At 37.9% G+C, this 72,089-nt stretch overlaps 1 protein-coding gene across 1 annotated transcript; it reads right to left on the bottom strand.

Annotated features, from left to right (window-relative positions):
* Positions 1-55,623: 55,623 nt before the first annotated feature.
* Positions 55,624-57,816, bottom strand: MAGEB5 (MAGE family member B5). Its single transcript, XM_050775238.1, has 2 exons — positions 57,697-57,816; positions 55,624-56,811 (listed from the first exon to the last, which is right to left on the bottom strand). The coding sequence occupies exons 1-2, from the start codon at positions 57,783-57,785 to the stop codon at positions 55,875-55,877; spliced, it is 1,026 nt and encodes a 341-aa protein (XP_050631195.1). The 5' UTR covers positions 57,786-57,816; the 3' UTR covers positions 55,624-55,874.
* Positions 57,817-72,089: the final 14,273 nt, after the last annotated feature.

Below are 72,089 nucleotides of genomic sequence, written 5' to 3'. Positions count from 1 at the left end.
TGCAGTGGTGCAATCTCAGCTCACTGCAACCTCTGGCTCCTGAGTTGAAGCGATAGTCCTGCCTCAGCCTCCTGAGTAGCTTGGATTGCAGGTGTCCACCACCACCATGCCCGGCTCATTTTTGTATTTTTAGTAGAGACGGGATTTCACCATGTTGGCCAGGCTGGTTTTGAACTTCTGACCTCAGGTGATCCACGTGCGTTGGCCTCCCAAAGTGCTGGGACTACAGGCGTGAGCCACTGCGCCTGGCCAGTCAAATCTTTTAAAAAGAAAATTATCATATAATGTGGAAAGTAATTTTGGTTTTTGGAGCAGGTAGATATTCATAGTTTTGATAGCTCCTTAAATGAAATATGGTCATCGATAGATTGGAATTAGTGGTACATGATACGTTTCCTATGGTATCTCACCTTAACACTACTCTTTAGCTTTGGGCATTTTTCATATTATAAAGGAGATTTAAACAACCAAAATTGAAAATCTGTGTCTTTAAGAAAACTAGGCTTGAGGCCGGGCGCAGTGGCTCAAGCCTGTAATCCCAGCACTTTGGGAGGCCGAGGTGAGCGGATCACGAGGTCAGGAGATGGAGACCATCTGGCTAACACAGTGAAACCCCGTCTCTACTAAAAATACAAAAAATTAGCCAGGCGTGGTGGCGGGCTCCTGTAGTCCCATCTACTCAGGAGGCTGAGGCAGGAAAATGACGTGAACCCGGGAGGCGGAGCTTGCAGTGAGCTGAGATCCGGCCACTGCACTCCAGCCTGGGCGACAGAGCGAGACTCCGTCTCAAAAAAAAAAAAAAAAAAAAAAAGAAAACTAGGCTTGGGTTATAAAGCATGAGTCAGATTTTAGCTCAGCCTCTTAATATTCCCTCTGCTCTGTGTTATTAGAATCACATATGAGCCCCTATTTCTCATTTTACTATATTTAAATACTAAAAATTGAACCCCTAAATACCACTTTATTATTCTGAAAATGAATTTCAATTACATTCCATGTCTTTCAATCATCAAGGTAGGTTAGTTATGCCTAAGAGTTAAAAGGTACATGGGCCACTATTTTTAAAAATGCTTAATACCCACTACTGATTCTTTTGACTGATTTCAAACTCCTCTTCCCTCCTATAGGCCTAATTGGAAATTATATATATGCTTTGGAATTCCTGTAATGGCCTATTTCTTTTTTCTAAGACATATACCACCCTTTACATTATTAAGTCATGTTACAAATCATGTTTCTTGCTCTATGATTAAAAGTTATTTGAGAATAAGAATTCTATGTATCCCAATCACCAGTGAACTAAATCTATAATGTTAGATGAATGTTGATGTGAACTTAAACGTTCACTTTTCCTTCTCAAATTCATTCAAATACTTACGCATTTTTTGGGGTAGCTTAACCAATATATCAACTCAAAAAATGCTCCCCTTTAAAAAATATTATCTGTGATTACTATGATTCTTTGACTAAGCCAATACAAATTACAAACCAACATAAGAATTAGCTCATGTCACTGTATTATTTTTCATCTGCAAAAAATAGCATTTGAATCCGAATTCCTAATTAAAATTTTATAAACATGCGTAAGAATGTCAAGAAAAATGTGTTTGTTCATTTTATATAAAATTTCTTAGCTTATCTCTAAAATTAGAATATAAATTATTAACAATTTATCTAAGGAACATTACATTTCTATCTTTTTTATTTATTTAGTGTGTTGTTATAACATTTCATACTTTGATACATGAGCAGAAAGTAGCATAAGGTTCAAAGTAATGTAATGACAAATCTAGCGCAAGTCACTGTAAAACTGCCACTATTTCAAAACAAACTATTGTCATTTGAGTATTTTGTTAGCTATTCCCTAACCTATAATATAATTACATTTTTAGTATCATGATAAACCAAGCATCAACTCAAACAACAGATTCACTGACTATTCACAGCCTGAAATTGATATTTTATTTCTTCCCAAAATATAAGTACATAAAATACAGGTAGAAAAACTTCCTTAAATAGCGTTCATACGAAATACGAAATACGATTCAAGGTAATTCAAAATGTTAAATATAATATAGTATCAATATAGTTAAGCAAAGTTTACTTATTAAACCATTTATTTATTCAGTAAACACTTGTTTTGTAATTATTTGGGGCCATGAACTTATCAGACATAGCTCTTGCATTTGTGGAGACCATACCTTAGCAGAAAAAAAGGATATTGTACTAATAATAACAAATATGATAAACCTTAACAAAGGGGATTCCTGTTCATTAATTATACATATAAATGGGCATAGTTTACCTTTTCTATTACGTTAAACATATGTTGAAGGCATTTGTGTATTTCCACAGTACTTAGTTCAATATCTTGTGAATGATAGATGATACATATATATATAAAGTGAACAAGGGAATCAATATATAAGTCTAATATCCTGTTACAAGTCTAAAGGATGTGATGGTACATAAGAAATGCAATAAAAAAGGATTTTACCTAAGGATTAGAATGCATGTTCTCAAATTTATTAGAAATAGAATAAGAACAAAATCAGATCTCCAAAGTAAGAGTGCAAAATCAGATTTTCAAATAAAGAGTACAAGACTTAGAATGGAAGTCTTTCCAAAAAGTGACAGTAGTCAAATATAATTTATTTCCAAATGAAATTGTCAAATCCTTTTCACATATCTTTGAAAATAAGATAGGAGTTTCATCTGCTCAGGATGCTTTAATTGTCTCCACATTATGCGAAAACATCTGCTAGTTCCAGTCGATAGTAAAAATTCCATATTGTCAATTCAAAGAATAAAATCAGCTCAATCATTTTCTGGCATCATGTGGCTCAAACAAACCTGTTTGATTGACATCTGTACTTTTTTCTTTATTCTTTATTTTTCATTTAATGGAAATCCCAAAGTCTTGTAGTTCTATCTAAAGGGCCATGTTAATTAAGTAAACTTGCTAAATGCCTCTTCAGCTATATTTGGATAAAACTGTCTTATTCATGTTGTATACATATAAAATATATGAAACATCATATACTTTGAATGAAGCATATTTTAAGTACACTTGAAAATATTAAAAATAAGGAAAGGACAGTGTGCATACTTAAATTAAAATGCAATTTGCTAGAACTCAAGAAATTGTAGTAAATATTCAAAGGTGAGTATAGTTTTATATGCTTCATTTGTATGTTCATTATAAATAGTGATGTAGAAAAAAATCTTTGGAAAGAATAACAGTTACACTAGAAGTAAGAGTCATGAGAAGGAAATTACTTTTCAAAAATTTCTGGTGAAAATAACAGCTTGGTTGATGCTCAGTGAATAGCTGTTGGATAGATTAATTGGTTGGATGCTTTATATATTGAGACACGGAGCTGAAGTATGAATGGTAAGTAGTGATACAATTAATCTGTTAATTCAATGTGCTTAAAACAATACTTGATTAAGGGATTTTTCTAGTGAGAATAGTAAACTGAACAATAATGGTACATGAGGAAGGAAATTGTCACGTGTTGCATGCTCTACTTGAGTTTTTGTCTATTTTTCTTTATAAAGTGATGATTTCTAGTGAACCAAATAAATTGGCTCCTTTTCTGTGTACCTTTATATATGTATAAATAACCAATATTTATTTTTGCACAATATTCATAATTTTAATAATAATAGACACTAACGAAAAGTTTTCTTGTTTCTGTAACATTAGTCTAAGTGCTTTAAATTTCTTTCTTAGTAGTTACATCAATCACATGAGGCAGGTACCCATTTTACAGATGTGGTAGTTAATGTAAGAAACGGTCAGTGGTTCTAAAACTGTTTAAAAACAACTGATTATATGATCACTAATGGTACTTATTCTTATAAAATAATAGGGTACACAATTTTGATTATAACTGATCACTCAATGTTACTTCGTAAACATATAAATAAACATATCACTAGTAGCTGTAAAAAGTTAACTTCAAAACTTAACCTTATAAAAGATCATTTGTCATTCACATAAAGTAAAAAATGGGTGTTCCAAACTTGCAAGAGGTTCTGCTTTAAGTAATATTTAAGGATCCACACTTTTTCTAGTTTATAGCACTGCCATTTTCAAAAAAGTCCCCCAAGTCAGTGTTCCTTTGCCTTTAGTCAGAGGGGGAACATGGTGCATGAAGGCTGATGAGTGGAGTTTCTTACGGGCCAGAACTGGAAGTGGCACAGTTCACTTCCACTCATATTCCACTGTTAAGAACTCAGACACACCTGACTGCAATGGAATTTTTGAAATGTATTATTCTAGCTATGGGCTTGGAAAGAAAAACTGAGTTTCATGGGTGGCTATTCAGACTGTGACAGCTCATTCTTTTGGTCATCAAATATCTTATACAGAGAATACGCCCAGAAGTGAAAACCCAAAACCTCAACCAGCCATTGCATCTAAATCAAAATCAAGCATTTCCAGATGTGCAGTAATTCTTGTCCAGTCTACCTGTAGCTCCTCTTCATCTGGAGATATATGAACTAAGAAGACAAGTTGATTGCTGTAGAAGGCAGACTAATACCCTGCCCCCATCCCTCCTCCAGAGATATCCATGTCCTGAGCCCCAGAACCGGTGAGTATGTTAGGTCCCATGGCAAAAAGAATTAAGGTTTGAGATAGAACTAAGCTTTCTAATTAGCTGACTTTAAGGTCAGAAAATGATCGTGGATTGTCTGAGATCTGAGGGGCCCAATGTAATTATGAGAGCTCTTAAAAGTGGAAGAGAGAGCCAGAATAGTTGTCTGCATCAGAGAAGGAGCTGTAATGATGAAAGGAGGTCAGGGGATGTAATGTGAAGTTTCGACCAGCCATCAGGTGGCTTTGAAAATGGAGAAAGGGGCCATGAGTCAAGCATGTGGACAACCTCTAGAAGCTGGAAAAGGGCAAGAAAATAGATTCTCACCAGAATCTCCAGAAAGAAGTGCCACCCTGCTACAATTTGATTTGATTCGAGTGCTATCCATATTGAATTTCTGCCCTCCTAAATGGTTAGATAATATATTTATGTATTGCAATTTGTTACAGCAGCAATAGGAAATGAATACAATTCCTTCCCTCCCTAAATGTGCAGTATACAATGGTAGTGCTGGAACAGGAGAACTACAAAAACATCCCCATTTAGAAAAAGAAAAAATGAGAAAGAACCAGAAGTACTGGCGCACAGTAATGACATAAGCTCAAGAGGAAGGCATTGTGAGCTGTCCTCTCACCCCCTGGTAATTGGGAGAGTTCCTTGATTACAGCTGATTTTGTTTTGGGGGAGCAAATATCTTATTTTTTAGTAGATAAGGCTCCTAGCTCTGACTTCCGCAAAGTTCCTTCTCTTTCATTATTCTTTACCCAAAATGGACTTTGGGAATTATGCTTTCTTTAGGTACTACATAGTTGTTATAACCAGCCTCTTGCTCATACAAATCAAGAATCATGGTATTTTTGGTTAATTACCAGAAAAAGAGAATGCTAGCAGTTTTATTTTCTATTTGATTCCAGTTCTAGTGTTTTTAACCACATCAAAGTTGTTCTAATGTCTTTAACCATATAGAATTTTTTTTTTTTTTTGAGACAGAGCAAGGCTCTGTCGCCTAGGCCAGAGTGCAGTGGCACCATCTGCCTCAGCCTCTTGAGTAGCTGTGACTACAGGTGGGCGCCACCACACCCAGCTAATTGTTTTTGGGTTTTTAGTAGAGACAAGGTTTCGCCATGTTGGCCAGGGTGGTCTCCAACTCCTGGCCTCAAGCGATCTGCCCGCCTGTGCCTCCCAAAGTGTATGGATTGCAGGCATAAGCCACCACACCCGGCAGGAGTTGTTTTCAAGACAGCTAAAATATGATGTATTCTTTGGTTTCACACCTGTGGTGTGCCTTAATCAGCCAGCACTGGCTTTCAAGAACTGACTGTTAAATTTTTGGAATTTTGGGAGCCAGTTGACATCACATTGGTAGCTTGAAATTGGAAGAATATTCTCAAATATTATAAATAATTTATTATTTATGTACTTTTTGAGATCAAGCACAGCAGTGTCTATGTCTTTATGTCTCAACTTAATGTAGGCTAACTTGACTCCTTCTGAAAAAATAAGTGAGAATGCTGGATAACATATCTTGGTTGCCAAACTGAATTATGTTGCTCAATTGAGAAGTCTTATTGGGCTTTTCATTCAATGCCTTTTAAATTCATACCTCTTAGTCCTTGATGCTTAGAATAAGTTGGCTTTTCTAGCCCTTAAGGTCCTAAATGTCTGAACTTTCTCTACTTGCTAAACATTTCTGCTTGCATACCAACCAATTATTTCCTGATCTTATCTTCTAATAATATCTTATATAAAACAAAACATAAATGTCAACCCATCATTATCATTACCATTCAAGTTATTACAAGTGATATTTTCACCAAATGTTTTCTTACTTCACCAGATGGATCTCACTGCAATATTGATTTAACTGCCCAACCACTGTCCAATGACTAAGCCACTTCTTTTATTGCAACATTTTGTTAAAATAGCACCCTGCTTCAAATTATCAATTTCTGTATTAATTAGTTCAGGTGGCATTATCCACTATAATTGATGAATCCCAAAATCTTATTGTCTTAATATACTAGAGTTTTATCTCATACATATATCCAAAAGTAATGTCTGTGATTTGCTGGTGGCTCTTTTTCAAGTGTTGATTCAAGGATTCAGGCTCCTTCTCTCGTAAGGCTCCTCTATATTCAAAATATTGTTTCCTCAGTCACTGTACTCTTCTGCTCAGCTGGCTGAAAGCAAAAGAGCATGTAGAATTATGCATGGGGTGTTTCTAGGGGCCAATCCTAGAATTAGCATACTCAATTTCTGCTTACACATCTTTAGCTAGAAATCATTTACATGGACACACTTTACTGCAAAGGAGGCAGTACATGTAGTCTAGTTGTTGGTAGAAGAAGAAAATAATGAATTTGATAAAAAGCCAGCCAGTGTCTTGCATAAGTACTTTTGATTATTCCACTAAGTATTCTACATTAATGACTAATATGCCCCCATAATTTAATTATCTTATTTTACAGAACTTTACAATTTTGAATAAAACTACGACAACACCATCATGCACTGTCCACCCTGTCTAATGACATTTTCACTTCTGAAAATCACTATCTCCAAAGAAAGTCATAAAATAGAAAGAATATAAGGTGCAATACCCTGTAACAAGCTTACAAAATAGCTTCAGAGTAAGTTTTCCTTTCTTTGAAAACAATGTTCTATAGGCACATATTTGAATCAGAGATTGGTAAGTTGTAATCATTAGGCATGTAAGCCATAGGATCTAACTTCTTGTGTTTAATTACTGGTGCAATGTGAAACATTTTTCTAGTTACTATATCTGTTTGAGTCACAATGGGTTCATCTGGAAAATAGAGGTCAAAAGCATTAGTTATACAAAATTATTGTGTAGGATAAAGAAGAAAATATGTGTGGTAGTTTCCCCCTATCGTTGGGGGATATGTTCCAAGACCCTCAGCAGATGCTGAGCTCCGTATTGTACAGATACACACTGTACAGCGTGGACACACAAAATAAAGGTACGATACACACCCTGGGTGGAATGGAGTAGGACTGTGAGAGATTTCATCATGCTGCTCAGAGTGGTATGCAATTTAAAACTTATAAATTGTTTATTTCTAAAATTTTCCATTTAATATTTTCAGACCATGGCTGACCTCAGGTAACAGAAACTATGGAAAGCAAAATCATAAATAAGTGGGGACTGCTGTATAAATTACTTAGCTCAGAGCCTGATAAATAGTGAACACTGAAACATTTTAGCTATTAGTTACTGAGTGCTGTTTTCTTTTGAATTGCCAACATTGCAAATTGTCCTCACTGAGGATTCACTAAGCTTTATTATACTCTGGATATTGAGGCTGCTGTACCCACTTTGATCGCACTCACCCAGCACTTTTAACTCTGCAGATAAAATGAAGAACTTAATTCATGTTTTACTTCACTATCAAACACTGGTGTTTTATAGATTCATCTTTAGAACATTCATTATATTTTTATTTTCACAATTGAGGTAATTACTTTATATTTTCCAAATGTAGGGTTTTGTTGTGCAAACAAACATCCAAAAAACAACTTGAAACCTACCCAAAACAGAGAAAGTGGTCACAACTTGGAAGAAGAGAGAAAATAACATGTATACATCCATGAAGATTATTGAGCCACTGGGATTCACATGATAGAAACATGAAATTCTAGCAATGCCTGTTTGAAGACTATCAGGACAATAACATTTTCAGAGCACTTAATATATGCCAGGTATGTAGGTAAGGAGCATGTGAAATGTTGATATACTGTACATTAACTCACAAATATGCTGATAATTAGGTAGTGTTATTATCCTCATTTTACAAATGATCAAATTGTGGTATGATAAATACAGGCAGTAGTGCAAGACGTAAAAGGGCTAAAATAAATATGATAGAAGATCTTAGAGGATCTCCAGTTTTCCCCTTGCCTTCTACCTTTGTTACCTTTTCTTTCTTTTTCTACTATTTGTGAAATTTGACTGGCTGATAAACCACAAGACTTGCAAAAACTGTTCTTGAAAAATACTGTTTTTAATGGTTATTAGAACCTCAAAAGAAGGATGAAAATAGAAATGATCCTGAACCATGGAGTTCCCTTAAAGTATAAAACTGCTGCCTAAACCAAAACCTCCAGTATATGCACTCAATTTCCCCCTATTTTATAAAATCTTGACCTTGCTTCAATTGAGGAGTTACCTGGTCTGTAGACACTCCCTCATGTGCATCAGTTAAATAAACAGTCTTTCAACCTCTGTTTAAGTCACTTAAATCATTTTCTTTTGACAAAAATAGCAATGTGGGTAAGTAGTAGTGATACAGACAGGAGACAAGAAGACACTGGCTGGAAGAGGGTAGTTCCCCAGCAAAGGCCCCACCCTCAAGCCTGGAGACCAGGGTCCCTAAATGGGGACAGACATTTCTGTTTTCATGCCCAAAAAGTTGCCTTTTGGCCTGCCGCGCCCCCTATCCTGTACCCATATAAACCCCAAACTCCAGGCTCCAGAAGCAAACGAGCAGGCAAGGAGACAAGGAGACAAGGAGACAAGCAGACGGACAGTGGAACAATGCAGCAGAGAAAGAGAGAAGAGGAGAAACATCTGAATGCCAAGAGGAGTTCGGCTGGGGATGGTCAGAGAGGAGTTTGCTGCTGGACAGCCAGGTTCCAGAGGAAGATCATCTTCCAACTCCATCCACCCTTCTGGCTCCCATCCATCCCACTGAGAGCCACCTCCATCATTCAAAACTGCCGCATTCATTCTTCGAGCCCGTGTGTGACCCGATTCTTCCGGGACACTGGACAAAAGCTTGGGATACAGAAAGCTGTCACACTGCCCCTCTGTCCTTGCAGAAAGGCAGAGCATCCACTGAGCTGGTTAACACTCAAGCTGTCCAAAGACAGCAGGGCTAAAAGGGCACGCTGTAACACACACCCACTTGGGCTCCTCATCTGTCCATCTGCATGCTCTCCCTCCCCTCAGGTGTTGGAGCAGTGGGGGCTACTGAACAGGCAAGCCACAGCCCTGACAGCCCTGTGGCATGTCCTCTGAGGGGGATCAGGGAACTCTCCTGTTTCAATAGGGCCAGGATTTGTAAGAACCCAGTCAGCCTGGCTCAAGCATTGATATTCTCAGGCACTACTGCTTTTTTCTTTGTAAATATTTTTATGTAAATTATCATGCATACAAAAAAGTAGAAATAATCCTGTTATGGATGAAATTCCATAAATACCCATCACTCACTGTCTACACTTACCAAGCTGATCATTGTTTCATGTATTCTTCATCCCATACACATTTGTTTGTTTTGTTGAAGTATTTTAAAGAAAATCTCAGGCATATGTCATTTCAATGAATTAAAACTTCGTTATGCATTGATAAATAAGAGCCTTTTAACCCTACCAAAATGCTATTGGCACACTTACTAATATTAACAATAATTACTTAATATCATGTGCCATTTAATCCATATTGCACCAATGGACTCAAATTTCATCAAAGCTTTCAAAGTTGTCTTTTTTTTTTTTTTCAAATCAATATCCAAAATGTCCATATGTGGCATTTGGTGATTTTGTTTCTTAAGTCTAATTCACATGGTAAGTCTCCCCTCCTTTTTTAAGTTTTTTTTTTTTTTTTGATAGGAGGAAACATGATCACTTGTTTTGTGGCCTGTCCCACATTCTGGATTTGGCAGGTTGCTTTTTCAAGTTGTCCTTTACCTTATTTCTGAGACAGACCAGGGCCCCGTCTTAGGGGCCTGCTGGCCCCTATCTCTAAGCATGGAAACAAAGGAAAGTCTTGAGTTCCTTCAAAAGAAATTCCAGGCACCTAGCTACCTTGAGAAGTAAATGATCAACTTCATAAGCAAGAAGGTAACAGTAGCTTAAAACAATAGACAAAGAAGATAGAATCACAGGATGTTTGGTTTCCTACAGAAACTAAAGATAACAACATATGTACCTGAGTTGTTCCTCAGGAGTTCAGACATTCACCAAAGTGATCTTCCCACACAATAGACATCAGATAAGGAGGAACCGAGGACTGAATTCCGATCAGTGTTCTTTGTTCTGAAGTTCTTCCTTGAGGAACCCAGAGGAAGTCATACACATGAAACAGAGCTAACATTCTTTTCTGTGGCCTACAAATTTTTGATTAAAACTTATCTTCCTTAACCAATTGCAAATCAGAAAATCTTTGAATCTACCTATGAGTTGTAAGACCCTTCTTTGAGATATCCTTCCTCTTTAGGTCAAACCAATGAATAACCTCCATGTATTGATTTAGGACTTTGTGTGTAACCTCTTCCTCCCCACCTTAAAAAAGTCTTACCTTTAAGCCATCAGGGAGTTCAAGTCTTAATCACTAGCTGCCTGATTCTCCTTGCTTAGCACCCTGCAATAAATCCCTCACTTTCTCTCACTGCAATCCCTATGTCAGTGTTTGGCTTTGCTGCAACAAGTGGGTGGACCCAAGTTTGGTTTGGTAACATTTCTTTTACTGCTGTATTTTCAGTAAACTTGTAGTGAGATATAGAGGCATGATTTTATTCAGATTTCACTTTTAGGCAAAAGTAAATCATCATTCAAGTGCTATTTACTTCCTATTGCATCATATCATGAGACACATAATATCTCCTTGTAAAGTTTTAGTGTATCTATTGTTGACCAGTGAGTTCATGTGTATCAGTCTGACACCACCATTATAAATTTTCCCATCAAGCTTTTACCTAAACATCTTACCACCCATTGACCATAGTTATTTGGCTCTATTATCTCACTAAAGATTGCAAAATAGTGATATTCCAATCCCATATTCTCTTGTGCTTTCATTAGCTGGATTTAATTTTTTGTCACGAGAATGTATCCCACTAAGAATGTATGTCAAAATATTGTGTTTTTAAATCACTTAATTTCTTCCTTCTTGTGTCTATCCCACCAACCATATACAATTAGTACATCTGTTTCAGTTTGCTTTTATATTTTAGGATTCTTTTCTGTTCTGATTCAACATTTGTAACTAAGGAAAATATTTTTTGCATATGATTCCATAGTCAAAATCATAGTCAAGTTATTTTCACAGAAATTTCACTTTCATTTTTATCCTCTCTCCTTGTTGCAGAAAGAGGGGGAGAGAGAGAGAGAGAGAGAGAGATAAATAGATGGGGGGAGGAGAATTTTCCACACCCTCTATTTGTGTTGTTCTGCACCATTCTGAATCTTGCTTTCATCACTTAAATATATATTTTATTACCACTGTGTTTCAATGTAGAGAGATCATTCTTATTCCTTTACACAGCTGCATGGTACAATCAGAGAACCTTTTAATATGCTTGGAAACATTTTGCATTGGGGAGAATATATCTTTTTAGATATGTCCATATTTTTATTGAGCTGTTGGGCTTTTTTGTCACAATTTTTTAGTAGATCTTCATATAGGAGCAATATTGCACCTTACCTGTAAAAAATATAACCATTATTTCCCTAAGATTTTGGGTGTTTTTAAACTTTCCTTTTGGAAATATTTGGCCATTCAACAGAAAAGTAATCCCTTAATTCTTTGCAATCATATACTGGCCTTGAAATTTGCATAGCTGTATGAAATAAAGGGTGTTTAGGCATCAGTTAAAAAAAAAAAGGTAATCCCAATCTGCTGTAACCACTGGAAGTGGTATTCTTGGTATGAACTGATAAAAAGTATGTAACAACTTTATTGTACATATTTTACTATGTTATAAACTTCATTTATATTCATTATTTCTTTGTATAATTACAGATTCTTTGCTGTCATTATGGGTTTCTTTGAAAATAAATAAGTCCTCTTAGAATGGACTGTTCAACCTCTTTGCCCGTTTTTTCTGTAGAGTTGTTTCTCTTTTTCTTATTTACTTATAGGAATTTAAAAATAAATTGTGAATATAAATCCTTTGTCTGATATGTGTATTGCAAATATCTTCTGATTGGCCACTTTCCTGTTAATTTTCTCAGTGGTGATTTTTGTTTTGTTTATGAGCAGAAATTATTAATTTTAATGAAGTTCGATTTACAAAATATTTATTCTATGATTAGAGCTCTTCATGTTATGTTGGTAAAATACTTACATGATTTAAATACACAAAACATTTCTTCTACATTTTCTTCTAAAAGTTTATTTTTAAAATATTTTTGTTTGAAAAGTAAAATTCATCTGAAATCCATCTGGAATTGGCTTTTTTTGTTTATGGTGTGAAGTGAAAATCATTACTGTTTGTCCATATACTGCCTCAATTTATGGACAAGGTGAACATTTTCACAGCAATATCACCTTTGTCATAAATCATGTGGCTGTATATATTGCTCTTTTCCTAGATTTAATTCTGTCTAATAGACAACTTAATTTGTCTATTTGTCTGCTCTTACACTTTGCTTTGTCTTCTTAATGATTTCTGTAGGTATTCTTGGGCCTTTGAATTTCCTTCCAAATTTTAGAATCAACTCACCAATTCTAACAATATCTCCCTAGGATTTTGATTGAGACCGCATTGAATTTATAGATAAATTTGAAGAGAATTTACATTTTTACAATATTGGAAATAGCAATCTATGAATTTGATAGTCCTCCTTTCTTCACCATTTATTTGTTTTTTACATTTCTCTGTACATTTCATTAGATTAATTCCAAGATGTTTTATTTTTATGTTATTATTAATAGTATTTTAAACTGTATTGTTATGTTTGTAATTGATCTATAGTTACACAATTGTCTTTATGTATAATGGCTTGTTTCCAAAACAAGCTTTCAAAGTTTGGTAATTCCAGCTTTTGCCTTCTTCATCCCCAGCCTAAGTTGTTATTTCTTCATCATCTCAGTGTTCCTTTTTCTACCTATTGTCTCCTATTAAACTGATTATCTTTGTAAGATTATCTATATTAATAGAGACCAACATTGAAAACAACACTGGCTTAAGAATTAAGTAAGAAGGAAAGCAAATCCAGAGAACTAAATGTGATAAAATGCTTCAGTAAAATTTATTGCTCCTTGATAAAAATAGCTAAAGCAAACAAAAAAAGAGAGTATATTTATTATAAACCAGACATAAACTCAAGGCTATATCAATGTGAGAGACTAGGGATTAGACATATAGAGAGGCCAAATGCTAAATTATTTGCCTTTTTAGGGAGAAAATGATACCACTAAGTTTAAGAACTCAGTAGTGGTAAGCGTACATGATTATGCAGCTTAGGTTAAGAACAACCACCATAAGAATAAAAGCAGAATTAAACTTTGAAATCAGAAGAAAATTTAGTCTATTTAATGGAAAGCAAAAGAGGGGAAGAGAAAATAAATGTAAAACATCAATTGTAATGGCATAAATAGACTCCAAAACAACATGAATTAAAATTAATATAAACAACTTTAACTTCCCATTTTAAAAACTGAATATCTGTTATTGGAAAATTGAAATAATATATGTCTTATAAGATACACATGTGAGATAAAACAGACAGTATAGAATGGTTGGAAAAAATAATTTAAATGTATATGTTATGCTATCATGAATAAAAAGAAACTTTAATAGCAGCATATGGCAAAATAGTATTTATAAAGACACTTTTCTTCAGGAATAAGCAGAGTATATCATAAAAGGAACAATAAAACAATAGGATAAAACCATCATAAACAAATAAGTAACACACAGTATGGCCTCAGATATTATGTTAGCAACTTTTGATAAAAGTGCCTGGATAAAGAGGTCAATCAACAATTGCATTTTGATATTTAACATATCCATTTCAGAAACTGATAGACCCATGAAAAAGAAAAAGTTAGGGAAGACAAATAAAACTGAGAGCCAATGTTTTGAAATGCATGTTAAGGTAGCCCTCTAGGAAGACTGATAACACAAAAAAGAAACAAATAAACTATGGACAAAAAGAGGGAAAATAACTATGGAAATATGACATAACAATAAAAACTAAAAGATAACATTATCAACTATACACTTATGTATTTGTTAGGCTAGATTATTTCTAGAAAAAGTATATGGGATGCCAAAACTGTCATAATAAATAAACTAATACTAAATATGTTTAAACTTTTGTTTGAAATATATAGTACAAGATATAGAAGGATACAAACCTGAAGTGGACAACCCAGTGAATTTGCACAAAAAAACACCACCCAGATAAAAAAAAAGCAGAACATTACCAGCACCCTCGATGCCTTCACCATGCTTCTCCCAGTCAACACCACCCATCTTCAAATGTAACCTTAAATCACTGACAGTAATATAGATTACTGTATACTCACATGATTGGCTTTTCCCATTGAATATCATGTTTCTGACATTCATTCAAGTTAGAGCATTACTAATTAATTCATGTTCATTGCTGTAAAGTATCCCATTGTATAATTGTACAGAAATTTATCCATTCTATTCTTCATGGAAATTTGTTTTGTTTACAGTTTGGGGTTATAACAAATAGTGCTGCTTAAAACAATTTTATATCACTTCATGATTTTCTCCTTTTAAGACTTACTTTGTAATTCTAGAATTAATTATCTGTGATTGCGATGGATTGTTTGGATAGTAAGTTTAATTGGTATGCTTTCATTTACTATTTTAATATTCTTTTTTGTTAAAATTAAGAACCAATATTTGAATTACGTTAACTTCTTATAACATACTGGAAAACTTATGTTTATTTGTTGTATATCTCAGAACACTGAAATGAACCTTATCTTTAAAGGATCACGAACTCTGTAAAGCATATGTGCCTAATTTTTTTTTTTAAGTGACTAACACTGCCTTAATGATCCCCTCATCTTGATTTAGGCAGATTTCTTCCTGGCTATAGGCCCTTGATCAACCTGTTCTTAGAGCATTTACTTTAGGAAATTTGCAATTGTAAATTATTTCTCCCCCCACTTCAGATATGTATCCTCTTCCAACCTCTTGCCTGTTTTTCAAGCGAGTACTGTCTTTCTTAAGGACCCTGGAGTTATCCATTTGAAATGTACTAATCAAGAAAGAGAGCACCCTTACCTCTCAAACTCTGTGGGAGGGTAGGAGTTTAATTGGATGAGAGTCAATTAGCTAATACAAATGGACTAATCATAATGACCAAGCTCCCTCTAACTTCCTCTACTACTTTACCACAAGCTCACCCCAAAACTTAAAATTCTTCTGCTTTTTGTTTCAGGGGAGTTGAATTTAATTTCTCTTCCCTATTGTGATAGTCTTGACCCAATTTGAGTAATATTGAATAAAGTCACTTAAAGTCACTCTTACCTGCTTAACTTGTCAGTACAATTTTTCTTTGACAAGGGAGGTCATTATTTGGTTAATTTTTAATCTTTTGTGGTTTTTCATTGGCTCATTATTTCCTGTGCCTTTTGAATCAGTTTTGATCACTTTGCCAGAGCAAAAAGTTACATATTTCTCAAAAGGTCCCCAGTTCACCTGAGTAGTCTACTTCTCTTCTGTCATTTCCAAGGTTTGTTTCTTTACCTTCTAGTAGAGTTGGTTACTCCAACTCCTGACTTCATATACTAACTTTGATGTGTCCTATTGTCATAGCAAACCATGTGTCTAATTTATTCCTTTACTTGAAATATTAGTAGTTTCCATTTTCTGCTGTTGTTCCTGATGTTAATTCTTGCCCAAAGGGTCCTGGAGTTGGCTTCAAAGTGCACATGTCCAGTCAATCTCTTCATCATCATTAGTCAAACACGATGTGTCTGAAGATAAAAAGCAACCTGAGTCTCCCTGGTTAGATCTGGCCATGCACAAGGATGGAGACACGTGACCTGGCAGCATGTCAGGCTTCTTTTTCATGCTCTACTACACTGACTTCCAGCACAAGGGCAGTCTTTTTCCTTCCCTTGTGGTTTCTCCCTATGTTTTCCCGTACAATAGATTTACCCTCTTGTTCAAGCTGCCCATTTATCATCCCCACGCCTGACCCAGGTCTGTTTAATTGTGTACAACTTTTCCCTAACCTTACTAAAGAAATGGGGAAGGGAGAGAAGTTCTAAGATTTTGTGCCCCCTTGGTTCAAAAGCCATACCTCAAGGGAAAGAAAAAACAATATCATGATCCTAGCCTTGATGAAGTCAAGTATGTTGCCAACTATACACCTCCTCCTTTGGCTCTGACTCAACAGGCCATCTTCTTTACACAAAAGCTATGTCTGAAATAGAGAAATCAGCTATTTGACACTTCCAGTGATTTATTTTGATATTATTTTTAACTAATTATTTTGATAATTATGTATTATCCTGCAAATGAATAAAAGTAGCTCCACCCTGGGGTCTTAGAACATGGTTCGTGCACATTTACTTCATTGTTTTAAAAGAGAATTCAAAGAAAAAGTTTTAAATATACTTTCCCTACGTTACATCATGTAGAAAATAATATTTCAACTTTCTACTTTTGAGACACCTGATTCAAGAAGAAATTTATGTTCTCTAAATGTCATTTATTTGTTCTTAAAGTTAATGAATTGGCACCAACCCAGAGCTCCACAATCAAAGTTCTATTGGAGATGGGAAGGTGGAAAAAGAAAAAAAAATCTACATATCAAAATAGAATTGCTCACACTTACAGCAATAATTAATCTTTTTTTTTTGCTTTCAGGAAGTTTTCTGCCTCACTTATTAGTTTTGTTGTTGTTGTTTGTTTTTACCCAGAGAAACCGGAGTCAGCAAGAATGAAAGTATTCCAAACTATAGGTTTTTCTTCTCCATACCTGAAACCTCAACACTTACCTATCTAGAAAGTGATTGAGTATTAGGCTAGCATTATCTAACCTAGTGTAATGATAAGAGGCAGCCATTACATATAGCTGAGCTGCAGTTTGAATCATGAGGGTTCCAAATCCCTCTGGAGGATCCTACATTAAATGGTTTCAAAGTGTTGTTTCAGTACAAGCAACAGTCACTAACATCAGCTTGATGTTGTTTAGCATCAGCAACACTTAGGAATGTATTAGAAATGCAAACTCTTGGTCCTCGTATTCTAATCAACCATCCGGGTGAGTCCATGCATGCTAAAATTCGGGAACCATTGTCCCATACACAATAGCTTTAGGAATGACAATAAAGGAATCCAGGAACTGATGCTTAGACTCTGTCAACTTTGACTCTTTTGTCTATATTTGTCCACAAGGCCTAACCAGTCACATGTAAGAGAAGAGTGGGCAAATCCTACTGAGACAACTTCCTTACCAAATAAACCTCCTTTTATAACTTAAAGATCTTGAATACAGAGCTGTACTTTCTCCCTCAGTCACATAAAGTTCTCTGCTTCCTTTTTCAGCTTGGTCTCTCCTTCTAAAGCCTAAACATATCGCTGAAGAATATTGACAACAAGCCCATCTCTTTAAGTGCAGAATTTCAGATGCGTTGTTGAGTGCCACTATAAGTTGAGCGTCTATTCAGCCAGGAAAGATAAATTCAATAGAAGTGAGGTGACTAGATAGAGCAGGATTAGATAAAGAGTATCTTGGGTTGAATTTCCCTGGCCCCTTCTTTGCTAATTATGTATGCATCTGCCAATGACACTTTCCATACTGTGTTTTTTTCCTTTTAAATATAATGGTTGGATAATTTCTGTACCACTGCTCTTCCATGCTAGAGGTTTATATCACTGTATCAGAAGAATATACCTTAGTAACCCATGTATATCTGTTTAAATGAATGCATATAGATCTTTTTTGTTTCTTGAATAAAACTCAGTGCTAACAAGGACACTCCTTCAGCAGGCAGAAGAAGCAAGTTTGGTCTTTGCCCACATGTCCCTGCATAATAATTCTGCTGCCAGATTTTCAAGGTGCAATAGTATTTCCACTTCAATGTCATTTATCCATTTTTAAAAATATGAATTTGTAGTTTGTAAATTTGCAAATCATACATCTGATAAGGGCTTACAATCTAAATTGTATAAGAAACTCACATAACTCAATAAAAACAACAACAACAAAAAAAACCCACCAAATAATCCAATTAAAATATGGACGAAGAACATGAATAGATATTTCTTCAAAGAAGACATAAAAATGACTAACAAGTATATGGAAAACGGAGTCCATATCAATAATCATCAAGGAAATGCAAGTTAAAACCACAATGAGATATCACCTCACTCCTCTTAGGATGGCAATTAAAAAAAAAAAAGATAAAATAATTGTTGACAAGGGTGTGAAATGTAAATTGGTACACTGTTGGCAGCCATTATGGAAAACAGCATGGAGGTTCCTCAAAAATTAAAAATGGAACTACTGAAGCAGGATATTTCCCTGACCCGTACGTGGGTCTCATGACAGGGGTTACTCAGCCCGCAGCTATCAACCCCTCACAGGAGGGGGAGCATGCAGGTGATCAGGTACAGGAGCCGGGATGTGCCCTTTTGAGCAGCGGCAGGAATGAACTTCATACTGGCCCAGCAGCAGTGTCTGGTGGGGGCAGTGTTCCTGTGACTCCAGAAGCCCCAGAGAGAGCATTACAGTCAGTGCTTTTTTAGCTTTGTTGCCTGTGGATGGCTTAAGTGTTAACAACTCAGTGGAGTGTGACAGCCTTTTACATCTATACTCATGACTCCAAGCTCTTGTCCAGCGTCCAGGAAAAATGAGTTTGCATGAATGAATTCAAGATGGTAAATGTGAGGGATTTTATTGCCAATGAAAGTGGCTCTCAGTGGGAAGAGGAGCTGAAAAGAGGATGGAGCAGGAAGGTAATCTTCTTCTAAAGTCCAGCCTTGCCTGACCAGACTGTCTCTGAAGCTATGCCCTCAAGCCCATTCCTCTGAAGTCAAGCCACTTCTCCCCAATGTCCAGCTGTAGTCTCTGGCATTCAGCTGCTTCTCCTCTCTCTGCCATATGAGCCTTGGGTTTTTATGGGCACAGGATTGGGGGTGGGGCCGGCCATGGGTTGTTTTAGAAAAGGCAACATTCAAATGGGAAAACAAGGATGTAAGTTCTCACTTTGGGCCATGGTTCCAGGGTTGAGGATCGGGCCCTAGCCAGAGACCTTCCCTCTCCTGCCCAGCATTTCCCTTCCTCCTGTCCCTATCCCTACTAAATGACCCAGCAATCCCGCTGGGTATATACCCAAAGGAAATGAAATCAGAACATCAAAGAGATATTTGCAATCCCATGTTAATTGCAGCACTATTCACAGTAGCCAGAATATGGAAACAAGTTTCTGTCAATTGATGAATGGATAAATAAATTATAGTATATATACACAATGGAATATTATTCAGCCTTAAAAAAGAAAGAGATCCTACCATTTATGACAACATGGATGAACCAGGAGGATGTTATGCCAAGTGAAATAAGCCAGACAGATAAAGAAAAATAGTGCATGATCTCACTTACATGTGGAATCTAAAAATAAAATGAAATACAAAGAGAATATAATCATGGTTACGAGGGTTAGGTGAGTCATAGGAAATGAGGAGCTGTAAGACAAAGGGTACAAAGTCGTAGTTATATAGAATAAACAAGTCTAGAGCTCTAAGGTACAGTGTAAGGACTATGTTTACACTATTACATTATACACTGGAAATTTGCTAAGAGAGTAGATTTTTGGTGTTCTTAGCACACAAACAAAATGGTAACTAGGCAAGAAGATAGATATGTTCATTTGCTTGACTATTACTTACTATTTCACTATGTATATAAAAACATCATGTTGTACACCTTAAATATATATAGTAAAATATGGATGTATTATGGATATATATGAATATATAAATAACTCTGTTGCCAGATTTTCAGGGTCCAGTAGTGTTGCCTCTGCACAATAATTTATCTGTTTTTTAAAAATAAGGCATTTTCTTGTTTTTTGGCATTTCCCATTTGTAAAAGCTTTACATATATTAAGGATTGTAATTCTTTGCCTACGATATATGTTGCATACATTTTCACAGCTCACTGTTTGTCTTTTATATATTTTTTCATATATAAACCAATTTTTTCTTATCTAAACAAATTTATTAATTTTCCCTTTATGTTTCTATATCTGTTCTAATATTTTAAAATGTACTCTTAATCCAAATAAGAGTTAATAGTCACTTACATTAAATTTTATCGTTTTCAGGTTACTTTTCATCTTTAAATTTTTAAATAAACTGTAATGTACTTTGTTGTAAGGTACGAGGTGCTATTCTAATTTTTTTTCTCAAATATATGTTTACTTCTCTGCAAATAATTTTGAAATACTTTATCCTTTCCAACACTTTTGAAAGTCCATCTTTGTAATGGTCTATATTCGTATTTATTCATACATATATCTAGACTTTCTGCTTTGTCATATTCAGTTCCTTATTTTTTGATGTTTTGATCTATGAGAGGGCAAGTCACCACTGATTCTCTTTTGACACATATGCTTTAGTATTTCATCTTGTTCTTCTTTCAATGGAAATTTAGTCTCTCATTGAGACATTCATTTCCATACCTCCAAATCATAAAAGGAATTAACTTTAATTAATTTCAGGATAATGGAAATTATATAAAAATATCTATATTTCAAAAACAGAGTTCATGTATTGTACCATGGCCCTCACTATACAGTTTAGTATTTTTCTTAATGCAGATCCTTTTAATATATTTAAAGCATGTTGACAGTTGTATTATGTATAAGTCAGTGACTGTATAAATGGGAAAAAAGTCGTTACTTTAATTAAATACTATTAAATTCAAATCACACATAAAATGTGTGCATATATTAATATATTCTCATTTAAAACAATCAATTTAAAGACAAGCCTAAAGTCTTCCTTGAACATTACTTACCATACTCTTTCCCCTTCTCAGGTTGATACGCCAGACATGTATCATGGATTTATAGCTTTATTTGTCTTTAGCATAAATTGGATGATGTGTTAAAACATAATATGAATGCATCATTCTGCACTTATTTTTTATTCCTCAATAAGTTATCTTGATTATATTCACAAATCAATTCACATATATCAACCACAAACTTATTAACCACTGCAGAGTATTAATGGTACACTGTGATATACCTTATTGATGGACATTTAGCTTTTATCCCATTGTCATTAATAGAAATATCAATGCAAAAATAAATAAACCAAGTCATTAAACTTTTGGGCCGGGCGCAGTGGGCCTCACGCCTGTAATCCCAGCATTTTGGGAGGCCGAGGCGGGTGGATCACCAGGTCAGGAGATCCAGGTGTGGTGGCCTGTAGTCCCAGCTCCTCGGGAGGCTGAGACAGGAGAACTGCTTCAACCCAGAAGGCGGAGGTTGCAGTGAGCCAAGACACTGCACTCCAGCCTGGCAACAGAGTGAGACAGAAAGAAACTTACCCTTCAATCAGACAAGTATGAAATCATTTCTTCTTCATACATCAGTCTCTGCTCAATATTATTAAAATTGTAAAAATGTTTGTTTCTACTTTTTTTGTTGTAGTGGAAGACAATATTTTATTATAGTGGACATTAGAAAGTAATGTTATCACAGTTTCAGATGACCCACTTCTCAGTTTTATTATTCATAGGATATTATCAGCTAGAAGGTGTTTCATGTATCAGCAGTGTGAGATACATAGTTCATTCTGTAGCTAAAATACCATTGCCTAGTGCATTCATGGTTGATACAGGAGTGGTTAATAGGTTCTCAGTAGTATTCCTCAAATATGAAGTTTGTTTTAGTGATTTGCCAGATTTAAGTTAGTGTCAAAACAAGACAAAAATTTAAGCCTTCTGAAACTTCAGAGCAATTCTCCTTTTAGCCAAAAGAAACTGACCTCACATCGTGGGCACTACCACCATAAGCCCATGAGGAGTGCTGCCAGGCTACCACTGATATTCCTTTAAGATCCAAGGTATCTTCAGTCAGCTTGCAGTGAGTGTTGCCCAGCCTGGGACTCATTGTTCAGGGCAGTGGATCCCTTCTGGCCCAGGGCAAGTCCAGAAATGCTATTCAACATCTAAGGCCTAGAATCAGAGACCCCAAGAGCCTGCTTGGTGCTCTACACTCCTGTGGCCGAGGTGGTACCTAAGCTGCCAGACAAAGTCCCCTTTACTTTCCCCTCCAATTTTCTCAAGCAGATGGAGTCTCTTTCTGTAGCCATCACAGCTGAGTATGTGCTGAGTCTGACCCAAAGCCAGCAAGTCTCAGTCTCACCCAAGTCCCATGCCATACTACCTAGGTATTGCTACTGGTTATTCAGGGCCCCAGTGTTCTATCCTGGAACTGAGTTCTTCCCTTCAAGGCAACAGGTTCCCTTATGCCCCAGGGTGTGTCTAGAAGTGTCATCCAGAAGCTAGGGCTTAGAAAGGGGGCCTTGCAACTCTGCATGGTGCCTTTTCCTGTTGTAGCTGAGATGGTCTCCAAGATGCAAGACAAAATCCTCTTTACTCTTCCCTCTCCTCTTCATAAGCAGAAGAAAAAGTCTCTTTTGGAGTCATGATCTGTGCATCCTGGGGTTGGGGAAGGGGTGGCATAAGCACTCCTTTAGCTATGCCAGCTGGTGTCTCAGGAGATTTTATATCCCCCAAGTCCAGTGGCTCTGAATGTAGTTCAGCACTAGAACTTGCGTAAGAGTTGCAGTCCTTGTGACCTTGACTGCCTTTCAAGCTTATTTATTATTGTGACATCTGAAATACAATAAGAACATTGCAATTTCAAAAAATTAATATTATACGTTTTGTTAAAATATATAATATTCCTGTTTTCATTTGGAAACTATTATGCTGTTGGGAGTTCTTGTAGAATCAAAAGCAGGTGCCAATTACAAAGTCAGATGCCTCTGAGACTCTAACATGCACAGATCAATGCTGATGAAATTTGGTCATCCCTAATAGTTTCATGACAGGATATAGAATTGATGTTTATGCTTCAGGCATAACTAACCCATCAAACCCAGAATATTTAAGACACTGATAAAACCATCTGGCAACTTTATGTACTTATTAGCAAAGTGCAGATTTTGCCCTTTTATTTTAAATATAATAATTTAGACATTTGTTTTAGGGAGAATGAAGAACAGAAGGTGCTGTTCACACTCCAGGTTTAAAAAGTAATGTAAACTAAAAGTAGAACTATGTCAAACAAAATGTATTCCATAGAAAACACAACTGGCTGACAGTGACAAGGAAGCAGACACTTGGACTGGGAAGAAGATGATTAGGAATAAAGCCAAAATACATGGTGCATACTGTGAACAAATATATTTGATTAATAGACTTCAGGTTGCAAAACTCCAAAGAGACAGACAATGAAAATGTAAACACTAATTATAATTTGTTCTTGGTTCCCTTCTATATAAAGATTAATGAAATTATATGAATCAGAATGCAGGAATAACTTTCATAAAGTTTAAGGAAAGAGATCAAGATTATTCTTTCCTTTTTTAAAATTATACTTTAAATTCTGGATACATGTGCAGAACATGCAGGTTTGTTACATAGGTATACACGTGCCATGGTGGTTTGCTGCACACATCAACCTGTCATCTACATTAGGTATTTCTCCTAATGCTCTCCTTTTTCTACCCCCTCCACCTCCTGACAGGCCCCGGTGTGTGATGTTCCCCTCCCTGTGTTCATGTGTTCTCTTATTGAATACATGAAAGTGTTCAAGATGGAAAAATATCTTTTTACATCATCCTTAAATATGATCTGTTAGACTAATAGTTACATGTTTGGATACAGGCTTCAGTGGTGTATGACAAAAAAGTAAAACATTATAATAAAAATGATTTTACTTTTAACAATAAGGACTAAGAAAAACAATAATAAAAACTATTAAATAATCACTTAAAAAAACACACAAGACCAAGCAACAACAACGACAGAAATCTGGTAATGTTTTTCTTTAATACATACCCAAGTGAAACAGAAACACAAGAACATCTTCTGGCTTTTAGCACAACAATACTTTAAATTAATCTGTCTTATCTTTGAAGATGTTAAGGAAAACAACAAAAAGACAGGAATGATCATTTTTTAAAATGTGGGCAGTTCATTTCCCTACCTGGAATAGAGAAGATCTTGGAAATTTAGAAGCAAATTTTATATATTTATATATAGATATAAATCTAAACGTATGTAAATATGTATTTACATACTTATATATAGATATATACCTAAATCCATGCCTCTGTAAAAGTCGTATGGAATTTGGAATAGTTGGCCTATAAGCCAAATGTAAATAAGCAAAGAAAAAATCCTTGGCATTTCCTTTAGGCAAAGGTGAAAGAAAGAGTAGAATCACATGTTCTTTAACCTTTAATTACTTTTGTTTCCAATCAGAAGAATTCTAATCTGAAGAAGAAAGTTCCATGGGGAAGTATTTATAATTGTCATCGTGTTTTCTACAGTATTAGAAAGAGAAGGAGTAAGAGACACGAAAGAATTATCCAATCATCAACCAAAGTGGCAGCTCCAGTGTTCCCACTGTAGATGTACAAGAAACTATTATTCATTGTCTTGACATAACAGACTGCAGAGAAAGTAGTGAGAGAGTGTAATAATGATAATTAATAGTAAAGAAATACCTGTCAATTCCAATTATTCAGTGTAGTCATCAGAGAAAGGAAGAATTTCCATGGGAATTAATTTTGCCAATTATTGTTGTCTTTATACAATGGTCTCAAAGGCACATAACTATTCTCACAAAAATCTGTGACAAAGTTTTTTATATCATACAATACATAACATCTGGCCCCATAGAGTTGCTATGATGATTAAATTAGCAAAATGTCTAGAAGTGACTGGCAGAGAGTAAGTACTCGTATCAGTATGTATTTTGAATACATATTTTTAAAAGTCAGTAACCAATAGATGCAATTGTAACAAAATCAAACAGCCAGCTACTACTTCATTAAAGTCCCATGAATGTTTTGTATTCATATAAACCAGTATATTCAAAACTACACCAATGGTACAAACTTTGATTTTAAGAGGAAAACAGTTGGGTTTGTCTTCCTAATTTTATTGGTTATTTATCTATTTTAATGGGTTTCACACATTGAACATTGTTTTTAGTGATAGCAACAACTTTCCATTTTGAGTATTTTCTTAAAAAATGCAAACAGAAACTTAAAAATAAGGAAATGATGGCGTGGATGGTATGTACGTATGACAAATGTAGTTATGACAAGAACTACATATAAAGCTACCATTTTGAAACATACTGATATGAAAGAAATAAATAACTACATTTTCCTTTGTTTAAACCATTGTTTCAGTTTTGTATATCAACTTTTAAATCAGCTAATTGTCTGGCATGAATTATGAAACCATATGACACTCAGTAATAATTTATCTAACAAATGATATATGAGACCTTTGTGGAAAAATTACAAAATGATAAATGATATAAAAGGACATAAAATTATCTAAGCGAATGTGGTGTGATGCCATGATTATTAATGAAAACTTAATATTGTGAACATGATGATTCTCCCCAAATAATCTAGTAATTCAATGGAATTACAATGAACAATAACTCCCATCACCTTTTACATGGAACTAGATAAATACATCTAAACATCACAGCAAAAACAAGTTGAGGTTACCTTTTCTATCAACATTCATAGTGATTTTAACACATTTGAGCCTGAACCTTTGTCCTTCACCTCATGGGCTCCAGCGTGGAAACTATATTATCCCAGAAAAAATAGAGCCCTGAAGCTTAACAAAAATTATAAACCTAGTGCTTTAGCTTCATGCAACAGGATAAAGGAGCACAATTACAAGGAAATCAAGAGAAACAAGGAGCTCAATGACTTGCCCAGAGAATCTGACAGACACAAGCTTAGTATTATCACACAATTCTGGTTTCAATTAAATCAAATAAGCAGGATAGCCTGAGAACTGAGTGGGATGAGCACAATGATTACAAGCTTTTGAAAAAATTGTATGAAAAGCCAAGGATGCCATGAAAAGTTTATCATCAAGACTGAAGAGAAATGAACTAAGTAACGCTCCTTTATTGGGAAAATCAGCCTATGAAACATTGTCAAAAGACACAATTCAAAATTAAACAACAGTAACAAACATTAACTAAGTGATATATTAAAGTATGTACCAGATCTGGGAGATTCAACTCTCAAAAGAATAACTAATGCTTATTAGGTTTAACCAAAAAAACTAAGTTCTTTTTCTGTACTGTCTATTTGATGGAAAACAGAAAAAAAACCCAAAACATATTTATTTGCATAGTTTGTTTCTTTAAGATCTGTTCCATTCAATTGTGATTATATGTGTGTGTGTGTATATATGTGTGTGTGTGTACACAAATTCATATTCAAAACAAATATGGCTCAGAACATTAACAGTCACTAGTAGATATGTACCATGAGGAATCTACTTTAAAAGGCAACATGTCTCATGTTATACAAGCATTTTTTAATATGTTATATCTTTTCCTTCTTTTGTTTATGGAATTGTTGACTATACATACAGAAATTGAATCTAATGAAATTTAAAAATACTTTAATAAATTAACTTTGACATTGATGCAGAAAATACATATGCATATTAATATTTATAGATATACATAAAACAGTATATATGATTCAGAATGATTCAGAGAGTTATCATATAGGCCCATGATCAGATGTGCATATACCTTTTTACCTCTTCTAAAATATATGTAAAATAAAATTTTCCAGTTTGACTATGCTTATATGCACAGTTCAGTGGCATTAACTACATTCACATTATTATCCAAGTACTAAGTTTTTTATAGACATAACCATATAAATCATTGGAAAAAAGATGGTCTATTAATGGTGTTGGGACAATTGATTTTCTAAATGAAAACAAAATAATTTCTTTCTTATATAATAAACAAAACTAAATCCTATGTGACTTAAAGATTCAAATGCAAAAAGCAAATTTTTCACATTGTTAATGAGAAGAAAATATAGAATATCTTTATGACTTCAAATTATGAAAGGATGTGTTAAACAAAATACAAAAATTGCAAACTTGAAATAAAAATACAGATGAATTTGGCTACCATATAAAAAAGAAAATTGTCTGCATCAAAGATACCGTCAACTAGAGAACAAACAAAATCACAGTCTAAAGAACTGTTTTAACAATATGAATAGTTGAAAAAGATTATGTTATGCCATATATTAATAACTGACAATCAAAATAAAAATGAGAAAAACCCATTTTTTAAGGTGGGCAGAATAAGAAATCACCATTTTGGCTGGCTGGCATATGGGTGTTTATTTTATTATAACATTCCTGATCATTTCCATCTTTTTTAGATGCTTTCATAAAAAAATTCACACAAGATAATCATAATGACAGAACGATGGATAATGGGCAAGAAAATAAGAGCAGTGAACAAATTACATCCAACTAACAGGATTTTTAGAAAAATAATATATAACTTGGTTCAAAAATTATTTTAAAAATGAATGAACAGAAGAATGAATGAAATGGGGAGGAAAAAAGGAAGGAAGGAAGGAAGGAAGGAAGGAAGGAAGGAAGGAAGGAAGGAAGGAAGGAAGGAAGGAAGGAAAGAAGGAAGGAAAGAAAGAAGGAGGAAGGTAGGTCACTCCTGGACTGGAAGAATATGATCTCTTGATTGAAAAAGCCCAATGGCCATCTGAAAATAAATTTTAAAGCCCCATCCAAGCAACATCAATATAAGATTTTATGTAAAATATATGAAATCTCAGAAGTTATTTAAAAATGAAGAGTTTATGTAAAAAAAGATGAAGAAATGGAATGGCATTAGTCTTCTCAACATCATTAATAGAAACTTGAAGACAATAGAACAATGTCTTTAAAATAATAAATCTTTCTTAATTTGTGAATTCTTTACTCAAGATTAACTATAATTTAATAGTTCTAGAGCTGAGTGATGGTATAAGCAATTAAATTGTTATATTTTCTTTTTCTTTTTAAATGTTCAATATTTTTCTTTATGGACCAGGCTATTTTAAGAGAAAAATTAAAATGAATTGTAATTATATAACATTTGAATAAAATATTATTGAACTATTACTGACTATGAATATAGAAAACATTAAGAGTTCCAGATACAAGTTAGAGAAATATTCAGTAGCTAATAAAATACAAATATAAATTGCTCCATTATTTCCTGTCATAAGATAAGTAAACTTGAATTTGAGTATAGACTTAGTTTTCTTAGGGATTGGAATTGATTTTATATATGAAAAACACCTGTTATAAAATGCTTCTTTGTAGGACGCCATAACATACTAAATGAAAAATTAGTTATAACAAATGTAAAGTGATTTTGCTGTGACAGTTTTTACCATGACCTGGAAGAAAAAAAGATTTACCAATAAAACACAGTCACCATATTTTAAACAATGCACTGCGGGATGACTGGTTTACAAAAAGTGGGCATGTGCAAATACAAGGAACTAAAAGTAAGAAGAACATATATAGAAAAATGGAGGGACTGGTTGACCTTCCTGTTTGGATTTGGAGGAACCTCCCCAACTTCTCTTAATAGCTCCTTTTACTATTAGGATGTTAAATATTCTTAATACCAGTAGATCTCAAACTAAATTCTCCTTAACTGATTTTTGAATTTTTTTTTTTTTTTTGCAGGGGGTAGGGTATTCACCAGGTATTTTGGAATAATGAAATATAACTTATGCTACTAATATCACACATGAAACTAGGCATTCTTCTTAGGAGAATGAGATATACTCAGTAACTGATAAATTGAAAATCAGATAAGTGCTATAGACATAAAATAAGAGGTTTATGAAGGAGGCATCTAAAAGAGGTTCCTAGAACCTGAAACATCAAAATTTTATCTCCTTCACCTCTATTGCCTGTCACTGGGTGATTGAATTTACAGGCTACTAAGAATAAATAAAACCCAGGCTCTACTGGGGCTCAAACCAAGAAGACAAGAAAAACTGATCTAGTTTTTTACTTTCATTCCAGATCCTTTGGTTTGGATGTACATCTGGAGAACCAGGGACAAGGGTACATGATCACATATTTATACAGAAGAACAAATGTTACAGAATAGACATGAAAACTATAGTAAAAGACAAGCATGAGGAATAACTTGTCATTACAGATATTAGGACATGTTGGGAACAGGCCGCCCAAAATCTGGCCATAAACTGGTCCCAAAAGTGGCCATAAACAAAATCTCTGCAGCACTATGACATGTTCATGATGGCCATAACGCCCACACTGGAAGGTTGTGGGTTTACCGGAATGAGGGCAAGGAATACCTGGCGCACCCAGGGTGGAAAACCACTTAAAGGTGTTCTTAAACCACAAACAATAGCATGAGCAATCTGTGCCTTACGGACATGCTCCTGCTGCAGATAACTAGCCAAACCCATCCCTTTATTTCGGCCTATCCCTTTATTTCGGCCCATCCCTTTATTTCGGCCCATCCCTTCATTTCCCATAAGGGATACCTTTAGTTAATCTAATCTTTATAGAAACAATGCTAATGACTGGCTTGCTGTTAATAAATACGTGGGTAAATCTCTGTTCAGAGTTCTCAGCTCTGAAGGCTGTGACACCCCTGATTTCCCACTCCACAACTCTATATTTCTGTGTGTGTGTCTTTAATTCCTCTAGCGCCGCTGGGTTAGGGTCACCCTGACCGAGCTGGTCTCAGCAAGGACATTATATAAAGTCAATTATTTCAAGCCAGTTTGGCATTGCTTTATAGAGTCAAATATCCAAAAATATCCAGCCAGCTGAGTCTCTCTTTTTTAATCACAGAAAAAATAGGATTTTTCCATAAGTGCCATATAGAAGACCCTTATGTATGCTATTTGACCAGACCCAGGTTATATAGCCACCACTACACCACTGCCCAACAAATATCACTAATTGTCAATTCGTATAATCTTTCACTGTATTTGAAGCAAACTTTTCTTCTCTTTGAGCTTGAGGTCCTTCTCTGATTGTAACAATTGAGTATCTCTTAACAGGAATGGGGTAGGTATTTAGCACTTATAAGATTATGTTTTTCACAATGTAGAAAAAGACAGCGGGGAAAGAAATAGAGAATATAGAAATGTAGCATTATTTAAGAACACGATATATAACAAAACTAGTAGTTCAATTCAGTGGTAAAATTGGTAGCAATGAATAGTGGGGGACATAATCTAAAATATATCTGAAAGAAAATAAAAGCAGGCCTCCTTTGCACATCGTAAATTAACATTGATTCCAGATGGGTGATAAATTTAAATGTAAAAATAAAACAAGAAAAATCTTCAAACCATCTTGAAATCCTCCAAAGAAAGCAATGGCAGAGAAGACTTTAATCAACTTTAATCATGACTGAAAGTAAAAACTCTATAAAAGAAAAGATAAAAGTATTTTTAAAAAATCAAGTATGACAAAAGATATCATCAACCAAGCTAATTCACAAGTATTAGAAAACACAATGTAACACAATTAACAACTAGTTAATTTCTATAAAATATTAAATGCTCTAACAAACTGACAAGAAATAAAACACATGTGATCCATTAGAAAATAATGTAAATAGACATTTCACAGAGATGTAATTCCAAAAAAGTCAACAGACATATGAAACAATCCTCAAATTGCCCGGAAGTAACAATTAGAAATGCCAATTAGAGTGACAATAAAGTACCATTCTACCTATTAGAATGGCTAAAATTAAAAAGGACTATAATTTCTACTGTTGAAGGTGACTGAGGAAAGAGGTACTTTCATAATTAGTAGTAAAACTGTGATACATTAAAGCCTTTTTGAAAGCCAACATATATTAAAACTGAAAATACGTGCACCCACTCCTAGAAATCCATCCCATAGAAATAAAAGCACATAAGGACAAATGTATGGAACTATTTATTGCTGCAATTCTTTCGGCAAAAAAAAAAAAAAAAAAAAAAACCTAGAAAAAAGTAAATCTATTGTCATTAAGAAAATATTAACATTACTCATGGCATATCCATAATGTCAGTCATTATATTGCTACTTAAAATAATGAATTAGAACTTAGTGGGGTTGGATGCTTTCCGTGAGTTATTATTGGGTGAGAAAAGCAAGTTGTTGACACATGTGTACAGTGTGATATCATTGTTACAAAATCAGCAGTAGCAAAAATGAATCATTCTTATATACATAGCTATATATATCTATTTATACAGGACATACTTATATTCCTGTATATATTAATCATATTGAAGGCAAAGAAGGGGGTATATACTGATTTAGGGGGAGAGAGAAGAAAAAAGGAAAAGGAGGGTCAAACAAAAGAGGAAATGTAAAAAAAAGCTGCACTAAAAATAAAGCATCTGTATTTATTTTAAACATTTATTTAAAATTGTGTATATACCTCCACATAATATATATTTAACAAAATAAAAATACAAAAGTCCAGGGATATTTGAATATCAATAACAACAAGCTAGTAAGTTTTAAACTTATTCTAGTTTTTTATTAGATACATAACCTTCAAAGTATCAATTTGTGTATTTTAACATCGTATTCCATTTTTGGTTGCTTAAAACCACTCATTGCAAAAATGAACTAGTTGTTCAGCTATGTGAGATACTTTTGTACTTGGCTTAGGTTGGCATAGGTTTCCATTTTATAATGTTCTCTTTTATCATTCATATCCTCAATGTTTCTTTTTTGTGCTTCTTGAGCGTTCTATTGGGTACATAATAAATTGCATCTTCTTTTCTGTGATGGTTTCATTTACCCTGCTGATTCTTTTCTCAGTTCTGCTATCTTCACTATTTCATACTGTCATTGGGTCACCTCTGCCCTGAGTTCTTGTATTTCTGCCTTGGGTCTTGTGTCAGAAAGCTGAATTTTCTTAAACATTCACTACAAAATATTTGGTCACACTTAATTTCTGCTTTATGGCAACACATGTCTAGTGAGTGCTTTTATAAGTTAATGAACGTTGATACTCCTGATTTTATTGTTTGTTTGTTTATTTATTTATTTATTTTGAGACACAGTCTTGCTCTGTCGCCCAGGCTGGAGTGCAATGGTGCTATCTCGGCTCACTGCAACCTCTGCCTCCTGACTTCAAGCGATTCTTGTGCCTCAGCCTCCTGAGTAGGTGGGATTACAGGCATACACCACCATGCCCAGCTAATTTTTTATATTTTTAGTAGAGATGAGGTTTCACTATGTTGCCCAGGCTAGTCTCGAACTCCTGAGCTCAGGCCATCCCCCCACCTCAGTCTCCCAAAGTGCTAGGATTACCGGCATGAGCCACCATGCCCAGCCTTGATTTTATACTTTAATCATGTCTTTATACATCTGTTGCATTTGTTTTCTTTTAATGGTAACTTTTTGAAAAATGTGGCTTTCATGAACTGGGTATTTGCAAGAGGTTTCTGTATTTTGGAAGGTCAAAGTAGAGAGGTTCCTTAGTAACTGTTTCACAATAGAAAGGCCTTCTTCTTTCCAGTTTCTATCAAGACTTCTCTGAACATTCCTCATAGATTCCATTGCATTTGTTGCTCTAAAGCAGACTGGATTGACTGTGTGTGTGTCGGAAGGGAGGTGTGGTAATCAGTGTGTTTGTGTTGTTGGGGGTGAGCATGCACACACATGTGCATAATTATGCTACCACCCAGCTCATACACAGACAACACACATATATACTGCCTTCCCCTTGCCCTCAAACACGCATTTTCACACACTGTTTTTCAAATAGATAATATTGATTTTGCCCCTCAGGGAATGTTCCATGCCTTCAGGGAGCATACTTAAGGATGTATGGTTTTGTTGGCACCTTCTGAGATGTGTTGAAGCTGGAGTTTTAATACTTAGATCTATCCTTGACTTCCCTCCTTTTTTTCTCCCCTGATTTCCAGTTTTAGCATCTCACAAAAATATCTTGAAGTTTGCTTCCGAGTTTTGTAGAAAATAGAATTTATGTTTTCTGTTTTGCTTTTCTCCTGCTGGATGGTTTCCTGAAGGAGAATGGGAGTGCTGTCTTAATCAAACATATTCATACCAGAAATCAATATTTATTTTTAACGTATGTGTTATTCACTATATTATTCTTTATATATTCTTGCATATTTTAGTTATGTAATAATAGCATTTTAAAAAGGGAGCTTGATATGGTTTAGCTCCGAGTCTCCATTCAGATCTCATGTTGAATTGTAATCCTCAGTGTTGGAAGAGGGACCTGGTGGGGGGTGATTTGCTCACGGGTGTAGGTTTCCTTTTTGCTGTTTTCATGCTAGTGAGTGAGTTCTCATGAGATCTGGTTGTTTAAAAGCATGTATCACTTCCCCCTTCACTCTCTTCCTCCTGCTCCACCATGTGAAGAAGGTGCTTGCTTCCCCTTTGCCCTTTTGCCATGATTGTAAGTTTCCTGAGACCTCTCCAACCATGCTTTATGTACAACCAGCGGAACTGGTAGTTGATTAAACCTCATTTTTTTCATAAATTACCCAGTCTCACGTAGTTCATTATAACAGTGTGAGAATGGACTAATACAGAAAATTGGTACAAGAGAAATGGGGCATTGCTATAAAGATACCTGAAAATGTGGAAGCTTTGGAACTGGGTAACAGGCAGAGGTTGGAATAGTTTGGAGAGCTCAGAAGAAGACAAGAAGATGTGGGCAACTTTGGATCTTTCTAGAGACCTATTGAATGGTTGTGACCAAAAGACAGATAGTGATATGGACAATTAAGTCTAGGCTTAGGTGCTCTCAGATAGAAATGAGGAATTTATTGGGAACTGGAGCAAAGGTCACTCTTACTATGCTTTATCAAAGAGACTGGAGGCATTATGCCCCTGCTCTAGAGATCTGTGAAACTTTGAACTTGAAAGAGATGAGTTAGGGTAGCTGGCAGAATACATTTCAAAGCAGTAAAGCACTGAAGGGGTAACCTAGCTGCTTCTAAAAAGCCTACACTAATTTGCATAAACAAAAAATGACTTGAAACTAGAAATTATATTTAAAAGGGAAGCAGAGCACACAAGTTTGGAAAATTTGCTGCCAGACCATGCAGTAGAAAAGAAAAATCTATTTTCTGAGGAAGAATTCAAGGCTGCAGAAATTTGCACAAGTAAAGACAAACTGAATGTTAATAGCCAAGACAATGGGGAAAATGCCTCTGGGGCTTTTCAGAGACATTTACAGCAGCCCCTCCTGTCACAGGCCTGGAGGCCTAGGAGAGAAAAATGTTTTTGTGGACCATCACCAAGGCCCTGCTGCTCTGTGCAGTCTCAGGACATGGCACCTGCATCCCAGCCACTCAAGCCCCAGCTGTGGCTAAAGGGGGCCAAGGTGCAGCTTGGGCTGTTGCTTTAGAGGGTGCAAGCCCCGATCCTTAGCAACTTCTATATGGTGTTGGGCCTGCAGATGAACAGAAGATAAGACTTGAGGCTTGGGAGCCTCTGGCTAGATTTCAGAGGATGTATGGAAATGCCTGGATGTCCACTCAGAAGTCTGCTGCAGGAGCAGAGCCCTCATGGAGAACCTCCACTAGGGCAGTGTGGAGGGGAAATGTGGGATTGGAGTCCCCATACAGAGTCCCCATTGGGGTACTGCCTAGGGGAGCTGTGAGAAGAGGGCTACCATCCTCCAGAACCCAGAATGGTAGATCCACTGACAGCTTGCACTGCACACCTGGAAAAGCTGCAGGCATTCTATCCCAGCCCATGAAAGCAGCTGTGGGGGCTATACCCTGCAAAGCCACAGCAGTGGAACTGCCCAAGGCCTTGGGAGCCCACCCCTTGCATCAGTGTGCCCTGGATATGAGACATGGAGTCAAAAGAGATCACTTAGGAGCTTTAGGATTTAATGACTGCCCTGCTAGGTTCTGGCCTTGCATGGGGCCTGTAGCCCCTTGGTTTTGGCCAATTTCTTCCTTTTGGAATGGGAGCTTTTACCAACAAAAAACTTGTTTCTTATTTTACAGGCTCATAAGCAGAAGGTACTTGTCTTATCTTGGATGAGACTTTGGACTTGGACTTTTGACTAATGCTGGAATGAGTTAAGACTTTGGGAGACTATTGGAAAGGCATGATTGGTTTTAAAGTGTGAGACGGACATGAGATTTAAGAGGGGCCGGGAGGGGAATGATATGGTTAGACTATGTGTCTCCACACAAATCTCATGTTGAATTGTAATCCCCAATATTGGGGGAGGGACCTGGTGGGAGGTAATTGGATCATAGGGGTAGATTTCCCCCTTGTTGTTCTCATGAGAGTGAGTTTTCATGAGATCTGGTTGTTTAAAAGTATGTAGCACTTCCCCCTTCACTCTATTCCTCCGGCTCCACCATTTGAAGAAGGTGATTGCTTCCTCTTTGCCCTTCTGCCGTGATTGTAAGTTTCCTGAGGCTTTCCCAACCATGCTTCCTGTATAGCCTGTGGAACTGTGAGTTGATTAAACCTCTCTTCTTCATAAATTACTCAGTCTCAGGTAGTTCTTTATAGCAATTCAGGAATGAACTAATACAGTGCCTATGTTAAAGGAATACTTATAACCTAATTAAAATATTAGGTTTAATTTTCCTCATCCAAGAAAAAAGGCAATGAAGGGAAATAATATTTGAATATTGTCCACTCTATTAGTCAGGATATGATAAGCCATCCTACCATATTTAGAAAAAAAAAAAAAACTCAAGACCTTATTGCATCAGCATTAAAAATGTTTATTTTTGCACATATTTTATGACCAAAACTGCTCCAAAAAGTGTCTGAAAGAACCAGGCTGATGAAGGGTCTGCCAACTTGCAGCTGCACTAAAGGTAATGCTGGCCGTTCATTGTTACCATGGGAGGGGAAAATGAACTGGGTATTTGCATGTGGTGTTTGAACAGGCTTGGAAGTGGCAAATATCACTTTTACACTTCTGCCTGCATTCCTCTGTCCATAACACAGTATTGTGGAATGCTGAGAAATGTAGCTCTCCTTTGTACTCAGGAAAAGAAAATGAACATGGATTTGATGAACATATGGCATGATCTCAGCCATAACCATCATGATAGTAGTATCTTTGCTACATTATTGCATTCAGTCTTCATAAAAGCAGTATGATAGTAACTATGATCCATGGATGAGGAAACTGAGACTCAGAGACATAGCTTAATTTACTTGAAGTCAAACAGCAAGTAGATGGCAATATAAAGTTCGTTATTTAATAAACACACTAACACATACACACACAAATACATAGACATGTGTGTGATTTAGACAGAGAGTTTTGAAACACTGACTTGATGTGAGTGATTTGAAATCTTAGACCATCCATTGAGTATACTATTTACTCAAAATAGTTATTCTTAAAAAAAGTCCTAAAATGAGTATAACCTGAAAATAAAACTCCAGCATCAATTTTTAGAATGATGAAAAATGGAAATCTCTGATTAGCATTGTTACCCTAGATATCAGCAATAATATGAAGAATCATAGTTTTTAGTTATTCTTACCTGTTCTTTCCACTTTGGTAGTCAAAAAAATATTGGAATTGTGACAGGCTTCATCACATTGGACAAAGCAATATACATGCTTATTTCTTGCACCTTTTGAACTTTAATGTCTTATTATTTAGTGTTTTAGATGTCACAGATATCCATTTAACAGCCTGAACAATTTAGATAATAATTAGTAATTAAACACTATTTCTTATGACAATAATAACTCTTGCAAAGCAGTAACACAAAATGAGGTATCTGATGAAATTTATGACTTAACAAATATACTTTAAAATAGTAACGTAAAATAATATTAATCAGCAAAAATCTCTGGGCATTTCAGGACTACATAAACCAAAAGAGAAAGTGGAATTTATGTACATAGCCATTACTTTTGCTCCACATTGAAAGATTATTTAACATCAAATTTTTAACCCAACCACTGACCTCACAGTCCAGAAGTATAATTTCTAAATGCTTGTTCTGAGTTTTTTGACTGAATTGTTGCCATTACCTGAAACTCCTTATTTTAGAGAATACAACAAGGCAAGGAGGGGATTTAAAGTGTGTCTGATTGTTAGTACCTTTATGGTCCCTGTTCACTTCTCACATTCTATGGACATTTATTGTTCTTAAAGTTTAAAAGTATACATCTGTTCTACATAGTATTTTTTTTTTCTATTATCTGGCTTGGAAGGATAATGTGATGAGCTGATTAAGTTAATATTCTGTTTAAAGAATTGATAGAAATTTCAAGCAAAAATAACCAGTTTCCAACAGCATGTGATTCAACACAAAATTTCAACTATAATTCAACATATAATGCTATTAATCTGTTGATTTGCCTATCTTATACATTCACTGAGTATTGATAATATGCCTTATGCTGTCCTGCACACTGGGAATGGAGACATTTTCAAAAGATAATGTATGTTATTTAATCTTATTTGATTGTTCAAATTAAGCATCAATATATTAAAGTCTATTTGGAGCATTGTTAATTATTGTGCAAGATAATTTAATGGAATTCTAATTTGTGGAATTTTTGTTATTTTCACAATATCTTAGCAAAGACTACAAAATAGAAGACAATAATTCATTCTTTTCTTTATTACCTCAGTCATTTAATGATTTTTACTTCCAGCTAAATAATCAGGTAAAAAATTTAACTCAATCACAGGGAAGTAAAATTATTTTATTCTACATAAATAAATTTTAGATTATATGTGTGGGATGATCTGACTTAAAATAAATTATATACACACATCATATTCAGCACACTTTCATTTTATAAAGAACAGTGTGCCATATCATTTTAAAGATTTTTGTTAAGAAATTTACTTACCCTTAGTTTTCTGCAATTAATTACAGAAAGTTCTCCCAGCTATATAGAATTATGCTATGTAAAATGAAATTCAAAAGACAAGTAACTCTTATTTGCAAAATGAATAACTCCCCATCTGCAAAGGCTAAAAACAAATTAGTAATTTGAGGGTTGGAAGAATTTTAATCAGTATGGTCACATGAATGGAAGTCAAAAAAAGAAATTTTAGCTTCTGTTTTATGCATTGGTCCAAAGAAATTGTTTCTCTAAAATAAATTTTATACACCACTGGACCACATCATGAACCAGTCACATTTGATTCAAAAATAATCTTACTATAATGGGAACTACCCCTACAATGCTCATATACCAAACTCTTAAATTTCCAAATATTGCTTTAGGAATAATATCTTATACATGGATAGCAGGTGGCTTAGATCCATGCAGTATTTCAGCATTGTGGCCTAAATTTCAGTTTTCACAAACAGCTTTTCATGCAATGAAAGCAAATGTACATGTTAATTCTAATGGGACTCCCATTAGTATTCACAATATGCATTCTTTGTAAGAATGGGCATTATTAATTTGCTATCTAGTGTACACACAGAAGGCTAAATGCCATCATAAATTATATATTACTATTTTTGAAATCAATATTTTGAAAGATTTTATTTTTTTAAATAATTGCATATAAATGGTATTCTAGACAAGTTGCTTGATTTATGTAAATTGGCTCTGCTCTCCTGGTAGGTGTATCATAGATTTCCAAGGAAAACTAAGAAGTTCACCATTCCATAAGCTATGTGATTATGGATGTAAGTTAAAATATGAATGCCATTACTAATTTTGTGTGACATTTTGCAAACCACATAGCTCTATATTTATTGGGTCAAAGTTTTAAATGACTTATTAATCCAAGAATATTAACACTGATGGAGATATGACTTGAAGAAAATAATGTATGATTGTATGAAAAAAATGTATTTAAATGCTCTATTATTTAAATATTGCTGTAGAAGGGAATGCACATTTCTTAAACAACTTTTATCTTTCAAAGTGTGAATTCAGTGAGACCAGAAAGAATACTGAAAAACTAAAAATCAATCATAAAAACCTTCACTTTTATTTACAATCCTATTATGTACATAGTGATATTCAGCTACTTTTTGTTCCTTGAGCCAGCAATATACAAGCCTTTTGCCATTGCCATTTCAAACATGTGGTGAAAAATAAAATATACATTGTGAACCACTTCACAATCATAAAAGTTAAGGCTGTTTCTCCTTAAAAATAGGGGATTGAAGTGAAGTCAGTGAAGATGGTGGAGTAGAGAACTCCAAAAGTCTATTCTTAGACAACACTTCTAATACACTGGCAGAAATAATCAGAATTAATTTTATTAGAGCTCTGGAAATTAATCACAGGTTTACAACAACCAGGGAGAATGGTTAATCAAGAAAAGGTGGCACAATCTTGGTAGAAGACGTTTGTGGAATTTTAACTATCGCTGGCTTTTATAGTCGGTGGTGGCCTTGAGGATGGAAGTTTGCATTCCACATCTGGATTCCTCATGCCAGAGAGGGAAAACAGATGTTGTGCTCAGGGAATTGTAGTTGTTTTTGCCTGTCTGCTGACTCTGTGAAAGATGGGCTCAGAAGACTCTTTATTTTTCCTAAATCACAGCTCTTCTAGGGTGAGAACACTCTGTAGCAGGTGTCAAAATCACTTAAAGGCAAATATATTAGTCACTGCCACCCTAGGCAAGGGATAACAGTTGGAGCAAAGAATAAACAAACAAAAAGCATGGGAAGAAAAAAGTAACTTGTTTTATGGAATAAAGGCTTTGAAAAACTACCACATACTTCTGGGAATCTAAAAGGCCATATGCATGCCTAGGGCCGAGAGCTGCTCAAAAAATTACCCAAGAGCCCCTAATCTCTCACCTCTGCTTCACCTTTATGCTCTGTACAAGGAGAAGGGAAAGTATAGGCAGAGATGTAAATTGCCAGACTGAGTGCAGAATGCATGCTCCAACTCACACACACACAAATACACATACACACACATGCCCACACACACACACACACACACACACACACACAGAGAGAGAGAGAGAGAGAGAGAGAGAGAGCCACAGAGAGAGAGAGAGAGAGAGATCATCACACTGGGATTACTTTTCAACATAAGAATTTGGGGAGGACACAAACATTCAGTCCATTGCAGGCACCAAACCATAGATCCTGAAAGCTTAGAGAACACCAAACAAAATAAAAAAAAAAAAAAAAAGAAAGAAGAACAATTGGGCATATCATATTCAAATTGCAGAAAATCAAAGATGAAGAAAAAAATCTTAAAAGAGGAAAAAAGTCACCATACCTACAGAGGAGCAAAGATGTGAGTTACATTTGACATTTCCTCAGAAACCATACAAAATATGAGTGGTGTGAAATATTTAGTGTTGAGAGAAAAAAAGCCACCAATATAGAATCTTACTGATATGATTTGGCTCTGTGTCCCCACCCAAATCTCACCTTGAATTGTAATCCCCACAATCCCCACATATCAAGGGTGGGACCAGGTGGAGGCAATTGGATCATGGGGGTGGTTTTCCCCATGCTGTTTTCATGATAATGAGTGAGTCTCATGAGATCTGAAGGTATAAGCATCTGATATTTTCCCTGCACGCACTCTTCTCCTTCCTGTTGCCTTGTGAAGACGTGCCTTGCTTCCCCATTAGCCTTCCACCATAATTTTAAGTTTCCTGAGGCCTCTCCAGCTATGCTGAACTGTGAGTCAATTACACTTTTTTCCTTTATAAATTACTCAGTCTTCAGTATTTCTTCATACCAGCATGAGAATGGACTAATACAATAAACTGGTACCACAGAGAGTGGGGTGCTGTTACAAAGATACCAAAAAATGTGGAAGTGACTTTGGAACTGGATAACAGGCAGAAGTTTGAAAAATCTGGAGGGCTCAGAAGAAGACAGGAAGATGTGGGAAAGTTTGAAACTTCCAAGAGACTTGTTGAATGGTTTTGACCAAAATGTTGATGGTGATATAGACAATGAAGTCCACACTGAGGTGGTCTCAGATGGAAATGAGGAACTTATTGGGAACTGGAGCAAAGGCCACTCTTGCTATGCTTTAACAAAGAGACTGGAGGCATTTTGCTCCTGCCCTAGAGTTCTCTGGAATTTTGAACTTGAGGGAGATGATCCAAAACTGGAACTTACGTTTAAAAGGGAAACAGAGCATAAAAGTTTGGAAAATTTACAACCTGATGATGCAACAGAAAAGAAAAACCCATTTTGGCAGATAAATTTAGGCCAGCTATAGAAATTTGCGTAAGTAACAAGGAACCAAATTTTAATCACAAAGACGGTGGGGTAAATGTCTCCAGGCATGTCAGAGGTCTTCATGGAAGCCCCTCCTATCACAGATCTGGAGGCCTAGGAGGAAAAAATTGTTTTGTGGGCCAGGCCCAGTGCCTTACTGCTTTGTGCAGTCTTGAGACTTGGCACCCTGTGTCCTAGCCATGGCTAAAAGGGGCTAACTTACAGCTCAGGATGCTCCTTCAGAGGGTGCAAGCCTCAAGCCTTGATGGCTTACATGTGCCCTTTGGCCTGTGGGCACACAGAAGTCAAGAACTGAGGTTTGAGAAACTCTGCCTAGATTTCAGAGGATGTATGGAAATGCCTGGATGTCCAGACAAGAATTTGCTGCAGGGGTGGAGCCCTCATGGAGAACCACTGCTAGGGCAGTGCGGAAGGGAGAGGTGAGGTCAGAGTCCCCACACAGAGTCACCACTGGGGCACTATCTAGTGGAGCTGTGAGAAGAAGGCCACCATTCTCCAGACCCCAGAATGGTAGATCCACTGACAGCTTGCACTGTGTGCCAGGAAAAGCCACAGACACTAAACACCAGCCTGTGAAAACAGCTGGGAGGGGAGCTACACCCTGCAAAGCCACAGGCGTGGAGATGCCCAAGGCTGTGGGTGACTACCTCTTGCATCAGCATGACCTGGGTGTCAGACATGGAGTCAAAACAGATTATTTTGGAACTTTAAGGTTTAATGACTACTCTATTGGACTTTGGATTTGCATGGGGCCCATAGTCCCTTTGTTTTGGCCAATTTCTCCCATTTGGAATGGGTGTATTTACCAAATGCCTGTACCCCCATTTTATATAGGAAGTAACTAATTTGCTTTTGATTTTACAGGCTCATAGGCAGAAGGGACTTGCCTTGTCTCAAATGAGACTTTGGACTTAGACTTTTGAGTTAATGCCAGAATGAGTTAAGACTTTGGGGGACTGTTGGGAAGGCATGATTGGTTTTGAAATGTGAAGACATGAGATTTGAGAAGGGCCAGGGGCAGAATGGTATAGTTTGGCTCTATCCCCACCCAAATCTCATCTTGAATTGTATATCTCATAATTCCCATTGTTGTGGGAGGGACCTGGTGGGAGATAATTGAATCATGGGGGCTGTTTCCCCCATACTGTTCTCGTTGTAGTGAATAAGTCTCATGAGATCTGATGGTTTTATAAGGAGAAACCCCTTTTGCTTGGCTCTCACTCTCTTTGCCTGCTGCTATCCATGTAAGACGTGAGTTGCTTCTCCTTGCCTTTTGTCATGATTATGAGGCTTCCCCAGCCACATGAAATGTAAGTGAAATGTAAACCTCTTTCTTTTGTAAATTGCCCAGTCTCAGGTATGTCTTTATCAGCAGCATGAAAATGGACTAATATACCAGCTATGCTGAGCTGTGTGAAAATTAAACCTCTTTCCTTTATAAATTACCCAGTCTTGGGCAGTTCTTTATAGCAGTATGAAAACAGACTAATACACTTACCCTGTGAAATTATCCTTCAGAAGAGAAGGAGAAATAAATACTTTCTCTGACAAACAAAAATTGAGGGAATTTCTTGCCAGTAGATCTACCTTGCAAGAAATGTTAAAAGAAGCTTTGAAAAGAAGGAAAATGATAGGTCAGAAACTTGGATCCACAAAATGGAAGAGAAGTCACAAGTGAAGGTAAAAGAAAAACTTTTTATTTTTCTTATTTTTGATTTGTCTAATAGATATCAATTTGTTCAAAATAACAACACTGTATTCAATGATAATAGCTTATATATAAGTGAAATGAATGGCAGAAATGATAACAACAGACAGGAGGGAGAAATTAGAAATACTTTGCTATTTTAAGGTACTTGTACTATCTGTGAGGTGATAGAGAATTATTTGAAAGTATACTTGGATTGGTTGTGAAGCTATATCTCTACTGATTTCCTGTTTTCAAAGTTTCAGGATATAAGGTCAAACATTGATCACTTTTCTTAATAAAAGAAATGAACAAGTAGAATTTGAAATTTAAAACACATTACCATTGACATAATACCTCAAAAATGAAATCTGTAGGTATAAATCTAACAAAATATGTATAAGATCTATATGAGAAAAACTATAAAATTCTGATGAAATAAATCATAAGGAATAAAAAGTATGAGAAATATTCTATTTTCATGGATAGAAATTATTGTCAAGATGTCAGAGTTTCCCATTTTTATAAATTCAGTGTAATCCCAGTCATATTCTCAGAAAGTTATTTCGTGGATATCAACAAACTAGTTCTACATTTCATATGTAGAGAAAAATGACCTCGAGTAGCCAACACAATATTGAAGGAGGAGAACAGCTTCAGAGGATAGACAGTACCTGACTTTGAGACTTACTATAAAGTTATAGTAATCAAGATAGTGTGGAATTGGCAAAAGAATAGACATAGATCAACAAAGGATAATAGCCCACAAATAGGAAAAGAAGAGCTGACTACACCCAAAGCTAATAGAAGGAAGAAAACAGCAAAGGTTATTGTGAAGATAAATGACAGAGCTTTAGTTTCTAATTTCTAAACAGGGCATAATAATAGTATAGACCTCATAGGTCTGTTGTAAGAAGTACATGGCATGAATCAGATAAACTATGTCTGCCACATGATAAATACCCTGTAGGAATGAATTGTTATTTTCTAAAAGGGAATAAAATGCAAATATCAGTGAGGTTTCAAAAAAACCTCTTCTCTAATTTTATGAATACATCCAACTAACAAGGGGATGCACTGGAGAAATACAGAGTATGCGCATCTAACACAGGCTGGCAAGAGGTGGTGGTGAGGATAGCAAGGGAAGGCTTCCTGAGTATCCTACTGTCACACCTCGTAGCTCCATCACTAGGCATGGCTTATGAGCAAGGTTAAAAAAACAAGACCAGGGAGATTAAACTATAAGGAAATTTACACAAATGGACCTGGGGAGAAGATATGATCAGGTATATAAACCTCACTCTTCAAAGTAAACTTTTACATTGAATGGGGCTGTTATGGGGTGAAGATGGGGCACGGTTGGGATGGGACAAATAAAGGTCATCTTCAGAGACTAGGAAACCTCTGAGTTAGAGAGAAGACAGATGATTCTGATTTATTTTTTCCTTTGGGGGCAGTGGAAGAGGCTGTGAAGAAGAGCTGGTTAGCACATCCAGAAACATAATTTGACAGAAAAACACACTGGGAAGGCTGAGGTGGAGGGTCCTGTAATGTGGTATTGTGCTACATATGGATAAAATACAGCTGCCAGAACAAAGTCAGCTTTTAAGGAACTCTAGTGTGAAGACAGAAAGATCCTGAGTAAATGAATCCAATTGACAATCCCAAAATTGTGTTTTATTTCTATTTACATGTATTTCACCCTCTTTAGGCCTGCTTTTAGAATGTTGGCTACAGAGTTATTTTTATCTTATATGAGATATTATGAATAGTGGGAAGAACACTTAAAAAGGAGACACAGAGACTACTTCAGGCTGGGAAGAGTGGAGACAGTTTGAGATCTACACAGATTACAACAGTCCAACCTTTTTCACTTACTAGCATGCAATATTGGGGACATTTCCAAAACTTTGAGTCTTGAGTTCTGCATCTGAAAAGTTAGCTTCATTTTGCAAGGCTGTTGGAAAGGTCAGAGATAATAAATGCAAAGAACCTAGCCAACCTCTCCACATATATTAAACCTTTAGTAAATGAAAGTTGTTACCATTACTGGTGCTGATTGCTACCTTAACCTTCTAGAATTTTAAAGAAACTATTGAGCAGTTCTCAGGGAATCTGAGGTACTTAGGACCCAGAATAACAAGAGTCAAAATTACTACTTAACAAATAGAACTAAACAACGGAGAGAAAGTTATTTAGTTTGAATATGAGCCAATTGTTTCAATCTGAATGCCATTCAAATGACCTAGTAGTTGTGTAACGGGCTGTACACTATTATGTTATTCTCCTTTGTTTTGTTCCCAGCTGTATCTTCAATCAACATCCCAATTGCCACTCATTTCACAGCCACCAAACACTCAGCCCTTGCCAAATTATATTCAAGAAATTACAATTTTATTGCAATGTACTTGAACTGGACTTCCTCAAGCCAAAGGAAAGAGTGTCAGCCAACCGGTTTCCACAGATCAGCTCAAAAGAACATAACACTTATTTTTCAGTAAATCATTTGAGAAGATATAGGTAAAACAACTACTTTGCAAACTGTGTTCAAATGCGATGGGAAAGGGTCTGGAACATCTACCTTGGACTCTACCAATGGGAAGTTTCTTTACTGTTTATCGAGGATTCGAGGGCCAATTTGCATTCCAAGATTTAGTCTCTGAGACACACTATCTAAAGGGCTGACCCTCGCTCCCATTCCCAAAGTTCTAACTCCCTGTGACATAGCTAAATTTAAACTTCAGTCACTCTGATGAATTTGCAGTTTCCCTGAACAGACTTGCCTTGAGGCATTTACACTTAACTGCCACTTTACTGCACTCATGTGGACCACAACCCTCTTCATTCTTTCTTTTTATTTGTCCTTCTGGTCTAGCATATCTCACAATCTTCCTTGTGATACTATTGCTCCTAGACATGAAAATCCTGACATCTTCAGCAACAGCACAGTGAATTCCAAAGAGCAGATGTCCAATTAATGTTCAGGGAATAAATGAACCAATGAGCACAGTATCTAATTTAGTAAGATTTAATTTCTCCTAAATTGAAATAAGGTAAGCAAATCCAGATGTAAGTCATTTAATTTTACAGAACAACAGATTAAAAATAATAGGGAAGATAAGAATTGACAATCTTTTACTTTATTTTGCTCTATTTCTTTGTTGTTGTTTGGACACGAGTTTATTTACATCAAAGTCCTTATAAAGGCCTAGAAATCTGATTTTTTGGCACATATTTTGCCAATTTCTTGAACCCAACAGTTTCATTGCTGAGTAATCTCACATTTCCAGAGAAACACCTATTTCAATGCCATATTACCCTGTTCTGGATCACAAAATGAGATGGAAAGTTTCTCCAACTTGTTTCACAAAATATAAAAACTCCTACTTTTAAACTTGATACACAGCAATAAATGTGTAAACCACATGATCTATAAACTCATACTGAGAAATGATTTAAACTAATTTTTAAAGAAACATTTGAAAAATAAGAAAAAGAAGGAAAGGAAAGAAGGAGGCAGATCTTCAACTTATCATATAAATAGGAATACAAAGTTGATATGCATCCAAAGTGAAGGAAGTGACCATTACAGAGTTTAAATGCTCTAAATCATGAGGAGAGCAAGTGATAGTCTTCAGAGGAGGATGCAGAGTGAAGAGCTGGCCAGCAGGTCGGGTTCCAGAGTTAGGGGTGTACACTGGAGAAATTCCAGGAGAAAGGGGTCGTAATGATGGAAACAGCAAGAACTGGATGAAATAGCTCCTGGGCAGAGTTAATTCTCAGGGATACCACGGGCCTCAAAGCAGCAGGATCCTAGGTTAATGAAGTTTAAAGACAATCTCCAAATTTTGATTTATTCTTACACTTAACTTCCTTTTATAGGCCTGCTTTTAGTACTTTGACTACAAGTGTCTCCTTTTTTTTTTTTTTTTTTTTTTTTTTGCCTGAAATACATTTTGGAATAGTGAGTTTAAAAGGTTCATTAAGAGACAACAGGTCTACCTCAGGTGGGAGGAGTGGAATAGTTTAGGCTCTAGACAAATTCAGACCAGGGCTCTTGTCCTAGCTCTGCCATTTACCAGTCTTGTGAACTTGAGAAAATTAGAAGTTTATTATCTGCCAAATGAATTTGGTAAGCCCCATCTTGTAAGACCATTAGAGTGTATGTACTACATATAAACCACATGGCAAGATGACTGGAATATATTACCCAGAATGGCAGTTTTTAATATTATTATTTTGATTCAAGATGATAGCATCCACCACACTTGGAAGTATTTTTTGTTTTGTTTTGTTTTTTGGTCCAGGAGATGTTAGAGAATATGGAATAGTCTTGCACAAAAATATTGAATCAGCCAAAAATGATCCCTAGCAAGTAAAGCTATGTAAATATTGTCCATGAGGGCACCTGTTGTTTATTTCAGTTGTGAGGTTGTCTTCCCCAGCTAGATGTAACTCAGGCTCCTAAAATTGGTGTCAAGGCCCAAGTTCTTGTATCCTTCTTGGGCGCCCTTCTGCCTTTCCATCCCAAACCATCTTTGTTTACATCCTTTATACCCTTAACAAAATCTAGCCCTCTCTTAAGAGTTTGCCAAATTATCCTCCATATAACTAAATCAAAATGCCCTTTTAATGCACTGGGATCTAACTCTCCCAGTTCAAGGCAAAAACTGCCAACATAGTGGCTTCTGTGCATCTCATCTCAAAGGATTATCATTCTTATTCTTCAGAAACTCCTTGTAGAACATGTGTTTAGAACAGCTAATTTGCAAACTATGTTTACCTGCTTACCTGCACTGGAACTAGAGCACAATACACCTTCCTACCCTGCCCACGTGGAGATTTGTCTCTGGTTTACCCGCAATCCCAAGAATAGAAGCAGTTTTCCATTATAGAGTGAACTTTGTATTTTCCCCAAAATTCATATAATGAAGCCCTAGCTCCCAATGTTATGGTATTTGGAGGTGGGCCTTTGAGGGATAATTACGTTTAGTTGATGTTTTAAGGGTAGGGGGCCGCATATTAGGATTAGTGTCTCTATGAGAGGAAGAGAGACTAGAACTCGCTCTCTCCCCTCCTTGTGAGGAGACACAGAAAAGGTGACTTTATGCAATCCAGGAAGAGTACCCTCATTAGGAACTGAATATGTTGGCTCCTTGATCTTGGACTTCTCAGCTTCCAGAACTGTGAGAAATCAATTTATGTTGCTTAGGCCACCCAGATTATGGTATTTTGTTTATGAAGCCCAAGTACACTAATTCTTGGGGTTTTATCTCTCAACTGAAGCACACCCATCGAGGGTATGGCTGCTACTCATCAATTCCAGAACCTCAGCTAGCCCACCAACTTAAATGAAAGTTACATTCCACTGAGGATTTGCAGTTTTCCAAAGCCCCAAACTGCCTGGCTTAGGAAATTCCCTCTTGGTTGCTCTCATAAGGAACACCCTCATCCTCACTCATTATTTTTAATTTAACTATAGGTCATAAAGGGCAGTTAAATGATCATAGCTTATAGGCTTAAAACTTCTACAAGCAGGGACTGGGTATATATCTGAGCATCTCCAGTATTAGCACATAGTCTTCCAGAGAGCAGATGCTCAGTTAATGTTTGGTGACTAGAAGAGCCAGTGAACACAAGGTCTAATTCCTAATTTATTAAGATTTAATTTTTTCTACTTTATTGAATAAGCTAAGAAAAGCAAAGTACAAATCAGTTAATTTTACAAAACTAAAGATTAAGAAGAATCAGAGAAAACAAGGATTAATCATGTTTTATTTTTTTCTTCATTGTATTACCCTACTTATTTTACTGTGGGATTATTTCGTATTTTCAAGAAAATCTTTACTGTGATGTCATATCTTCTTATCTGGATGATAAAAAGTCCTCAGTCCTCAATAGGGGTGGGAAGATAAGCTGGACATATGGCTCTGGAAATTGCACTAGCTTTGGCAGTAGTGCCAGGCATGGTTGCATCTATGGCTTGGGCTCTCTCTTCCTCATCTCACAAAGCCTCTTCATAATGGGATGTGGAGGCACTAGGAACAGTATCACTGACCTTTGCCAAAACTTCAGGACTTTCATCTTATTGGTTTCAAGATGCACTATTGAACCCCAAAGGAATTCATAGCATGCAGGATCACTGTTGAGCAGTATTCCAGGTACTTTTTAGCCTCATCAAATCCTGAGTGATGAGCTTCTTGGGCTCTCCATAGATGTAGTGCTTCCTCCTAGCATATGCTCACATCATGTCTAGGAATTTCCAGATGTCTTCTCCAGTGGCACAGTTGCGCTTCATGAAGATCACACTCTGCAGATTTATCAGGAGACCAGTCTTGGGTAACCCCCTGCCACCAAACACCCTCCCATTTTGGGGAACTTCTAGCTTTACAAAGTCATAACAAGATCATAGGAGTGATGGGTTGAAATGACTTCCCTCATAACAACTGCAAAGGTAACCTTAATGCACTCAGAAGTTCTTCTGAGGATCTCAGCATACCGATTTTGGTATTTTTAGTTGACAACCTTCAGCGTATCTTCTTTTGTAATGGGCCATTTCATTTTATACTTGTAGAGCAGGAACTGCTCCAACAACTCAGCTTTCCTGGTTCAAGGGTCTCTGCACGAGTTCTCACTGGAAGGTGGGGCCTCAGCTGTGCTTTTCTCTTCCTTATCTTGGCCACTGGAAAATTTATCAGGTCTAGAGCAAAAAATGCCTATGTAAGTAGTGGTGGATGAGGCTTTCTGAGGCCCCTTCAAAGTGCTACATGACCCAGTAGTAGGTAAGCTCTCAGTAACACCTCCACAAAGAAGAGGCAAGGAGGAAGGAGACTCTTCTGCTGCCACTGCTATTGCCTGAGTACCCCCATTACCCCGAGTCTTACTTTGAGTCTGGTGACGTTTCTCATGGACATGGAGCTTACTTTTCTGATACCAAGACATGATGACTCTGGTTAGGCAGAATAGGAAAAGTGTGGACAGGTTGGCTGGCAATGTGGGCACCTGAAGGAGGAAGAATGAGATGGTGTGAGCACCAGCAGCAGGGAGAGACTACCATGGCTTTAACAAAGGCCACAGCTACAGGTTTCCAAGAGCACTGCTTTAGGAACCCATGGAACGCCTGTTCTCCTGGTCCGCCTGTCCACTGAGAACCCTGTGGATAAAGTTAGAGTGAGTTTTAGGCTGCAGCCTGCTAACCCTGCCTTAGGTGTACTGAGATGGTGGCAGGGGCTGGTCATGGGGGTTCTCTGCTTTGGAGTGTGGGGGTTTAAGTTCACAATCGTAATCATCATATCAATTGTTGGCAGGCCGTGGTTCCCCTCCCTTCTGCTGCTCTGATGTTGACACCTCAAACCAAAGCCAGCACCTCCCTGAGACCCCAGAAGATAAAGTGAAGGAGCATCTCAGTCCACCATCTCTGTCAGGGGGCACCCAACTGGGAGCTATGTGGAGGTCTCTCTGTCATGGGATGCTTGGGTCTTCAGTTCTCATTCAAGGAATTCACCTGATCTCTAGGTAGTACCTGGAAGACTTCCCTTTTGCTGACTGGTGGCTACAATCATACACCAAAGATTTCATCTGCCTTAGATTTTATATATATAAAGAACTGGGGAGAAGCCTCAGCCTGATAGTCCTGTCCCGGTCCTTTAAGTACTGAGTGCAAGGGTGGGGCACAGATGCTTTGTTATCTGTTCAATTGTGGGTGGTCCTCCCAACCCTTCCTTTGTCTCTTGGCATGGCCCAGGGCTTTTCTATTCCTACCAGAATCTCCTGAGACTCTCTACTAAGATATGGGTACCACCTCACCTGCCTGTGGCCTTCCAAGGCTGAGAATAGGGGATGGATTTGGTGTTCCCCTCAGATATCATGTCTTCACCCTAATTCGTAGAAATGCCTGGAAATCCTCCTACTGCAGACCTCAGGCCATCTACTTTAGACAAAATCCCTCATCATCATTACCAGTAACCACCCCCATACCATAGCAGGAAATAAGTGCAAGTCATGTAACCAGTGCACAGGCATCCCAGGGTGCCAGTAGAGCAGGGGTTCCTTCAGTCCTCATGTAGGGCATTTACTTTGACTCATGGCTGCACTTGGGCTGCATTTCTTTGTTGACTTGAAGATCCTTCCCTTAGACCAAGGCCCTCACATCTCTGAGATCCCCCTTGAAGAAGTCAGCCTGGCCCAGGGCCTCCGAAGGTTGATGGCAGGAGCAGGCTTTGTGCTACCGCACACTTCTGAGATCAGTGATCCCTCAGAAATCACGCAGGCTTCTGCTGTTGATTCCCTGAAGGGCATGGTACTCCCTTTGCTGACCTTAGCCCGCTGTCCCCTGCCCACTCCAGGCCAAGGCCCTCAGCTCCCAGTATCATCAAGTAGGAAAGGAGAGCTCACATATACTTGACATCCATGTTTGGGTACTCAGGGAGCTGCAAACAAGAGCTTGATGGGATTCTCCACCTAAGCTTCCTCACCTTGATTGCTGCTAGGGTTTGCGCCTCCTCACTCAGCTGCTCTGAGTTCACGTACTTTTACTAAGGCCCTCACCTTCCTGAGGCCCTAGAGGCAGGAATGAGCACACATCTCAGCCTGCCTACTCTGCTCAGGGCCTTCCAAGACTGAGAACAGGGGTCGAGCTTTTTGGGGGAGCAGGCCCGGGACATGCTTCTGAAGTGGGTGGTTCTCTTACTCTCATTAAGTATTCTCACCTTGACTTCTGCCCGATCCTAAGACCCCTCACTTTCTTGCACTTGTGCTAAGGTGGCCTGCCTTAGGCCACGTCCCTCACCTTTCTGTAACCCTCAGGAGGAAATGAGTCCTACCCATATCCCCAGTGAAAGTGTTCTCAAAGCTGACTCCAGGGGTGACATCTATGGTGCCTTCTCTGTTCTGGAGTGGGTAGTTCCCTCAGTCTCACAGACGATTCCCAATTTGACTCTTCTTAGAGCCTTACTTCAACGAGAGCCCTTTGTAGCAAGGCCCTGACATCCTCGGCTCCTGTATCTTTAATGAAAAGCTTCCTGGGAAATGCCACACTCCTGAAAAATCTTGAGCAGAATAGGTCTGTGTCCAAGTGGAGCGATGTGAAATGGGGAAGCTGAAGAACAAGGCAGAGGGCCTGGGATAGGGAGGTGGCTGTCAGAAAACACACACTAATCTAATTCTCTTCATCACTAAGACTTAATCTTTCACAGTCACTGGCAAATGTTAGGTGTTTAATAAATGGCATTTATTTATGATTATTTATGATTATCTTCTTATCTGAGATTTTTTAAAAATCCAGCATATGTCAGAGAAAATGCAATGCTCTCCAACAACACCAAATCAGCCAAAAATTTGCTGTAGCAAGTAAAATTCAATTTTCCCCATTAGGGCATCCATTATTTAATTTGGATGTTGGGGGTTCTTCCCCATCTGGATACAATTAAAATCTTCTAGAATTTTGTTAAGGACTAACTCCTTCAATGCATCCCAGCTACCCTTCCATCCAAACCACCTATATTTTCATTCATTTCTTCCCCACCAAAATCTAGCCTTCCCTTAGAACCTGCCAAGTTACACTCAGGATAATCTAATTAGAATGTCTTTTTCTAGTAGGAACTAGTTCTTTCTTCTAGTTCTAGGTAAAAAGAAAAAAAAAAAAAAGCCAACACAGTGACTTTTTTGCATCTCACTCTTATTTTGGGGAAACTCCCTGGAGACAATTTGCATAGAACACATAGCTTGTGCATTGTGTTCTACTGTAGTGAGATAAGAGCAAAGGTATCTCCCACTCCTGCCTATTATGAAATGAATTTTGCCCCCAACCTCAAATTCATGTGCTCAAGTCCTAACCCCCAGTACCTCAGAATGTGACTATATTTGGAGATAAGGTCTTTAAACAGGTAATTAGTTAAAATGAGGCCATTAGAGTACTTTTATAAAATCTGACTGGTGTCCTGAAAAGAAGAGGTTAGGACACGCTAGAAAACACCAGGGATGCATACACACAAAAGGACAGCAATGTAAAGAGGCTGCAAGAGGGAAGCCTTCTGAAAGCTGAGAGAGGCCTCAGAGGAAACCAACCTTGCTGGCACTGTGATCTTGGACTTACAGCCTCCAGAACTGTGAGAAAATAAACTTCTGTTGCGTAAGCCACTAGTCTAAATCTAAATAATTCTTTCTGGATTATCTATGATCCCAAAGTAATTCATAAGAGCATGTTTTAGTGGTGTCCTATTTCTTGGTGAGGAAGGAATTTCCACATTATGATTATGTGGTATTCAAACACATGATACTGGGCACTGTATAGATGAGGTCAACAGCAGTTCATTAATCACATACACTCACAGCCCAGGGTAGCAGTACACCACATACGACACAGGGTCACACAAGGGTTGCACTCAGGAACAGAGTGAATGAATAAGGTCTCTGGGAGGCAGGATTTGTAGATCAAGAGGGAGAGGTGACCTCTAGTTCTCATGGGAAGTTGTGATTGGCTTGTGTGAATAATCCTGAAGGCCGTCAGGGAAAGAAAACAAGATGTGTGCCTGGTTCTCTTAATAAAGATGGTTGTTTGGCTAAGGGACCTAATCTGCAAGTGCATAGTGTAGAGAGGAATTTCCAGTTAGGCCATTTGAAAAATTGAAGGCAATATATTGTAGGAGATCAGTCAGGGTGGTGGGAAAAATTGTAGAAAGATGCAAACCATCTTGGAAAGCCAGGGGTTTGCAAAGCTTTGAAAGAAAATTTGGCTGAAGGCAGCTGAGTTCTCTTAAGAGCTTAGGTTAGATAACAAGGGGATGAAAAGAAACTGATCTAGATAAGTTAGTTACTTAGGCCTCAGAACCTGGCCTTTAATCATCCATGCGCAGGACTGCTCTCTCCAGACGGGCGACCATGTTAATTATCCACAAGTGTGTTGTCTCAAAACCTTTTCCATTAAATCTGTGCTGAATAAATGCCCGCAGCACCAGCTTATCAGGGCCTCAGCTGCTGACTCTTTACAGCACCCTCCTTGGGGTCTGTGCGTGGCCAGTCCCCTAGCCCACTCTTTCACCAGATATCTGTGTCTGAGTGCCTTCTTTCATCCGTCATTTGGCCAGGGTCTGCGGGTCAGACCCCAGCAGATGGTGCCCTGCGAGAGGAATGCTGCAACAAATCATGAAGGAACCCTCCAAAATGAAGGTAAGGAGACTGTGCAGTCAGTAAGTCAGTAAATCGATAAGTCATCGGTGCCTGCTCAGGGTTTCCAAGTTTGAGGGAATTGTTCAGGCTAGGGTTTCACCATGGGACAACAGTTATCAGCTCAACAGAAACAGTATATAAAAGTATTGAAACAGCTGCTTAAAGCTAGTGGAGCCTCGGTTTCACAGGCTCAATTAAGGGACCTAATGCAAACTGTTGTATCTCATAACCCATGGTTCCCAGAAGAAGGTATGCTAGACGTAGAGCTCTGGGAACAAGTGGGGAGAAATGTTAAACAACATCATGTGTAAGGGCAACGGGTCCCAGTAACATCTTTAACATTATGGGCTTTAGTTAGGGCGGCTTTGGTCCCGTTATACACAGAAGAGCCTAAAAAGGGGAGGGAAGAGGAACCGTCACCTACGTTACTGCCTCCTTATCCCTTACCCCCACTGTCACCAGGCCAAAATAACAAAGAGGAAACAGAGGTTTTGCCTGAGCCCCACTTCCAATAGATAGGAAAAAAGACAAGGGATACACTACAGCTATGGGACTCTGTCTTAGGCAAGCGACATTAGAAGGGGAGCTCTTAGCCTGCCTGGCAGTATATAGTATTAGGCCTTAATTTTGGAGTTTACACTACAGTTCAGTTTTCCATTAAAGGGTTTTCTCTCTCAACTTTGAGATGCATCATCTGAGGGTTCTCACCTCTGCTTACCAGTTTCATAGTCTCATCTAGCACCCCCATGCAGCTAATTTAAAAGTTACAACACATTGACTTTCAGTTTCCCAAAACTCAAACTGCCTTGCCTCATGAAATTTATGCTTTACTGCTCTCAACTGGAATGCCCCCTTCTCATCCATCCTTTCTGCTTTCCTATAAGTCATAGAGGGTGACTCAACATTTACTTTATATGACTGCAGCTTTTAACCTCAAAGATTCTATGGGCAGAAGCTGGGCCTTTATCTGAGCAGCTCCAGTACTGTTACAGAGCCTTCCAAAAAGCAGATACTCAAATGATGTTTGGGGAATATAAGAGACAGTGAGCAAGAGATCTAACTTATTAAATTTAATTTGTCCTGTATTGTTAATCTAAACATACAAAACAAAAAACAAAGAAATGAAGAAAACCAAGATCATGTTTTATTATTTTTTTCTATTTCACTATCTCAATTATTTTACTGGGGGTTCTTTGGTATTTCAAAAAAAAAAATCCCTTTTGGTGATGTTATATTTGCTTGACTGGATGAAAAAAGCTTCAGACTTCAATAGGATTGAGAGAAGCTGCTGAACTTGGCCCTGAGAGAGTCTTGGCCACTGCAGTAGTGCCAGTCTCGGCTGCATCTCTGGCTTGGGCTCTCTTCCTCATCTTACAAATCTTATAAAGTCTCTTCATATTGTGATGAGAAGGCACCTGGAGCAATATCATTGACCTTGGCCAAATATTCCAGGACTCTTATCTTGCTGGTTTTGGTGTAGGCTTTTGGATCACAAAGGAATTTATAGCGTGCAGGATAACTGCAGGGCACCCAGTGGTACTCCAGGTACTTTAGCCTCACGAAATCCTGAGTGATGAGCTTCCTGGGCTCTCCATAGATGTAGTGCTTCTTCCCATCATATATTTGCATCACACCCAGAAATTTCCAGATATCCTCCTCATTGGCACAGTTGCCTTTCAGGAAGATCACAACCAGGAGAGTCATGAGACCAGTCTTGGGTAACCTTTTTCCAGCATGAATCCTCCCACTGTTGGGGAGTTTCAGCTTGCTGACAGGGTCATATAAGTAACAAGTTGGGTGGACTTCCTTCAAGTCAACTGCAAAGACAACCTCAATGTGCTCAGAAGCTCTTCTGAGAATCTCAGCAAACTGGTTTTGGTATCTTGGGTTGACAATCTTCAGCATATCTTCCTTCAAAATACACTGTTTCATTTCGAACTTGTAGAGCAGGAACTGCTCCAACAAACCCACCTTTATATTTATGAAATTGCTGCATGAACTCTCAGTGAAGGGGGAGACCTCTAAGGAACATGGGTACTCCTCATCTCTACTGTTAGCCCCTTCGTCAGATCCTGTGTTAAAAACGCCTGCAGAAGTCATGGTACTGGATTTGCAAGGCTCCTGAGAAGTGCCACTTGACTCAGCAGCAGATGAGCTCTGGGGAATATCCCCAAGAACAGGAGAGGAAGTGGGGAGGGGCTCATCTTCCACTTCTTCACTGACCTGAGCTCCACTCTGAACCTGAGAGTCATCTTGGATCTGGTAGTGTTTCTCACAAATGTGGAGCTTACTGTTCTGATCCTGAGACATGTTGACTCTGATAAAGGATAGCAGGCAGGAGAATGAGTAGGAGAACAGGTCAAGAGAGTCCACTGGAGGAGGAAGATTGAGAGGGTCTGTGCACCTTCAAAGTGGAAATTCTACCGTAGTTATAATAAAAACAACATTTGCAGTTTTCCATGAAGGAACTGCTCTAGGAACACACTGAGATTCTGTTATCCTGATCAATGTGCCCCGCTTGGGAAACCTTTGGAGGAAGTTAGACTGAACCATAGGCTTTAGCCTGGTAGCCCTGCCTCAGGCATACTAAGGTGACATAGTGGCTGCCAGTCTTCTAAGTTGAGGGGTCCTTTTACTTCACATTCAAGACAATCATGCCAACTGGTGGCAGGTCATGAGAACCATTTCCTCTGAAGTTATATCACAAACCTCTCTGGGACCCATAAGAAGGATGTGAAGGGGGTCCTCAGCTTATCACTGCTGTTTATGTGCCCACAGTGCTGACTGTTGAGTAGGTAATTTTCCATCCTGGCCTTTCTGGGATCCTCAGTCCACCCTTGGGGGTCCTTACATTGGCATATAGGGCCTAGGAGCCCAACTTCCTTCATTTGAATGTTGATTACTGCACCTTCAGACTAAGGATGTCACCTCCCATAGACCTGACATAAAGAGATGGTAGAGAGCTTCAACTTCACAACCCTGCCCTGGCCCTTCAAGCACTGAAACCAGGGTAGGGCCAGATTCTTTTTTAACTCTTCTATTTAGTGGTAGATGGTTCCTCTTGCTTTGACCCCTGGTATGGTCTGGAACTTCTCCTTCCCTTGTCCTAAGGCCTATGCCCTCATACTAAAGAGAAAACGACCCTGAAACATGCCCTATGGGGAATGTGAGGATCTTCTCATATGTTCTCATTTGTTCTTACCTGTCCTCGTTGTCCCAAGGCTGAGAGTAACAGTTGAATTCTGTGGTGTTCCCACTCATAGTGTATGTGGTCCCCTCAGTTATTAGCATATTCACTGTGGCCTCTGGAGAAATCTGGAAATCCTCTAACTGCTGACCTTAATTCACAATCAGACCAACTTCCTTCCTTCCTTGTGACATCATATAAGGAAGTATGTCACATCATGTCAACAATGCCCATGTATTCCAGGGCTACCAGTAAGGGTGGGGCTCTGTGTGGTTCTCTTAGTTCTGAGGGTAGAAGGTTTCCTAAGCCCTCACTAGGGGCCATCACCTTGATTCATGGCAGGGCCTGGGACTCTTTCTGTTGACTTGAGGACCCTACCCTCAGACTAAGCCCTCATATGTCTGAACTCTTTTTGCAGAAGTCAGCCTACAGCCCTGCCCAAGGCCATCCAGGGTTGATGGCAGGGGGAGGTTCTGTGCCACCTCCCTATTATAGGGTCTGTGGTCCCCTCAGTCATCACTCATGATTTTGCATTTGATTCCTGGCAGGGCATGGAACATCTCCCTCTACTGTCTAAGTCTCAAAACCTTAGAACAAGGTTCCCACTCCTTGAGGTCCCAGAATGAAAACAGGAAATGCCACCTGTCTGTGCCCTCCCAGGGATGACATCAAGATTTAGGTTCCTTGGGGCTATCTCTGTGGAGGGTAGAGGTCTGCCCTCAGTCCTCACTCAGGGTCCTCACCTTGACTCTTTGCAGGCCTTGAGTTTCTTCTTTCAACTTTAAGTCACTCATGTAGACTAAGGATCTTATGTTCCTGAGAACACTGAACAGTAAGTGAGAAGTAGCCTAACAGCCCTGCTTCAGTCTTCCAGGTCTAAAAGTAGACACAGTCTGATCTCTGTTGCTCCATTTACTATGGGGCGTTTGTTTCTTTAGTTCTCATTCATCAATCTTCATCTTGGTTTCTAAACTTTCCATGAGAGGCTTCTGGAGAAATGCCATGTCATTCCAAACTCTTCATTAGTTTTCCCTCTGCAAACGTTGCAGAGAATAGGATGTGTCCTAAGGATGATGTGAGATGGGAAATCTGAAGCACAAAGCAGAAAGCCTTGGACAGGTGTGCTTTCAGAGAAAGAAAAAAAAAGAAAAGAAAAGAAAACCATTGTTTATACATACCTTCCTGTCACTAGGCAGCCTCAGCTTCTTATGTAACTTCTGTTCAAATATATCCACTTGCTACAGCGAAGAGGCTGAGCCAAATGATTTTGTGAGTCCCTAGTCTTTTGAGGTTTCTGACATTGACTTTGCAGATAATGATATTGTCAACAAATATCTCTTTCTTTATTCACAACTTGGATTTATTTTGGTATTTTTATTGCTTATTCCTTGGGCTGCGTATTCCAAAACAGTATTTGGGGTTTGAAGTCTTGCTTTGTATCACCTGAGATATATTTTGAAGTAGTGAGTAGAAAATAAGTAACACAAGGTCTGCTTCAGGCTGGAAGAAGTGGGGCAGTTGTGGACTCTAGAGAAATTCAGAGGCAGGGTCTAGTCTAGTTCTGTTGCTTGCCAGTCTTGTGAACTTGAGAAAATTGCAAGCTTTTAACCTGCAAAGTCAATTCGATAAACACCATCTTATAGTATTTAGGTGTGTGTATATATATATGTGTGTGTGTGTGTGTGTATAAATATATATATATATATATATTTCTATGTAAATCGCCTGACACAGTGTTAGGTAAACTTTGGATGTTTAATGAATGGTAATTATTACTAAACTTCATTTGACCCAAAATGATGACAATCTTCCCTTACAGAATTTTATTCCCAGAATATATTAGAGATTACTCCAAATAACATAGAAATCTGCATCTGCTGAAATGCTGCCAAGCCAGTAAAACTGAGTAGTGTTTCCTCATTAAAGCATCTGTTATTTGGCTGTGGAGTTGTTGTCTTCAGCTGGAGGCAACTCAAAGTTCTTGTTTCGTGTTAGGGACCAAAAACTTCCCAGGTCACTTTTCCATCCAAACCGCCCCTATTTTCATTCACTTCGTCACCACCAAAAACCAAACCCTCCCTTAGAGTTTGACAAATTACACTCAAAGCAACCTAATTCAAATGTCCTTTTCATGGAGCAGACTCTGGCTCTCCCAGTCTATAATGGGGTGATAGTTCAGTGGCTTCTTGGCATTTTGTGTAAAAGAAGTATCACTCATGTTGCTCAGATACTCCCTGGACATCATGTGCTCAGAAGACACAGTTTGTGAACTGGGGCAACTGCACAGGTCTCTTTGCCTTCCTATCCCAGTTGGGGATTTCTTTCTGGTATACCAACAATGTCAAAATAACTCTTAAGACTTGCTTCCCTTTTCAGGGACAGCCTCTCAACTCTGAGAGGCACCATCTGAGGGCCTGGCCCATGCTCACGACTCCCACAGCCTCATCTAGCCCAACCTGCAGCTTCACTTAAATTAACTCCCATGGAGAGAATTGCAGTTTTCTAAGACTCTGAACTGCCTTCATCAGATAATTTACATTTGACTTCATTAATGTGAAATCTCTTCCTTATCCCCTCTTTTTACTTGTCATTTGTGTCTTAGATTATATCTCATCATCTTGGTTATATGTTAGTTGCTGCTTGACTCTAAAATTCTACAGGCAGAAGTTGGATCTCCTTTTGCTTACCATCACCAGTACTATCAGGGAACCTTCCAAACAGCAGGCACTCGATTGGGGAAACAATAATTAAATAATGAAAACAGTAAGCAATAAGTCTAATTTATTATTTTATTTTCTCATGCAGTTTCAATAAGCAAAGCAAATACAGGTTTATATAATTTAATATTACAAGCAATGAGCAAAAAGACTAGGAAACACCGCAAATGAACTACTCTACTTTTGTTTCACTATTCTGCGATCTCAACTATTTTGCTGTGGGGTTCTTTCACATTTCCGTGAAAATTCCTATTCCAATGCCACGTTACCTTATTCTGTACTAAAAATAAAATGTTTAAGATCTTTCAATTTGTCTTAAAATAACAAAACTTTTAGTCTTAAACCTGACAAACAGAAATAAATGTGTGATCTATGACATTAAGAAACTTAGACTGTGAAATAATTTAAATCTTCACTTAAAAGAAAGAACATTTTTAAAGTAATAATGAAAGCAAAAGATAAATCTACAAGTTACTCATGTATAACAGGACAAAGGAAAGATACACATCTTGTTCCCTCCAGCCTCTACTATACTGTACTACTTAAATGGCTCGCTACTCTCTTCTAACATAAAGTGAAACTTCTACTTCAGACCTCCCTAGAAATGCGAGGATCTGTAGAAAGTGACCCCATAAAGTGCCCTGGCCAAGGGAACAGTGCCAGCTCTGCGTGCAGCTCTCAGGCTCATTGCTCTCTCTACCTCATCTGTCAAAGCCTCTTCATACAGATTTGGAAAGGAAATGGGGAGAGCGTCATTGATCTTAGCCAAAACTTCCAGGACTCTCACCTTGGTGGTTTCAGCATGGGCTCGTGGACCCCACAGGAACTCATAGTACAGAGGATCACTGTTGTGAACCTGCCAGTACTCCAGGTACTCTTCTTGCACCACATCTTCTGTGACAAACTTCTGGGGGTCCCTGAAGATTAAGTGCCTCCTCCCAGCATAGATCCCTACCACATTCAGGAAATCCCAGACCTCCTCTTCAGTGGCATGTTTGCCTTTCATGAAGATCATACCCAGGAGCTACATCAGGAGACCCGTCTTTGGCAGCCCCTTGTCACCACTCAGACTTCCTTCACTGGAGAGGTCCAGGTTGCTGAAAAGGAGTGTAGGAGTCACCACCGCATTCCATTTCTTTCAATTCAACACCACAGACCACCTCCAAGAGCTCAGAGGTTTTCCTGAGGATCTCAGGGAAGTGCTGCTTATACTTTCTGCTGACAAGCTTCAGCAAATTGGCCTTCACAATGGACTCTTTCTTCTCCAGCAGGAATTGCACTAACATGCTCAACTTCCTGTCCAGAGAATCTCAGTATGTGCTCTGAATGAAGGCTGCTTCCTGGGAAGTACTTGCACTTTTCTCATCTTGACCCTTGGCAGCTACATCAGATCTTGAGCATGAAGCACCTGCATCAGGAGAGTCAGTGGGCGAAGCTCCCTGAGACTATTGCAGAATGGAGGCATCAGGAGACCTGCGATGAGTACCCCAACAAACAAGGGAAGAGGAAGAGTGAGACTCGTCTTTCTTCTCTGCAGTGGCCTAACACCCTAGACCCTTGAGATCCTGGGGCTGACCATGGGTCTCTCGGCATTTCTCACGGGCATGGAGCTTACTCTTCTGACCCCAAGTCATGATGGCTGTGGCCCGTGACAGCAGGTAGGACTGTGGGCAGGAAAGCTGGCAAGGTTGGCACCTGAACGGGAGAGAGTGACATCACGTCAAACACCTTCAGTGGAGAGGAACCATCTTGGCTTTAACCAGGACCCCTTCTGCAGGTTTCTGTGAAACAACTGCTCTAGGAACCCACAGGACTCCTGTTCTCCTGGTCAGTTTGTCTCCTTGGAATGGAGGAAGTTAGAGTGAGTATTAGACTACAGCATGACAGCCCATTTTGGGGCTTACTGAGGTGACAGCAGGGGCTCACAGTGGGGGCAGCTTTGACAGGGGTTGGATCCTCTCTGTTTACATTCATGAGCATCATAAAAATTGTTGACAAGACACAGAGCCCCACTCCCCTCTGCTGTTCTGAAATTGACACTAGGAATTTTCACAATACTAGTGAGGAGGAAATAAGGAAGCACTTCTGTCCAACACTTCACTCTGGGGACATGCAGACTGCCTAGGGCTGACAACAGCGAAGATACCTGAGTGCTCTTGCTGTTACAGTGAGAACAGTCCCCACGATAATCAGACTCCGCACCCAGACTCTTCCCACAACCTGGAAATCACCCTCACTGACCTGCTGCCATCTCCTTACAACCAGGGCCCTACCTCTCTGACTCATGGGGTCAAAGTGAGAATGCACCTCAGTCTCTAGAGACCTGCCTGGACCCCCAGGCTGATATCAGGGGCAGAGTTCAGTGTTACCCCATTCTGGGAAATGGAGTCCCCTCAATCTTAAGGAGGGTTCTCTTCTTAACTATGTAGTGCCTAAGATTTCTCTCTCTACTGACCTTAGTCCACCAGCCTTAGACCAAGGCCTTCATGTTTTTCAACCCAATGGAAAAAGTGAATGGACTTTGGGCCTAACAGTCATGCTTGGGGGCTCCTCAGGGACCAGCTCAGGGGTGGGTTGGGGCAGGGCTATGTGGAGGACACAGACCTGGTTGACTTTGCCACATGCTGAATGTAGAACCCCAAGGCTTTGGGCAAACATGGGCAATAGCCAGGGAATGGTTACACAGGCCTTGGGTGAGACTAGTGCTGTGCTGGCTTCAGGTCTGACCCAGTACAGCCATAGTGGTGGTGGCCACAGGGGTGCTTGTGTCACTCAACCCCCAGCTTTAGGTGGCTCAGAATGGAGAGAGAGAGAGAGAGAGAGAGAGAGAGAGAGAGAGAGAGAGAGAGAGACTGACTCTGTATGTCTGAGCAAGTAAGGGAAGAGAACAAGAGTCTCTGCCTGGTAATTGAGAGATTCCTCTTGGACTGTGTCCAAGACCATCAAGGCGATACCTCTACAAGTCTGCAAGAATCACAAGGTTGGACTTGGGATGCTCCATAAAGCAGAAACAGCTTGTAAGGAGACATTACAACTGATGCTGCAGAAATTCAAAGGATCATTAATGGCTACTAGAAGCAACTATATGCCAATATATTACAAAATCTAGGAGAAATGGACAAATTTCTAGATACATACAACCTACCAAGTTTGATCCTGGAAGAAATTCAAAACCTGAACAGACGAATAACAAGTAACGAGATTGAAGACACAATAAAAAGTTTAGCTGCATGTGGTCCTTCATATAAATATTGAATCCAGTCATGTCAAGGAGCATATGTTTTTTTTAATTTATTTATTATTATTATACTTTAAGTTCTAGGGTACATGTATATGTTTTAGATACAGAGATGTTTTTCGACTTATGATACTTTTTGGAATGTAGTCCCATCATGAGTCAAAAATATTATCAATTGAAAATGCATTTAATACCACTTACAATGGGGTTACATCCTGATAAACCCACTGTAAAATTTAAAAAAAATCGTAAGTTGAACCTTATAAGTTGGAGACGATCTGTAAATATAATTTCTGCTTTTAAAATATAATTTGAAACTTTTTCTGGAGGGAGTCCTTCAAGTTGGTTGAATAGACATAGTTTATACTTAACTTTTAATGTTTTCCCCTAGTTATAAAAACAGCAAGTAAACCAGAGGCTGAATAGAGTCAGGCAAGAGGTTGACCAATATTAAAAAACAGCAACAAAAGCAACAATAAAAACCTAGAGGATGTGTATTCATTATTAGTATTGTGATGGTTAATTTTACATGTCAACTTGCCTGAGCCATGGAGTGCTCAAATATTTACTCAAACACATTACTCTGGGTGTTTCTGCAGGGCTATTTTTGGATGAGATTAACATTTGAATCAGTAGACTGGGTAAAGCATATTGCCTTCCCCAATGTGTATGGGCCTCAGTCAATCAGTTGAAGGCCTGAATGACAAAAACAATAACTTTTCCTTGAATAAGAGAAAATTTCTCCCTCATTACTTCATTCAAGCTGGGTCATCAGTTGTTTCCTGACTTCACACTTTAACTAAACCATAAGTTCTTCCTGGGTCTTGAGCCTGTAAGCCATTGGACTGGAACTACATCATTGGCACTCCTGGGTCTCCACCATGTTGACTCATCCTGCATATCTTGAACTTTTCATTAGGGTCCATATCAAGTGAGCCTATCTATGTCTATGTCTATTGATATATCTATATCTATATCACCTATATCTATGTCATCTCTATCATCTGTTTTCCAAATGTATGTATTTATCTATCTATATATATTTATCTTAATAAATTTTGGCTGCTATAACAGAATACCATAGATGGTGTGATTTAAAACAATGGACAATTGTTTCCCACAGTTCTGGAGGCTGGGAAGTACAAAATAGAGGCACTAGCAGATTTGGTTTCTGGTGAAGGCATCCTTCCTTGTTTATAGATGACCATCTTCTCACTGTCTCCTCACGAGAAAGAAGGGACAAAGGAGCTCTCTGGGATTGCTTTTATAAGAGCACCAATTCCAATCATGAAGGTTCTGCCCTCACGACCTAATCACCCTCAAATACCCAACCACCAAATAGAATATCTGTCTATCCATTTATCTATCTATCTATCTATCTATCTCCCATTGGTTCTGTTTTTCTAGAGAATTCTTACTAATAGAGGTATCTATATCATATTTTGAATATTTATAGCATTTTATAATCAAAGTCGGTATGTTTCATCTCTTTTGGAAAATCTTGAAAGCTTAAATAATTAATTTAATCACAAATTTACATGATCAGAAAAGGAACATTGTTGATATTCCTTTATAACAGTTATTCCAGAGTATAAACTGGCTTATAGCAGTTTATACTCTGGAACCAAAAATCAGGTGAGCAATCACAATACCTGGTTTTAAATTCCTATCACTGAAAGGGGCATTGAGGAAGGCAGAAGAGAGAGTCCTGAAACACTGTTACCCCTCACCCAGCCTCTTTCACCCCTCACACTTCCCCACAGTAGCCATGCAGTGCAGAGAGAGAATCTGTGCACTGTGGGGAGAGAACACAGTGACTGGAGGATTTTACATTGAATTTGGTGCTGCCCTGTCACAGTGAAGTATAAACTGCTGTTTATACTCTCCTACTTATATGTTAATCCTTCTACATAAATATATAGGTATACACACAAACATACATACATATTACATATATGTAGGTATGAGTGTGTGTGGCCCACAATCTCTGTACTCAAGTTTTTATTCTAATGTTCTTCCACTGTTGATTAGCTTGCAGTTTGGGGACATTATATTTAGCCATAATAATTTAGGTTTTAAATTTGGGTTATACTACTTATGCTTCTGGAAAAGAAGAATAAAAGGGAATAGATTTAACTACATACCTAAAACAACTTTAAAAAATAGACAAAAATGACAACATATCTATGTCAATTTTTAATATATTGGACATCCGGCAACAAAAGACAGTGATTCCTGTGAGACTGAAAAGAAGGTGAGCCTATAATTTCCCCAGCTTGCTGCCTTGAGCCTGCAGTTCAGGGAGGGGTAACTCAGTTGAAACCTGGCCATCTGTTGTTGAGATGAAGCTGACGGTGAGAGGAGGATCCGATGTCTAGAGTTCCTAGCACAAAGTATCTGAGAGGAGAGAGTTTCAGAGAGAGAGAATTCCAGCCTACCTAGGGGGTTCCTGTTCTCACCAGCCAATGTAAAAATCATGTCATGCCCAGAATATGAGAGGGACAGACCAGAGAGAGACAGAGAGAGAGTGTGTGTGTACTCAGATACTCAGAAGGGCTTAATCTCTGTAGCGATGTGAGATTCGTCCTAGATTTATGAAGCTCTGGTCACACCTAAGAAACTTTAAAAGCAAGAATTATCAGGACCATAGCATTTTGAACAAACTTAACTGAGTCATAGAACAAAGTATAAGAATACGAATCTATTAAAAAAATAAATATCCAGCACACTTATGCTGTACAAATGTGAGCGAGGCCAAATTCACAATACTTGGCATACAATCTAATTGCCAGACATGCAAAGAAACAGGAGAATATGTCCACTAGGGAGAATACATATATCAAAACATCATATTGTATCCCATAAATATACACAATTATTATCTGTCAATAAAAAATAGATTTTAAAAATCAATGGATTAAAATTCATCGAGAAATGACATAGATAACAAGAGCAGACAATGGCATTAAAAGTTAATGTATCTTCAATAAATGGTTGTGGGTAAACTGGATATCTATGCAAAGGAATGAAACTAGAACACTATCTCTCGTCATACAAAAGTCAAATTTAAGTGGATGAAAGACTTAAATCTAAGACCTCTAACTATGAAACTACTACAGGTAAACATGGTGAAAACTCTCCAGGACATTGGTCTGGGCACAAATTTCTTGCATAATACCTCATTAGCACAGGCAAGCAAAGCCAAAAAAAAAAAAAGGAAAAATAGGATCACATCAAGTTGAAAAGCTTCTGCACAGAAAACGAAATATTTAAAAGTGAAGAGACAATCCACAGAATTGGAGAAAATATACTCAAACTACCCATCTGACAAGCAAATCATGAACAATATATAAGGAGCTCAAATATCTCTGTAGGAAAAAATCTAATAATCCCATTACAAATGGGCAAAAGATTTGAACAGACATTTCTCAAAGGAAGACAGGCTAATTGCAAGCAGACATATGAGAAGGTGCTCAGCATCTCTGATCAACAGAGAAACGCAAATCAAAACTAGAATGAGATATCATGTCACCGCAGTTAAAATGGCTTATATATAAAAGACAGGTATTAAATGCTGGCAAGGATGTGGGGAAAAGGAAGGCTCCTACACTCTTGGTAGCAATGTAAATTAGTACAACCACCATGGAGAACAGTTTGGAGTTTCCTCACAAATGCTAAAAATTAAGCTACCATATGATCCAGCAATCCCACTGCTGGGTATATACCTAAAAGAAAGGAAATCAATATATTGAAGATGTATCTGAACTCCTACGTTTGTGGCAGCACTGTTTACGATAGCTAAGACTAGGAAGCAACCTAAGTTTCCATCAACAGATAAATGGACAAAGAAAATGTGTTACATATACACAGTGGAGTACTATTCAGACATTAAGAAAGAGATCCTGTCATTTGCAACCACATGGATGGAACTGGAGATCATTATGTTAAGCGAAATAAAGCAGGCACAGAAAGAGAAACATGGCAAGTTCTCATGTATTTGTGGGATCTAAAAATTAAAACAGGCCAGGTGCAGTGGCTCAAGGCTGTAATCCTGGGACTTGGGGATGCCAAAATGGGTGGATCACCTGAGGTCAGGAGTTCAAAACCAGCCTGGTGAACATGGTGAAACTGTGTGTCCACTAAAAATACAAAAAATTAGCCAGGCGTGGTGGTACACACCTGTAATTCCAGCTACTTGGGAGGCTGAGGTAGGAGAATCACTTGAACCTGGGAGGCGGAGGTTGCAGTGAGCCAAGATTGTGCCACTGCACTCCAACCTGGGCGAGAGTAAGACTCTATCTCAAAAAATAAAATCAAAAATAAATAAAAATGAAAACAATTGAACTTATGGAGATAGAGAGTAGAAGCATGATTACCACGGACAGGGAAAGGGAGTGAGAGGAAGGTTGGGATGCTTAACGGGTACAAAAAATAGTTAAAAATAATGAATAAGCCATATTTGCTAGCGCAACAAGGCGACTATGGTCAATAGTACCTTAACTGTACATTTAAGAATGATTTAAGAATGATTAAAAGAGTATAACTGGATTGTTTATAACAATCAGACGTTAAGAAAGAATGAGATTCTGTCATTTGCAACCACATGGATGGAACTGGAGATCATTATGTTAAGTGAAATAAAGCAGGCACAGAAAGAGAAACATGGCATGTTCTCACTTATTTGTGGGATCTAAAAATGAAAACAGGCTTGGTGCGGTGACTGATGCCTGTAATCCCGGCACTTTGGCAGGTCGAGGTGGGAGGATCACCTGAGGTCAGGAGTTCAGGACCAGTCCGGCTAACATGGTGAAATCCTGTCTGTACTAAAAATACAAAAAATTAGCCAGGTGTGGCGGCACGCATCCGTAGTCCCAGCTACTTGGGAAGTTAAAGCTACAGTCAGCCATGATCAAGCCACTGCAATCCAGCCTAGGTGACAGAAGGACCCCATTTCCATGATAAAGAGCCCACTGGAACCTACTCCTGAAATAACAGCATTTATCCACTCATGAGAGCAAAAACCTCGTGGCCTAGTTATTTCCCCCTAAGCCCCATCTCCCAACACTGTTGCACTGGGGATTAAGTTTCCAACATATGATTTTTGAGGAACACATTAAAACCATATTGGTCAGGAATGACCCTCATAATGCAGGATCCTCTGAGTCCTGCTTATTATGATCAATACAATGAAGTATGAAATGACTGATGCTTGAGATTCTTTGAAAGTAGCTAGGCAAATAGGTTATTTATTTACCTTCTTTTTAAACTGGGTGAGGTGCTTGAGGCTAAGCAAGGGGTTATACTCTAGTTTCTCATGTTTGCTTGAAGGACTCTTTGGAAAACTTTAACTTAATATGCTTTATTAACCTTTTGTGCACAAAGAAGTCACTTTCTCTCTATCCAATCCTTCTCCCATAGGCCTTTGGATCACCTTAAATGAAAATCTTACACAGAGTACAGAATCTTATGCATGTACGATATGTCTTTCCCCTTTTTGCACAGCAGGTCTTTTGGTATATCTGTCTTGTTTTCCTCCCCAGCAGATACCCTTCTTCATGGCTCTTTAAGGAACTAGAGACCGTTGGCCTATGAAATTCTAAGGTGAGCCCTCAAAAATCAATGTTGGGGATAATTACTCAGTGCCAACAGAAATTCTGGTAAAAGAGAAACCTCGTGGTATTTGGGATGTTGGGAATTTTGAGTGAAGCTGACCTGACAGCTTCAGGTTTTTCAGGACTCAGGAAAATAACAATGAACTGAGAATGTATTTCTGGAGGACATGCCAAGACATATGCCTTCAGACAAATGAGTTTTCCTTTGTGCAGCTGGGGAAGTGAAGCTGACTTTGGATATCGGTAAGGAGTGAGGATAGAAGTAGGCATAAGTCTGAGGTTCTAAACCTAAGAGGCTGAGCAAGACATTTGGGAAAAATGCTTAGTCTAATTTCTTTAAAGTAGTCTTCAGCTACTCCTACCTGGTGCTGAAAGCTGCATTGTTGATATATCCTTTTAAAATTTTCAGGCCAGGCTCAGTGGCTTATACCTGTAATCTCATTACTTTGGTAGGCTGAGGTGGGAGGATTGTTTGAGACCAGAAGTTCAAGACCAGACACTGGCAACAAAGACCACACCTCTACAGAAAATAAAAAATAAAAATTAGGTGGTCATGGTGGCATCCACCTGTAGTCCTAGCTACTCGAAAGGTCAAGGCAGGAGGGTTACATGAGCCCAGGAGTCCGACGCTGCAGTGAGCCATAATCCTGTCACAGTGCTCCAGCCTGGGCCACAGAGTGAGACCCTGTTTCTAAAGCAAACATATAAATAAATAAAAATTATAAAAATTTCATCATGATGTCCCGAGATTGCTCTGGAAGTTAAGAATAATTTCAAAAGTAGAAATCTAGCTGGGCAGTGTGGCTTATGCCTGTAATCCCAGCACATTGGTAGGTGGAGCTGGAAGGATCTCTTGAGCCCAGGGGTTCAAGACCAGCCTGGGGAACATGGCAAAACCCCGTCTCTATTAAAAATATTTTTAAAAATTATCTAGGCATGGTGGAATGCACCTGTAGTCCCAGCTACTTGGGAGGCTGAGGTGGGAGGATCACTTGAGTCCAGGAAATTGAAGCTGCAGTGAGCCATAATCAAGTCACTGTACTCCAGGCTAGGTGACAGAGGAGAGACCCTGTCTCAAACAGCAATAATAAAGTAAAAATCCACAGATATACAGTTGGTTCACCTCCCAAACCAAGCACTTCTTAAAGGTCCCTCAGACCTGTGTGGAAGACTGTCCCACCCTCGAAGAGGGCTATCACATAAATCTATTCCTTCCTGGTTTCTTCATGTCCCACTAGATTTCTGCAGTCCCAATCACCCAGCCCTGTTCTTTAAAACAGGAAGCTAGATTAATTGTTGTCTTTGTGTGAATTGGCATTTCAGGGTGAACTTTCAGGAGCGTTGGAAAGTAAAAGAAAGGCTCTATCCACTAGGAAATTACCTTCCCCCACAATTTATATGTTGAAAACATGACAAATCTTGGCAGTGATAGACATCCTGTAGGCTCTGAATGCACCTTTCCCCTCTGCCCTGTGCTAAAACATTAAATTAGAAGTCCTATGGCACCATGATTCCATTGGGTAAGAGGAACAGTACTGAGGTGGAGGAAGCCACCTGAAGCAAGCAGGACCCACTCTACATCAGGAAGGGGATGTGCCTTGGATCAGATGCCCTTTGGGAGTAGAGGACCTCTGCTCTATTCTCAGAAACTGCTAGGAATCCTGTTGGAATTCTGGGCCAGCCAAGCCTCTGGTAGCTTAAAGCCAGATAGAAAGGCAGTAGGTATGATTGTCCTGGGTCTTAGCCAGTCTGTGTTTCCTTTTGTCCCCACCAGTCTTTAGAATTATCTCTGTTGTCTGGATGAGTTCCTGCAGGGAGGAGGACAGAAAATCAGTCTCTTTGCTCTGGGAAGTCAGCCAGAGATTTCTGGGAAGATAATCCTTAAAATCAACACTTCTCAGTCTCTCCCCTTTGCCTTTCCAGAGTCTTCTTACGTAGTTACTGTTGCACTTGATGCTGTAACATCTTCCATGACTCTTACTGGCACTTTCTTGACAACCCTGGTGGCATCCCACCTATTAAAAGTTATGCTGCTTTCAAAGGAATTTGAGCTTTTAAATTAAATCTATAACCTTATAGATCCTGTAAATAGGGGGATCACAAAGATAATATCTTGTGTCATGGCAGATACTTTATAAACTGTTGTTTCCTAAATCATACTACTATCTTAGAAGTCATGCACTTCCCAGATTATTATGATCTTCAAAATGCTTTGTAAGATGGGGTGAGGGGAGTGGAAATATATATGTGTATATATATATAAATATTTTTTAAAATATCCAGGCATGGTGGTATTTTATATATAAATATATATATATTTGTGTATATATATTTATATATATATTTATGTATATATACACACACACACACACACATACATAGTCATGCACTTCCCAGATTATTATGATCTTCAAAATGCTTTGTAAGATGGGGTGAGGGGAGTAGAAATGTTATATATATGTGTAATATATATATTATTTATGTACACACACACACACACACACACACACACACACACACACACACAGAGTATACATTTTTCTAAACTTTCTTGTGAATTCCTTCCGGAGCTTCCTGTTTGAATCATGATAGAAAAGGAACTCAAGTTCTGTGTGTAGGAAACTTGAGCTTTCTGCCTGCTGGTATTCTGGAAATTGCCTTAGGTATTCACAAGCTCTAGGAGTTTTGAGGAGAACAAGCAAGAGGCACTTTATCCAGTCCCACTCATCTAAAAAAACCTATACTTTTAATGTTTAAAAAATGAGGCTTTATGGACCCCACACATTATTGTATGTGTTTTTTTATAATTTGTAATTGTAAAAACGTTAAAATACACAGTTG

The sequence above is a fragment of the Macaca thibetana genome, chromosome X (assembly GCF_024542745.1).
Source record: "Macaca thibetana thibetana isolate TM-01 chromosome X, ASM2454274v1, whole genome shotgun sequence".
Taxonomy (NCBI): Eukaryota; Metazoa; Chordata; class Mammalia; order Primates; family Cercopithecidae; genus Macaca; species Macaca thibetana.
This window is presented reverse-complemented; position numbering and strand designations above follow the sequence as displayed.

What these genes read in the sequence shown, in the direction of transcription:
- MAGEB5 (XM_050775238.1), bottom strand. Translation starts at nt 57,785, where the DNA reads ATGCTAATAACTGAGGGGACCACATACACTATGAGTGGGAACACCACA. An exon ending in CCTTGGGACAACGAGGACAG is followed by an intron (nt 56,812 to 57,696) that starts GTAAGAACAAAT and finishes ATCCTTTATCAG; the next exon opens with AGTCAACATGTCTCAGGATC.